The sequence below is a fragment of the Glandiceps talaboti genome, chromosome 1, assembly GCF_964340395.1.
Source record: "Glandiceps talaboti chromosome 1, keGlaTala1.1, whole genome shotgun sequence".
NCBI classification, from domain to species: Eukaryota; Metazoa; Hemichordata; class Enteropneusta; family Spengelidae; genus Glandiceps; species Glandiceps talaboti.
This window is the reverse complement of record NC_135549.1, coordinates 26339088-26411176: the sequence shown is the minus strand read 5'-3', so window position 1 is coordinate 26411176 and position 72089 is coordinate 26339088. Positions and strand designations below refer to the sequence as shown.

The 72089-nt window shown below is 35.7% G+C and overlaps 3 protein-coding genes across 3 annotated transcripts in view; all 3 read right to left on the bottom strand.

The window, feature by feature from the left end:
- LOC144432551 (uncharacterized) overlaps positions 1 to 17363 on the bottom strand; it is a 92193-nt gene extending 74830 nt beyond the window's left edge. The window contains exons 1-2 of the mRNA XM_078120792.1: positions 17278 to 17363; positions 16738 to 16796 (exon numbers count right to left, since the gene is read on the bottom strand). Coding sequence (XP_077976918.1) covers positions 16738 to 16795 — 58 coding nt within the window. The 5' untranslated portion in view covers position 16796; positions 17278 to 17363. The remainder of the gene's footprint in view (positions 1 to 16737; positions 16797 to 17277) is intronic.
- Positions 17364 to 29124: 11761 nt separating this feature from the next.
- Positions 29125 to 40270, bottom strand: LOC144439715 (alcohol dehydrogenase-like). Its single transcript, XM_078128951.1, has 9 exons — positions 40176 to 40270; positions 38911 to 39048; positions 36033 to 36105; positions 35644 to 35839; positions 34202 to 34362; positions 33442 to 33560; positions 32726 to 32911; positions 31965 to 32120; positions 29125 to 31288 (listed from the first exon to the last, which is right to left on the bottom strand). Exons 2-9 carry the CDS (start codon positions 39025 to 39027, stop codon positions 31178 to 31180), a joined length of 1119 nt encoding a protein of 372 aa, XP_077985077.1. The 5' UTR covers positions 39028 to 39048; positions 40176 to 40270; the 3' UTR covers positions 29125 to 31177.
- Positions 40271 to 44171: 3901 nt separating this feature from the next.
- On the bottom strand, positions 44172 to 58414 carry LOC144435141 (medium-chain acyl-CoA ligase ACSF2, mitochondrial-like). The gene is made up of 14 exons (XM_078123710.1): positions 57908 to 58414; positions 53895 to 54049; positions 53505 to 53679; positions 52106 to 52288; positions 50906 to 51024; positions 50252 to 50417; positions 49637 to 49732; positions 49093 to 49241; positions 47221 to 47389; positions 46897 to 47004; positions 46405 to 46556; positions 45360 to 45501; positions 44925 to 45035; positions 44172 to 44303 (listed from the first exon to the last, which is right to left on the bottom strand). Exons 1-14 carry the CDS (start codon positions 58412 to 58414, stop codon positions 44172 to 44174), a joined length of 2364 nt encoding a protein of 787 aa, XP_077979836.1.
- Between the last annotated feature and the right edge of the window lie 13675 nt (positions 58415 to 72089).

The window sequence follows — 72089 nt, the reverse complement described above, 5'->3', positions numbered from 1 at the left end:
GGTCAAAGTCATTGTCAAAATTGAAGGTCATCTTAATTTTTTGTATAACGTAATTACTAAAATACCGTCGGAATCTTTTCTATAGCTAACATCAGACATGATCTTTTCAGATGAAAATCGTTCAGAAAATAGCACACCAAATTATATAGTCTTTTAGGAAAAATGAAACAAAGGCATATACTGAGCTGCTTTTATTACAAACTTCTGTTACTAAGACAACTGGTATCAAGATCACCAAAATATGAAGGTACTGAATATCGCAGCGTACCGAAGTACTACATATGATGCAAGTGTCTATATATTGGTTTTAGGGGACGGGCAACACACTTGTCACTTAATCTGTTCAATCCAAGGCCAAGGTCATAGTCTAATTACAAGGTCACCTCAAATGTTCACTTTTATCGAAACACCCACATAGGTTTTTTGCTATAAACTACTGAAGACATCAGATAGCAAATCGATAGCAAATTTATTATATAGTCTGTCATAAATTTTGTAGCAAGAGCTCATTTCCCCTCTATGTGGAAACTAGCTAGATTAGTCCCAGTCTATAAAAAGGGACCAAAAAACATCCTAAGTAATTATCGACCAATTAGTATTCTGCCTGTGCTATCGAAAATCTTTGAACGTCATATTCATAACAGTTTTAGTGCATATATGGATTACAATAATCTGTTCCTCAGTAACCAATCAGGGTTTAGAGCGGGTCACTCATGTGAATCAGCTTTGATTTCTCTCGTAAGTGATTGGTCGCAACAAATAGATAAAGGGAATCTGACTGGTGCCGTACTTTTAGATCTCAGTAAAGCATTTGATTTGGTCAATCATAAAATTTTGCTTTCAAAGCTGAAACTATACGGTTGTACCGATCATGCATTATTATTTTTTAATTCGTATTTGACGCATCGGAAACAATATGTGAAATATAAAGATCATTGTTCTGATATTACAAATGTAGATGTTGGTGTCCCACAGGGTTCCATTCTCGGACCCCTGTTGTTCATTACATATGTCAACGATTTACCTTTATATTTGAATGATACCAGTTCCATATCATTTGCTGACGACACAACCGTATATGCTTCTGATAACAGCATTGTTAAAATTACATCAGCAATTAACAAAGATCTTACGAGTATTAGTCGCTGGGTCTCAGACAATAAGCTCTGTATTAATGGTACCAAATCTAAATCGATGTTGATTACAACTGTACAAAAACGATCACACTTGCATACAAAGTGTCTTGACGTTTCTGTTAATAATATACAATTAGATTGTGTAAAGAGCGAAAAATTACTTGGTGTTATGTTACAGCATAACCTGGAGTGGTCTGATCACATAAGGTATATAGAATCCAAAGTAAAGCCAAATCTATATCTTTTATCGAGAATGAAACATTTCCTTACAGTACATTCCAGAAAAATATTTTACTGTAGCTTTATTTTACCCTATTTATGCTACTGTTCTAATGTGTGGGGTACTACATCGGCTGTTAACATTCAAGTATTAGAGCGTATTCAAAGACGCTGTATGAGATTAATTCTAGACACTGATCATACAGTACCAACAAAAGATCTTTATCTTCGTCTAAAATGGTTACCCCTGACATTAAAACTACAGTTAAACAGACTTGTCCTTGTATTTAAAGCTATAAAAAAAGTTGCACCTGATAATGTAAATGCTTTGTTTAACCTATACTGTCCCACACGAAATTTACGGTCAGCTGATCAGCACCTTTTAGAAATACCTAGAGCTAAAACTGAGTTTTTTAAAAAGTCATTTACAGTAAGAGGAGCCAAAGATTTTAATAATCTACCTGTACATTTGCGTAAAATAGATGCAGTTGATGTTTTTAAGAGGGATTGCTATAATTTCTTATTTACAAAGTATGTGGATGAATCATTTTAAGTCAATTGTACTTATTGTATCTGTAAATGTATTTTAAAAAGTCTATTGAAATTTTATTCCTCTTTTGATTGTCACCAATGTCAATTTTAAGTGTTTGTTTGGTATAGAATATTTGTAGTGCACTGTATTGCCGTGTATTTAATTGTGTTGTTATTTTGTATTTTGATGTATCTCGACCTCCACGAAAAGAGGTTTATAAACCTATGGAGTTATCGAGATTAATAAATAAAGATTAATAATAATAATAATAATTCAGGGTCAGCTTACTATGGGGTAAGGGAATTGTCTAGAAAGCGGTTCTGAAAAGAAATGACGCATGTACAACCAAGTACTATAAAGATAGCTACTCCTACTTTATTGACATCCAACAAAAAAACCTACAGATCACACAGTTTTTCCTACATTCCATACATATTGGCTCGAATTTGATATTGACCTTCATTTGATTGGTCAATTAGGAAAATATAGGATTGGTTAGTAGAGATTGTTTAGACTTGAGATTAACTAATTTGACGTAACCTGATTGGTTATGTAAATTGCAGTCAGGATCCTACTTTTGACTCGAGCTCGGTGTATATTCAAGCTCAGTGTATATTTCATTCCCGATACTTACTTACAAAAGTTTGTAACCAGGAGTAAAGTCGAGATACATAAGTATGTAAAAAACGAAAATTGTGTATTTCTCAAGGTCTCAAAGCTCTCCTGGCAATTCACTGAATACATACGGTTTTAGTCAAAAGGTGATCACATCGCATTTTGAGGCTTTACATGTATAATGTTAAAGGAATTTTGACAACGCTTCTCCTGCTGTTGCTTCTAGATAGTATATGTGGTGTCCATCGATTTTAGTTTAAAGGACGTTGTTTTCATATTTTATTTCTTACTACAGATATTTCAGACGAATTATGCACGAGGAATCATTCATCTTTCTGATAAGTTACATTTCTTTAATTTTTGTTGGGAACTTTTGTGTGGGAATGAATGCCAACCCTTTATTTACCAAGTGATTTCATTATTGGTAAGACGACATGTTATTGACAATTTGAATATTCATGGTACAGATAAAGTTAATTGTCAATATTTTCAAATTCCTGGGTATTCATCTTTCACATCGACTGTCTTGGCAAACAAATACTGAACACCTCGTAAAGAAAGCACAACAGCGTCTTTATTTTCTGAGACGTTGAAAGAAATTTGAAATGAGTCGTGGTTGTATTGTAGACATTTCTTACCGCACTGTCATTGAGAGTCTGGTTTAACAACATCACCTACGATGAGTTGTTGCACTTGAGAGAGTCGTCTGGACAGCACAGAGAATCATCGGTACAGAATCACCATCCTTACAATCAATATATCAAATGATTCCAGATCCATTCGCGAAGCTACATCCATCATTAAGGATTCAAGTCATCCAGTACATACACTTTTTGAACTGTTACCCTCGGGTAGGCGGTACAGGAGTATCAAAACGAAATCAGAACGTTTTAGAAAGAGCTTTTATCAATCTGCGATTCGCATTTTAAACCAGTCCTAGGATTTTTTACCATTTGTTTTAGTTTCATGTTATTTGTCTCTGCATTTGTATCTTTAGCATCATGTATATTTATTTTAAATCGTTTGATGTGTTACATTAATTTTAGCTCTTGCTTTTATATTTCAGTTGCATTTTCCTTCCAATGTTTTATCAACAATTGTTTTCTTTCCAATCTTTATGAGTGCACGTGGAAAGCCAATTTCTAATGCAATTTAAGCAAATGGCAATACAATTCCATTTCAAGTTTGGTTGTGATTCCTATTCTACATTGATTTTGTAGCCGTTTACAACGATATCTGATAGGATTCGTAATGTTCCTTCCTCAGCGGTGATATGCCAGTATTAAACATTTTCATATTACTGTATGACCCCCCATCTTGAAACGCCTGCCCTCAGGTTTGACTCCGACCTTATACGTAAAATATCACATAACCAATGTGTAGCCCATCCCTCAAAACCAATGTAATGACAATTGCATCATACTCATAGTTCTTTCAGACGGCAAGATATACAACATTAAACTACTTGAGAATTATCCAAGCTATCAAATAAGTTGACGCGCTAACATCATTTTGTTGACCCGGTAATTTCATTTGTGTAATTTCAAAGCAACATCCAATATATTTTTGTCATAATCTTTCTATTATTATTTCAACATAAATAATAGTAGTTTTTGTTCAAATGTAGATATGAAACTTCGAGTAGTTATCTTAAATATGAATTACTAACGCTAAAAGGATAAATTGACAGATAATGCTATTTAATATCTATCTATCTATCCATCCACCCACCCATCCCCTTCCTCCATCCATCTCTCTCTCTCTCTCTCTCTCTCTCTCTCTCTCTCTCTCTCTCTCTCTCTCTCTCTCTCTCTCTCTCTCTCTCTCTCTCTCTCTCTCTCTCTCTCTCTCTCTATCTATCTATTTATCCATCCATCCATCCATCCATCCATCCATCTATCTATCTATCCATCTATCTATCTATCTATCTATCTATCTATATATCTATCTATCTATCTATCTATCTATCTATCTATCTATCTATCTATCTATCTATTTATCCATCCATCCATCCATCCATCCATCCATCTATCCATCTATCTATCCATCTATCTATCTATATATCTATCTATCTATCTATCTATCTATCTATCTATCTATCTATCTATCTATATATCTATGTATCCATCTACTTCTTATTACTAGTATTAGTATTATTACAAGTTAAGGAGCATAGTTTTATATAGTAATATAACATATTAGGATGACTATATGAATATCACTTTTGGTTGTTGGGTAGGGGTGCAAAGGTTGAAGTTTTACACACATAGCTAATTGTGCAACATTTCTCAATCAAGCTTCAAGTTGTAACAGTTTGGAGTTTAGCACTGGTTTTTTATATGAATAAAAGTTTAAGAATATTGTTTTATTTATAATTTTGCTAATTGTTCGCACTTACATAACTTATAGTCAAATCGAATGTATGACATTATACAGTGGATAGCGCCCTGTCGACACACAAAATACTTGATATTTGTAAATAACAGTTTTGTGCACAAAACATAAAAAAGCTTATGGGGTTGACTTAGAAAGCTCTCTACATCATTACATCATGGTAATTTACCACTTCGTTTAATTTTCAAATACTTATCATGTAGACGTGTCCATTGCTGACTAACTGCTGTCACACTAAGGTCACTGGTTCCTAATATAAGTACACCTAACCACTTCGTAGCATGACTCCATGGAAGGTGTTGACTCACCAGGAACTTCCTTAATTCTAGTATCTGTTCTTCTAGGTTCATTGTACCATCTTCATTCTGAGAAAAGCTACATGTTTTCAATATCTCTGGTGTGATGTGTTTGTCTTGAAAAGTAGTTGATAATTTTGGTACGGAAGTTGTAAATGGAATACTAGCTTCCATAATATCTGCTTCCTTCCCTTCCCGTCTTGCACTATCTATCATCTTCCTAACTTTCCTGACTAGATTACTAACTTTGGATGGTAAGTTCATGTTCGGCTCAAATAACCTAAGGACACTAGGCAACACCTGCTGAATATTTGTACCTGTGGTGTGAAATCCATTGTGAAGACTAAGAAGGAGGTCATTTGTCAAAGGAACATCACATCCTATCTCTACTAATGTTGTCTTTACTTTCCTGACAATAGACTTTCTATACTCTAAGTAGAGAAAAGTATATCAACAGTTCATCGGTCAGATCATTCGCCGTCATAAACTTCAGTTTCACCAATTCGCCGACGATAATGAACTGTACTTGTCTTTTAAGAAATCCAACACCACCTCCGCCATATCTTCTATTGAAGAATGTGTCAACGATATTAAGAAATGGATGACGCAAAATAAACTGAAGTTAAATGATTCTTAGACAGAAGTCATTTTAATTCGTTCCAAATTTGATCATTCGCCGTTGCCTCTCACTTCCATCAACATATGTTCAAGTGTTATTGAAACTACTTCATCTGCGAGAAACATTGGTGTCATATTTGATGACAATTATACATTTCAACAACACATAATTACCACCTGCCGCACCATTCACTTCCTCCTTCGTAAAATTGGACACATCAGGAAATACCTCTCTCAGGATTCTTGTGCCACCCTCGTCCATGCTGTCATATCATCGAAGCTGGACTATTGTAATTCCTTACTATATGGTCTGCCTGACGTTCACTTACAGCGCTTACAACGTGCCCAAAATACGGCAGCTAGGATTATTACGCGCACCAGGAAATTCGAACACATAACCCCTATTCTAAAACAACTTCATTGGCTTCCAGTATCTCATCGTATTGTTTTCAAACTTCTGCTCTTCACTTATAAAGCCCTAAATGGAATATCTCCACAATATCTCAAGAACTTAATTACACCTCGTTCTTCATTACGCACTCTTCGTTCATCGGATAAATGCCTTCTGCATACACCCAAATGGAATCTGGTTTCCTATGGTCGCCGTTCCTTCTCTTAACTTCAGCAGCTCCTGAACTTTGGAACTCTCTACCCCTGGACATTAAAACCTCTCCCAATGTTAACATTTTCAAAAGACGCTTGAAAACCCACATATTTCAGAGAGCTTTTTCATCTCCTTTCTAACTCTAAGCGCCACTGAACATTGTTTTCTTTGGATATTTTGGCGCTATATAAATTTATTAGATAGATAGATAGATAGAACAGTTATTAAATTGTGTATAACATTTCTAGTACACATTGATCTGATTTAATATTACAGCATTTTTAAAGACCAAAACATTACTGTCTCATAAGGTAAGTCTCCAAAGTGGCATCCTTAGAGTATATTAGAATGTATTTCCACCATAAAAGAATATAAATGTTAACGTTACCAGTAGTATAAATTAAAATTTCGTTACTAATTACATGTAAAACTAAAAGTCACTTCGTGTTTCATACTTCCGGGTTGGCATAAACATGACGCAGAAAGTGGTCATACTTAGTACGAAATGACAAAGAAACACAAAACCATTAGTAAAATATAAGTTCAGGATTTTTATTTTTTATTTTCAAACTGAATATCAATCTCCACTAAACATTGAATAACTGATTTCGTTTATTCAGAAATGTTTCTCAAAACACAAACTAGCAACACGGAACACGGAACGTGTAATAGTAGTTCCATGGCTTCCAGTTCAATATAGACTGTATACTAAGTGTAAGTTGTAACGATAAAATTTACGATCATCACTGCATGTAGGAAGTACAAAATCATAGAACACATAGTTGCTTTCTTGCTAAATAAACTCATCGAAACAAAATGAAACAAGAACTGGACCCACAAACTAAAACGATTTGAAATTTGACACGCCGATATCAATATGATAAAATTGCGTCATCGATTTTGACAGCCGCCATTGTGTGATTGTTGTGATTGAGCTTCACCCAGTCAGTTACGTCGAGCGCCCGGTCGAATGCTGACATCCAAATTTGTACGGCGTTTTTATAAAGGGAGCTCGTCAATGACATACTAAAAAAATAAGTCAGAAACGTAGTTTAAATACCAACTGATCTAAAAATAACTGTTTTTAATAGAAAGACTACGTACCATATATAAATATTAATTACGCGACAAAAACTTCAATCTTATTTTACTGCTAGAAATGTCGGCCCTATCCGTATTAAACACATATCATCTTACAGCTAATTTTATTGGCCATAATTTTGAGCAGGGTCTGACAGCATACGTCTAGGCTCAGGACATTCCTCCACGCTGGGCACCTCAAAGCTCAGGCCGCATATCCATATTGTTTGCGCATGTGCAGTGACAGGTAAACGTAGATGGCGTTCTATGACTCTGAGGGGGGAAATGGGGCTCCGAACATCGACAAAGTTCATCCAGGTTGTATGGTAGTTGGGGATGAAAAGCCGTGTTGTTGTTACGTACAGGTTGGAACCCTTAATTTTTGGGTTGGTTGGAGTAGGGAAACTATCGCATATATATCGGCGATACGTTCCCGGAGCGATAATAGTTGATCCTTCTAGCTGAACGTTTCGAAACCAGCTGAGGGTCTCTTCATCAGTCGCAGTTGTTGGGATAAATTTACCTTCCCAAATTTGGTTGCCCAGAGTTTACTCGTATTATTCATCAAGTAGAGATGCCAGTATTTCAACATTCCTATCACCTAGTTCTTTTTCCGCTAGATTTTTAAATTCGGAATGCTTTAATTTAGTGTTGACTAATTTGTCTTTTAAGTTTTTGTTTCACTTTTGTGCTATGATTGGTCTTTTTGAATATAATAATTGATTTAATATCTCATTGTCTGCTATTAAGCCCCAGTGTTTAGTTATTGCATCTCGTACATGAGATATGTTAATGTAGGGACGACTGTGTGCTGTTTTAAAGACCAATGGGATCTCCTTTGTGCGTGTCCCGCTTTCGAGATATGTCTCTCTGTTACGATAGTGGACTCCCTTGATTGAGTTATTTATTTCTGTTTCACTATAGCCTCTTTTCGCCAGTTTCTCAGTGAAGAATTTCATTTTCATTTCAAATTCTTTTTCGTTACTACATGTTCGTATGTATCTGATCGTTTAGCCTTAAATGAACTCTTTAGAAACCGAGTCCGGGTGGCATAATTGCCTGTGTAAATATTGGAATGTGTCCGTTTGTTTAACATGAGTTTTGATATCCAATATTTGGTATTGGTGGTGTCGTTGACCTGTGTGGATTGTAAGATCAAGATGTTACACTTCTGATCTGAGCTTTCCAACAAAAATTTGAAAGTTGGATGCATTTGGTTTATTTTTTCACTCCGATTATTTAGTTCCGCTTGGATGCCACAGAATATCATGAATACGTATACGTCATCCCTGAAACGTGCACGTGTCCAGAGCGATATTTTATTCGTGTAGATTTCAATAATGCGACTTTCCAGCTCATGGAATGCTATGTCGGCTATTCCGGGTGATGCAGAAGAGCCCATGCTGCATCCATATGTTTGTGTGTAGAATTTTCCTTTAAATTTAAATGTGTTTTTCGTGGTTGTAGTAGATACTCTGTTGGTGGTTTTGGAATGTTATAGTCACTATCGTATTGTTATATAGTATCGTTATAGTCGATTCTTTGTGTAACTGGCGAGTCAAGTGATTTGCGTCAGAGTGCAACGTATTTGTGTACATAGATAACACGTCTAAAGTGACTAGTATTGTGCACGTAAGGTCGTTTTCTACGGCCTTCGGTCTTTTGTTTTGTGCTTTTACAAGCTTACATGTAATTATAATAATTGTAATTTATTACTATTATGTCAATGATCCATTAAGAATGTATCTATCTGTCAACAAAATAAAACAAGAAAAAATGATGAAATGCAATATTATTAAAAACCTATTATTAAAAGACACGTGATATAAGAGATAAAAAGCAAGGAGGTAAAATACAGTTTACAAGGACAACTTAATGATTTCAATTCCTAAAAAGTTTAAAAACATTAATGAAAAAGCAACTGGACAGCAATTTAAGCGAACGGTATCGATACACAAACAACACAAGGATAAACGAAAGCATTTCACGAACATGTTCCTGGGGACCGTCCTGAGCTTGGAGGTGCCCAGCTTGGAGGAGTTTCCTGAGCCTGGAGGTATGCTGTTAGACTTGCATGATAATTTTAACTAGATTTGAGAGGTCTTACTTGATTGGCTCTCCCGTCGCTATTCCCGTTTTCAAGACACACCCCCACCAGAATCAAGTGCCAAGTAGTACGGCGCGAAGTCGCGTGTTGGGCGTCTTTCCCACCGGGCGTGCTTTTCGAAAACTACACAACATAAGCTTTTATGGCGCGAAATCATTGCAAATCTACCCCTTTCCAAACTAATCCTAATTTTATCGCGAAACAAAGGAGTTGGTTTTTAAAAAATTAAAAATCGAATGAATTTTACAGTGACCGTGAATTCGTATGGCCGTCATTTTGAATTCTGAACTCCCTATTGTAAATATTGTAAACGAGTACAAGTGACTACTTCCACAAATGTCAAAAACCCCATGAACCATCAACCAGTGTGTTTTAATGTGAGACGAACATTGTCGAGTGGGTCAGTGTTATGTATGTACTCTGCTGTCAAAAAGTGGTAGAAAGAAAGTAAAGAGGCGTTGAAATATGAAAGGTACAAAGCCAGCCTGTTTTATTCTAATGAAAACCGAAATTACCAGCGAAATTATACTACTTGGTACTTTAAAACTGTTCAAATATGTACCAAAGGAGGGTAACGGCAACCATGAGACACTGCAATGGAATGGTATACAAAAACAAAGAAAATAGCAATAGATGGCGATCGATGGCGGGCTTCATTCATATGTTCGTGTTTCTTTTCTCCACCTAAGTTAATACAGGTGAAACGCATGTGATCATGAACCATCGTGTCAAAGTTAGAAATGTGTTGAAAAGCCAGCGTACATTACGGAAGCAGGCCTACCAATCATGCCAATTGCATTGGGAATTGCCAAGCATTGGTTGAAGTAACATTATGTTATGTAATCGAAGTACGGTTTGACATTTATAGCCCGAAAAAAAAAGACATTCTGAAAGAATATTCAGTTCATTTTGGTCCGCAAGTACGGGAACATTCCTAAATATTCCCAATTTGAATAGAGAAACCGTGCGATCACATCTAGATCTGTTATCATTTGCGACGTAAGTTATGAACGTGTTCAATAATTCATAGCCCAAATTTCATAGCATAAAATGATGGCTTTCTTTTACATTTCTACCAAAGATTTCTTTTAAGTAACCTAAGAATATAATAAGATCAAATAATATAACTCTAAGAGGTTTAGTTTTGTTTGTAATTTGTTTCACACAAAATATGTTTAAATTCGACTGACGAATCCGCGATTCAAATTATACGACCGGTGATTGTATAGCTGGCTTCCTGCAGTTGGGTGATACGTCGCGTCATTTGATTTTGCGTCGTCTCTCCAGTGTCCTTATTGCCGCGCACACCTGTGTCAATTTAGTCTTCTTGTTATTTTCGAATTTTATCTTGAAACAATTATGCTTTCGCAATTATTAAGTAGTTCACAATCAAGCTGCATCAAAATCTTGTGTATTTCTCATGACAATCAAATTTGGTTCTAATTTCTAAATTGAAAGGTACTCTTGTCGGTACATCTACATTGTTATTAATAAGCTTATATATTTGCTCATCCCTGATCAAATTTAATCGTGAAACAAAATATATGTATCCCATTGTAATATTGTATCATTCATTCATATGATAAAGAGTAGCAGAATAATTAACTGGATTCTTACCAGAAATATAAAAAAAATACAATTTACAAAATAAAAACTATACAATGCAGAGATTGGTCAGCGGTATTGCTCAGATAAATATTTTGACAGCTTAATCCTCTTTCTATGTAACCTGTTCTTGTGTATTTATTATCCTCTGGGCAGAAAAACGATTACAAAGATGTGATGAATCAGTGGTTGATCTAATGTAGCAAGGAACATTATGCAATGTAAATTCCTATTTTCGCATGTATAATATAAATACACACAGAAATAAACTGGCAAAATTCATTTTAGCATGATAGAGTCAATTTTTTGATGTAGGCAAAGTTTAGTATAACTGTATGAATGTAGGTGCTCACGACAACAATGTAAAAACAATGTAACATGTTCAACGTTTAAAGTTTAAGGCTAATGGAAAATGGACAACATTAGCCAAATATGATAAATGTGGCTAGTGATTTTTGTAGCCTAATGCTAGCACAGAAATAGAAATTCGGAAAAATGTCCAATCAGGAAATGTAAAAAAAGAAAATGTCCAATCAGGAAATGTAAGAATGTTCACGCCAAGTAAATGCATGAAACTGAAGACATGTTGGGAACAAGGTCAAAATCCATGACGTTTTCTGTGTGTATGCATGCACACGTCTCAATCTTTTTAAAGTTTTTTCACTGTGTCTGTGTTCGGACGACAGACGATTGAGTGCAGATAACTTTGGTAAGTCATTTCACCACTCCCGGTCCCCATATATATGTACATGTATATACGTTCTCCTCACAATGTACAAAACGCCATTAAATTATTTTGTGAGACTAACACACAAGCTCTGGGAGATCAATATTAAAAAATAGCAGAGTAATGCCGCCTATATTAAAAAGTATTTTTGCGGCCGTCCAAGGGATCTTGGCAGAATATTCACAGTTGTATACTGGTTTTCTACTATTGTTGTTATTATAATGTTGTAATGTTAGCCATTTGCAAAGACGAGAAAGTGTTAATAAAAGAGCAATTATCTCAATGCACACTGGCATTGTATTCATAGTACTATCTAGTACTACATAGTTATTACTGATTTAATATTGATTGCGCTGGCTAAAACAACTATCAATTGTGGCCACTTTAGTTAGAATGGGAGGGGGGTTCGAGGTCTAACTAAAGGAATTTAGTTTTTTTTATCCTACATTGATGAACTATTGATTTCGCCCCTAAGAATACTCGTCGATAGAATCATACTCAAATACAGATTACAATAATATAGAATATTACTTCAAAATTCTAAAACGATACGAATTTGCCTATTATACTCGGAAAATGGATGCAAAATTTGAAAATTATAAGTCGAAATTTGGAAAAAGATAGAAGCGACGAGAAGTTCGCACCCTGTTAAATTCAGAAAACGCCATTGTGGGAAACGGGAAATTACACAAAACCACGGCATCGCTGTGGATACTCGTTACCTCATAAAACCCCTTGGTTTAACATTATTGTTTTTCTGTTACTTACAACAAATATTTGAGATGACATGTCTCACTATGTCGCCCTAAAAGTATCATTTGACTTTTTCGAATTTTAATCACATTCAGGAAAAATGTTAAGTTTTCTCCGTCTTTCACTCGACGGCCGCGTATTTTAGCACTCCAGGCATATGAATGTTTACGACTCTATGAATTATTGAAATTATCTAACTATATTGAGTACTGAACATCATATGTACATGATAAACTAAGTTTGAAATTTGTTTTGCAGTGTAGTAAATATGACCGTACTCGTCGACTATGCTAAATTTAATTTACTGAGCCATAAGCGTGTCAAGACATGATTGTCCAGTGATGTATACGCGTTAAGAGTAATAAAATAGGAAGTGATGTAGTGTGACAACCGTTTTCGAACAATCAGTACAACAAAATAAATGAAATTGCCAACTCTTAACAGGAATGTTACCACTTTAGGCATTTGTCTGAAATCCTGCTTAAACAAATATTTTGTACTCATTAGTTAACACTTTACTCCTGTTTCAGGTGCCCTTGGAATACTATTATATCAAAGTTACAAAAAGAATTACCTCATTTGACTACAACAGTTTGTTTCCAAAATAAGTTGTACGAAGACATGCATTAGTACTATACATTACCAAGCATTTAAACAACTAAATATGCATTTGAAGAACACCTTAAAGTTATGGATGTGGGAATGCTAGAGAAGATTTTTAAATGACATAGGCAAGCTCTAGGTCAAAAAGTAGTGGTATGTGTTGAAAAGCCAGCAAACATTTTGAAAGCAGGCCTACCAATCATGCCAATTGCATTTGAATTGCCAAGCATTGGTTGAAGTAATATTACGTTATGTAATCGAAGTACGGTTTGACATTTATATCGCCGATAAAAAGACATTCTGAAAAAATATTCAGTTTATTTCGGTCCGCAAGTACAGGAACATTCCTAAATATTCCCAATTTGAATAGAGAAACCGCGCGATCACATCTAGATCTGTTTTCATTTGCGACGTAAGTTATGAACGTATTTAGTAATTCATAGCCCAAATTTCATAGCATAAAATGATGGTTTTCTTTCACATTTCTACCAGAGATTTCTTTTAAGTAACTTAAAAATATAATGAAATCAAATAGAATAACTCTAAGAGGTTTAGTTTTGTTTGTAATTTGTTTCACACAAAATATGTTTAAATTCGACTGACGAATCTGCGACTCAAATTATACGACCGGTGATTGCATAGCTAGCGAGATGCAGTTGGATTATACGTCGCGTCGTTTGATTTTGCGTCGTCTCTCCAGTGTCCTTATTGCCGCGCACACCTGTGTCTATTTAGTCTTCTTGTTATTTTCAAAATTTTTCTTGAAACAATTATTCTTTCGCAATTATTAAGTAGTTCACAATCAAGCTGCATCAAAATCTTGTGTATTTCTCCTGACAACCAAAGTTTGTTCTAATTTCTAAATTGAAATGTACTCTTGTCGGTACATCTACAATATTATTAATAAGCTTATATATTTGCTCATCCCTGATCAAATTTAATCGTGAAACAAAATATATGTATCCCATTGTAATATTGTATCATTCATTCATATGATAAAGAGTGGCAGAATAATTAACTGGATTCATACCAAGAATAGAAAAAAAAAAAAAATAAAATTTACAAAATAAAGACTATACAGTGCAGAGATTGGTCAGTGGTATTGCTCAAAGAAATCTTTTGACAGCTTAATCCTCTTTCTATGTAACCTGTTCTTGTGTACAAACAATTATCCTCTGGGCAGAAAAAGGATTACAAAGATGTGATGAATCAGTGGTTGATCTAATGTAGCAAGGAACATTACAATGCAAATTCCTATTTTAGCATGTATAATATAAATACACACAGAAATAAACTGGCAAAATTTAGTTTAGCATGATAGAGTCAATATTTTGATGTAGGCAAAGTTTAGTATAACTGTATGAATAAAGGTGCTTACGACAACAATGTAAAAACAATGTAACATTTTCAACGTTTTAAAGTTTGTGGCTAATGACTTTTCCATGTGGCTAATGGAAAATGGACAACATTAGCCAAATATGAGAAATGTGGCTAATGATTTTTGAAGCCTAATGCTAGCACAGGAATAGAAATTCGGAAAGAAAATGTCCAATCAGGAAATGTAAGAATGTTCACGCCAAGTAAATGCATGAAACTGAAGACATGTTGGGAACAAGGTCAAAATCCATGACGTTCTCTGTGTGTATGCATGCACACGTCTCAATCTTTTTAAAGTTTTTTCACTGTGTCTGTGTTCGGACGACGGACGATGGAGTGCAGGTAACTTTGGTAAGTCATCTCACCACTCCCGGTTTCCATGTACATGTACATGTATATACGTTTCCTCACAATGTACAAAACGCCATCAAATAATTTTGTGAGACTAACACATCAGCTCTGGGAGATCAATATTAAATAATAACAGAGTAATGCCGTCTATATTAAAAAGTATTTTGAGGCCGTCCAAGGGATCTTGGCAGAATGTTCACAGTTGTATACTGGTTTTCTACTATTGGTGTTATTATAATGTTGTAATGTTAGCCATTTTCAAAGACGAGAAAGTGTTAATAAAAGAGCAATTATCTCAATGCACACTGGCCTTGTATTCATAGTACTATCTACTACTACATACTGATTTAATATTGACTGCGCTGGCTGAAACAATTATCAATTGTGGCCACTTTAGTTAGAAGGGGAGGGGGGGGGGGTCCGAGGTCTAACTAAAGGAATTTAGTTTGTTATCCTACATTGAACTATTGATTTCGCCCCTCAGAATACTCGTCGATAAAATCATACTCAAATACAGATTACAATAATATAGGAATTCAAAATTCTAAAACGATACGAATTTTGCCTATTTTACTCGGAAAATGGATGCAAAATGTGAAAGTTATAGGTCGAAATTTGGGGGAAAAATTGAACCGACGAGAAGTTCGCACCCTGTTGAATTCAGAAAACGCCATTGTGGGTTATGGGAAATTACACAAAACCACGGCATTGCTGTGGATATTCGTCACCTCATAAAACCCCTTTGTTTAACATTTTTGTTTTTCTGTTATTTCAACAAATATTTGAGATGACATTCTCACTATGTCGCCCTAAAAGTATCATTTGACTTTTTCGAATTTTAATCACATTCAGGAAAAATGTTAAGTTTTCTCCGTCTTTCACTCGACGGCCGAGTATTTTAGCACTCCAGGCATATGAATGTTTACGACTCTATGAATTATTGAAATTATGTAATTATATTGAGTACTGAACATCATATGTACATGATAAACTAAGTTTGAAATTTGTATTCCGGTTTTGCTGTGCAGTAAATATGACCGTACTTTTCGACTATGCTAAATTTAATTTACTGAGCCGTGAGCGCGTCAAGACACGATTGTCCAGTGATGTATACGCGTTAAGAGAAATAAAATAGGAAGAGATCGATCTGTAGTATGACAACCGTTTTCGAACAATTAGTACAACAAAATAAATGTAATTGCCAACAGGAATGTTACCACTTTAGGCATTTGTTCGGAATCCTGCATAAACCAATATTTTGTAGTCATTAGTTAACACTTTACTCCTGTTTCAGATGCCCTTGGAATACTATTATATCAAAGTTACAAAAAGAATTACCTCGTTTGACTACAACAGTTTGTTTCCAAAATAAGTTGTACGAAGACGTGCATTAGTACTATCCATTTATAATCATTTAAACAACTAAATATGCATTTGAAGCACACCTTAAAGTTATGGATGTGGGAATGCTAGAGAAGGTTTCTAAATGACATGGGCAAGGTCTAGGTCAAAAAGTAGTGGTAGGAAAACGGAATCTGTAGTCCCAGTCAAGCATACATATTTTATGACTATTGCAGTACGGTACTGATTTAGACGAATTCGGAATGCAGAACTGAGTGTTGTTTTTGGTCATACAGATACATAGACACTACGTTTCTTTTAACCATATTGTTGTTTTTGAAAGTGTTACATGTTCTGTTGACAGTATAAAGTAACATACCTCCTTCCACGGACAAAGAAATTAAAATGGTATGGACTGCTAACACCAAAAACTTCATCCTGAAAATAAATCATTCATGGTGATTGTCACAATTTAAAACCATTTCACCTCAAACAGAACGCCTTCCAGCTCAACAAACATTTTACAAACATTTTACACTTCACATGTGGCTAAACATATTTGTGTAGTAGTACATTTAATATAGTGCAATGTGTCCGTTAAAATTCATTTTCGGATGCGAATCCAAATATCACCATTCTCAATAGATCCCGAGTTTAACTTAGTAATATATAAGATATAGATAATATAGACCGATAATTGGCATGCAAAATATCTACTTATTGGTATTTCAACAATTTTCAGTGAATACATTTTTGGTTGTCAAATTGAAAAAAAATTACTCAAGTTGCAGCCAGTGCAGGTTTAATCAGATTACTATAAGGTGGTAATGTTGATTGTCGAGTTGCATTAAATTTGGATATCTGTCCAAAAGCTCAAAAATAACAAAGTGTCTACACCATCTTGAAAGTGTTTTCTTACCTGTCTCCGATTCTCTTCTAGCCAACACTTCTCTTTTGATGACGTGGACGAAACAATTTGTACTTAATGGTATAAGCGTAATCACTTACGTGGACGAGTAATAACACAACACGCATCAGAATATCTCAATATTTATTTTAGGATACATAAATTACACGTTCACGTGGTACAAAACCATCAATTAAAATTTAAAATTGTCCTGTTTGACATGTGTGTGTATTTTTTTCATTTTTAGCCGGAGCATGGAAATTCCAAATAAGTGAATAAATAAATAAATAAATAAATGTATTAATGTAATTAATAAATTTATTAATCAATGAACGGTACAGTTCTTATAACTTATATATTTGAACATCAAACATGGAACAATTCCATCAATATACTTATTACATATTAAATATTATATTATATTATATTATATTATATTATATTATATTATATTATATTATATTATATCATATTATATTATATTATATCATACTGACAACCAGTATATAAGCTTGTGAACATTTATTGATAATGGTGGCTTAAATAGGATAATTCTAAATAAATGAATTTATAGCTTAACTTTATACTGGAAATAAATATTACCCTCAAAGTTACACATGAGTTGATGGTGAAATGTTATATTCCTTGAGCAAATAGTTTCTGCATTTTTACGGAATAAATAATTTCATGTCACTTATGTAAATGTGTGTGTACGTTCGTATAAACACACTTACATAAGTCATTAGGAGGACGTAGGTTAATTAATCCATGTATTAAGTTCTATGACAGACAATTTTTATTCTATTTATCACTTCTTAATAATGGTTACCTCAAACGGCCCGTTAATCACTTCCGATGCATATTCGAAATCGGAAAGCTACTTCGAGATAAGCCAACAGAAGTAACGATAACCGACAATATATTTTTGCTGACAAAGACGTTTCATTAAGTTCCATTAAGATTTAAATCAGGTAGTTCGTTCTACACGACATACAAACAACTTTGATTACAAAAGCAAATCGCCGATCACCTGGTAAACTCGTCAGAGGGTATCGGGTACTTCACTTCGGTATGCCTGAAAGATTAACGACTCCTTGTCAGCTAGCTGCGCACCTAAATAATATCTACATCGACCAGAATGTGAGACCATGTGTAGCGAGAGGTCAATTACAACTACTCCACTGTGGAAGCATCCTGGGACTGCCCCTGTACTATCTAACGAAATATACACAATCATGCAAAATCTGTCGACATTCATCTGAAACATATACTCACTGATGTAAGCAATACCAGAACCTGTATTTTAAAATGCAGCAGATAGCTGATATAATCTGCATAAAAATTCAAAAAAGCAATGATAACAATGAAACATACAAAGACATATTATTCAAATCGACATTATTCGATTCAAACAGTGAAACAGTTTTAGCATCAACAAACACGTTTGGGCATTTTTATCGGTTGCACATATTTCGAAGTGCTATGTTGCCATAAATGAAAGATACATTCCATTGTCATTTGAAATAAATAACTATGAGTTTAGTCTGATAATCATGGCAATATTTATTACAGATTTGTAAGAGGAATAGGTTTACTGTAAAACGGCCATATTCATGAGGATTTGGTATTTATTTTAGATTTTTAAATTTTAAAGCAAACAATCTTATTACTAAAATATCAATTTGAAAGAACATATGCCAAGTCCTTGTTTGTCATTTAATAAACTGCAAAAAGATTAATGAATGTGTATGTATGTATGTATGTATGTATGTATGTATGTATGTATGTATGTATGTATGTATGCGTGTATGTGTGTATGTATGTGTGTATGTATGTATGTATGTATGTATATGTATGTATGTATGTATGTATGTATGTATGTATGTATGTATGTATGTGTGTGTGTGTGTGTACATTTTACCATTGCTTCCTACATGAATAATTAATGTAAAACAACAACGATCAAATTTATATTTGTAACTCAATACATTGGAAAAGAACCTGTGTAAATGTATTTTTTATTGTACATGCTGTACAGAAACGCGGCGCAGCTATGGGAATGTTGTCTTGGTCCTAGCTTTACTTGCTTATTTATGTCTTATCAGAAATATCTTATTTTCAGTATGTATCAGGGGATCTTACCTGATTTATATAAACGTTTTATTGATGATGGACTTGGTGCAGCCTCACTCAAACGTGAGGCAATGATGCAATCTATTGATCACATCTGTAACTTATGATATTTCTGAACTTACCATCAATTTCCATGACAGCTCCCTTAGAATTGCTGGTGATGCTACATCTGTTTATGCTAAACCTACTGATTCGCATTCTTCTTTGCAGTATGTGGTTATATCACATCCTAATAAGTGTAGAGCTTCCCTTCCCTATTCACAATTACTTCGTTTACGTAGTATATGCATTTCAGAGAAAGGTCTCCTGAATTTTGCACGTACTACCATCAACATATCTTGTTTCAGTTACCAATGTGGCTTTGGAGAAGATGTAATCTTCGTCTGGGAAAGCTTGTATTAGTTCACATGATGAGAAGCGTAATCATAAATGACCTATAGTCAACTATATAGGTCTAACATACCACCCTTTTTCACCAAAGTTAAGAACATTATATGCAAGCATTTTAATATCTCATGTTCTGACAGAATAACCAATTCATTATTTTCTGAAGCACCTTTAACAGTTTGGCATCGTGATACCAATCTTAGAGAATAGTTGATCCATACAGAACAACATATGGATCAGAAGTTAGCGCTGGTTTATTTCCTTACGATCGTTCACGATGTAGTACATGTCGGTTTATTATGAATACTGATTATGTTTTTGGCCCTAAGAACAGTATGACTTTTGCTAGCATAGTTACTTGTATCAGTACTAATGTAGTGTATTGTATTACCTGCTAGAAATGTGTTTTGTATGTATAGGTTCGACTGCACATCGTCTTGGCGATCGTTTTATGGAACATTTCCGTCAAGTACCAGACATAAAATTCTGTAATATCCTGTATCTGTGCACTTAATTACTAACGATCACAGTGTATCAGATATGTCTACTTCAGGTGTTTGCAATGTTTCTGGTGATGGATCGGAGATCAGTTGAGGTTGAAGGAGGAGGAAATTATTTTCCGACTGGGAAGTTTACAACCCTATGGAATGAACAAACTCTTTACGTCATTCCCCACCATTAACTACGTCTATTCTATCTACCAGGGCGCATTTATTTGGTTGTCTATGGTGCGCTTGATTTTAAGATCTTTCTACGTGTACTTTAGTGTTACAGCATAATGCAGTAACTGTATCACCATGTGGCCCTGATTTGTTTATTGTCAATAAAATAAGTTCTCATTTGGGGAGGGAGGACACCATTCTATAACCATCTCCCAAGCCTACTAAAGCAGTACAAATCTTGATAAGTTTTCTTTATCTACCTATATACAGAAATGAAATGACACCCCGTCTTGAATTACATGATTTCCATTTTGAGTCTATGTTGTGTTCAGAATTATTCTAGAATTGCTATCATTTTTCATTACATACTTTGGATTGATATTTTTATTGCAGACACCACGTAGCATGGTAAGGCAGTTCAGGATATTTAAAACTATGACCTATCAAATGGCATCCTGGTGGCAACTATTCTATATGGAACTTATCAGGAAGTTACTAGGAGGATGTTCACAACAAATACAAACAGATTTGTGAAGCTGAAAATAAAATGTGTGAAGGGCGCACTCATTAAAAAAAATATGATGTGTTTACTGTACATCAAAATCATGTAGTCAACAACAGATTTGTACGAAATGTGAATTCGTTCCCCAGATATTTTGATAAATCAGACCCAAACCAGAGAAAGTGAAAGCCCTGAGACATTTCACTGATATGACATCTCTTTCTAATAGCTGCCAAAAATCAAATAAATTAGAGTTAAAGTGACAATATAATGTGCCCCGTGTTAAGCTTGTAGTTGGGGTTCATCAAATAATACACTGACTTTTATTGATGTAGACCACACTAAAGGTGTAATATTTTTGATGCACGTTTTGGTCTGTTAAAGAAGTTACAGTATGTCTAGGGCATTCAGATATTTACAGTTGTTCAAAGGAAAGGTCCAGCCAGCTATTATAACTTCTGATGGTTAATTATTTATATTGCTCAACTTTTTAGCTCTACTGTTGGTAACAGTTGATCATCAGCAAAGCTAAAGGTTTAGGTGGATTGCATATTATCAACCAGTCAACCTTTTCTATTTACATCTCTCAATTCCCTGAAATCAGCTGTTGGAGGGCTTTGATATTTTGTGTGTATGTACCTAGGGACTATATTTGTAACATGGAGTTGGTGTGATTCATTTTCCTTTTTTGGTAGTGGCAAATGTTCTTACAGTAAAAGTTTTAGTCAAAAATGACAATTTTGACTTTTCGGAAATGGATGGCAGCATTTCTTTTCAAGGGCACTTGGTACTGACATCTAGAGATTCCCTATCAAAAAGAGTCAGACACCCCCTTTACCCATGAACCCAAAATGCTAAAATGACAGAGCACAGTCAAGTCTTGCAATTATAGACTTCTGTACCTTAGGAACATGCAATATTTTTGAGAAACATTAAAGAAGGAAATCAGAGTAAGCAACACCCAAAGAGAGGAGAGAAATAATGCTTTGCTGGATCTTTCCTTTCATGATGATGGGTTAGTTGATATTGTAAATAGGTCAGCAAAGAGTAATATTGCTAAAAGTTTTCAACTTCCAGGTGATGAAGCTCCTTGACTTCAGTATTGTATTTGGGTAGATATTATTTTACAATATTTTGTTCTATTTAGAGGCATTTCCAAGGTTTAGTCTGTTAGATTTCCTAAATAAAACCCAAATCCAGTCTTTGTTCAAGTAAAACTTGACAGTGGCGAGGTGAGAACTGATCTGCAAAAGAGAAATACTGTCCATTCCACAGTAGTTTAATACCTGAAATCCATACATCATCTTGGAGATGATTGTATGATCATTAATTAGTTTCTGAAAACATAGACATTTCATATTAGAGAGAGAGAGAGAGAGAGAGAGAGAGAGAGAGAGAGAGAGAGAGAGAGAGAGAGAGAGAGAGAGAGAGAGAGAGAGAGAGAGAGGGGGGGGGGAGGGGAGAGAATGTGTGTGTGTGTGTGTGTGTGTGTGTGTGTGTGTGTGTGTGTGGATTTAAAATATTCTGTTGATCATCTACCATATATTAGTACCATTTATCTAATACCTAGGGTACCACAATATGGTGAAATTTGAATAGTGGTCAGTTCTTTGTAATGTGGTACAAGTGACTAGCATTTCCTAGATTTTTGTAAATAAAGAACACTGGTAACATTTTTTTGGCGAAACTGCCTTTGTTCTGTGTTTTTTCCCTCAAAACCACATTTGAACTGTAATGTGCTGTGAAACTGAATATACTAGATCTAGATGATAGAAGATTATGCATTTCTATAAGGTCAAATAAATTAACAAGGATACCTGTATGTACATGGTTATTTAGTGTTGCAGTCTGTATACTCCCATTCACCCTTTACTATTATAAACTCATCACAGATTTCTGTCAAAGTTTTAGAACATCTCTTTCTGATGAATATAACTTGTTCTTGGCATATCCATCCATCCCTCCACCCGTATTCATTTATTTAGAATCTTCCAATGTTGCAAGTCAAAGTACATGGTGGACATAGAGTATGATAACATTTTCATTTCAGGTTGAATTCCCCAATCTCATAACACATTTTCCAGTATACACACATAGATGGGGTTTGCTTTGGTATAAAATCATAAACATAGGGGGGCATATTAAGGTTAATTTTAACCAACTTATGGGCTCCAAAACTGGTCAACCCAAGCATCGTCTGAAAGCTGGCATCAAATACGTTGATATTTTGATGAAAACACAAAATCGACAATTTTGACCATTAGATACCTTTTCGCGTGACGACTCATATTATGTTTAAAACACAATCACTTCACACAGGAAATACACACAAGCAAGAAAAAGTTGTTAGTTGCTATTCATTCATTATATCATTCCCAGCGTGTCCATATGAAAATCTGTTATCAGGATGCAGAACATTTAGAGTGTATCACCAGATATGTATAATTACCACTTTCTGCATTACAGTACTTATGATCAAACACGTATCGGAATATTTCAATATTTATTTCAGGAGAAGTAAATTTAACTACATAAACCCGCTGAAAACACAAGCATAAATTAACATTTCAAATTGTCCTTTTTATAACATGTTATTACATGTTTCCTGTATTCTCTTTTCTTTTGATGGATGGATGGGATGGATGGATGGATGATTAATCCGTCGCTTGTCACATCCATCATTGAATTATGAGGCTATAGTACGTTTAATGTCGGTCCATTTTTTTCCTTCCGTGAGGAAGGAGATAATTTAGGGCAGAAATGTCCGTGTGTGTGTGTGTGTGTGTGTGTGTGTGTGTGTGTGTGTGTGTGTGTGTGTGTGTGTGTGTGTGTCATCATTTTCTAAAAATCGGCTGGCTCAGTTGTAATGCAATTTGGAATGTATATTCTTTAGGGTAATGGCTAGACCTCATTAGGTTTTGAGCCAGATCTGTTAATGTTTAATTAGGGACATTTGCATATCAATGAAACCAACTAATTAAGCAATATCTTAAGACTGCATACTTCAATTTCAATAATTATAATTTAGTTTATTCGTTAAACATAACAACATACATTTGTCCTATAAAATTTGTTGATGTACCTTACAGTGTTAATGAATAATTTGCATTATTAATTATTTTTGGTAATTAGGCTGTATCTTAAGAATGCATACTTCAAATTCAATATAATTTAGTACATACATTAAACATAAGAAAACACATATGTCCTGTAAAAGTTGTTGATTTCGCTTGAGGATTTAGCGAATAATTTGCATAATTTATTATTTTCGGTAATTAGGCTATATCTTAAGACTGCATACTTCAATTTCAATATAATTTACTTCATACATTAAACATAACAAAGTTTATACACCCTATAAAGTTTGTTGATGTACCATTACAATGTTAAGTACTCATTTGCATGATTAATGATTTTCGGTAATTAGGATATATCATAAGAATGCATACTTGAATTTCAATATAATTTAGTACATACATACGTTAACCATAACAATGTCCTATAAAATTTGTTGATATAGCTTACAGTGTTAATGAAATTTTGTTATGCATTAAAATCACTCTAGATATAAAGTACTCAGTCAGACTCCAAATGAGTTATATCAACTTACAACCAGATTTAAACTGAATGCCTCCCATAAGGGTAATGTTGTCTAAAGTGGTGCGACAATGCGATTATTTATTTTTTTTTACATTCCCAACAAATGTTAATTAATCTACTTATCATTGCAGTTACTGTTCTTTTTATTTAGTACTTTACAGCAAGTGTGTATGTGGGGCATATGTCATAGGCTAGTTCATGATTAGTTTTGCAGTTGTCTTCACTGGTGGCAATTAATGTAGGGAGAGTTACGTTTGTATTTTCCCTTTCATCTGCAGACTGAATTGGCTTACAGAAGAAAAAAATAACGCGGGAAGGGGGTTCTTAAGTGATGGGTGCTGACCAGAAAAAAAATTGTTTTTGGCCATTAAAACTCTTTCTAAAGTGAGTGCTATGCTACAACGTTCTATAACGCTTCACATTACATGTTGTCGTTGGCCAGGAGATCACTAACAGCATTGGGCAAATAGCAATCAATGAAAAAAATAACTTATTGCATATGTTCTGTTGTATTCCAACAATTGTCTGTAGGAGTGACAATCCCAAAACTTTGCCCATACGGAAGGCATTCTGTTTAAATCTGGTAAGACATAAATCCAAAGCGTTGATGTGGGGTACTGGGTGTAAACTTCAAGCTTTGGATCGGAATGCTGTAAATTACACCCAATACCCCACATCAACGTGTTGGATTTTCGACTTGTACCACGGAAAAGGAATGAAAATATGATTGTGATTTTGTTTGAGATATTCCGTGAAATTCCTCACTTAGTAGATATGGTTACTCATCTACATGAAAGAGTGGTGGTGAGTGGAATACAACAATGAACATACAGATGTGTCTTGAATGGTGAATGCTGATTGGTCGCTTACGAACATCATACAGATAATGTATTTTAATTAGGTGTACGTAATTATGAAATAAATAATTTTACAGAACATGTCATGTAAATGTTTGGCTGTTTCACAATCAATGCTTCACTTATATTGCACTTTGAGACAAAAGTGAACTTGAAGGTTTCATTATACACTAGGTATGACCATTTTTATGCCAGTGTGACATGGGAAGCTCGTTACCTCCCATAAGGGTACGGGAGGTATTAAAATACAAATGTCCGTCTGTGTGTTCGTCTGTCTGTCTGTCTGTCTGTCTGTCTGTCTGTGTTACCTTTTAATGAGTATTTTGAATAATGAACGATATTCAGTAATTAAACAGTATCATGAACTCTTCAAATTCTGTATAATTTGGCACATACATTAACTTAAGAAAGCACGCTTGTCCAAAAAAAGCCTGTTATGATAGTTTTTATTTTAATGAGTTATTTACATAATTAGTGATTCCCTTACGGTAGGCATTCAGTTTAAATCTGGTTTTAAAATTGCATTTACGTTAGCTTTTCGAAGCTTGGAGATATTACCTCAAAGGCTATGAATATCCTAAACATTGCCTTAATAGAAGCAAAAAACTCCAGATCTGCCAGGCAGAAAACCCCAAGCACTCCCTCACCCCCAGAGGTCACTCATGTATTCAACCAAAAATCAGATGCACCAACAACCTTTTACTGTCATAATGGTATTAAACTTTTCTTAAATATGTTCACCCTATTCTAATTTGAGATGATATTGTCTTTTAAAGATGTGAAATGTTTGCCAAGAAATTGCCTTAAACTCCAAATCTCCCCTACCAATGATACTACCATTAGATGTGCTGACCTTTACTACATGTATATAATGATGTTATTTAACTTTTTAAGAACATATTTTAACCCTATGTAAGTTATAAAGCATAGTTTCTGATACTTGATGGTGCTCTCTTGTAAAGCATGGGTTAAGTTATTGCTTGAAAGGGTCTGAATAGCCTAAGTATTGGATTTAAGAGTAAAATCCTCCAGGGCTTCTAGAGGGAGACCCCTTTGGACCCCCCACATGAGGTGGACATATCCCAGTCTCAAGCACTTCCCTTCTTGCTGTAAAGATGCTATGAAAGTATATTCCAAAAGTATTTCAACCCTATGTAGTTGCTTTTTACATGTTGGTGCTGTCTTGTAAAGCTTGGAAAGTATTGTCTGAATGGGTCTGAATATTCTCAAAATTGAGTTTTCAGAGTACAAAACCTCCAGGGTTTCTAGGGAGAGACCCCCTAGGACCCCCCCCCCCCTCCACACACACACACACACACACACATGAAGTGTGCACATCCCAGTCTCAACCTCTTCCCCCTACCTCTTACTGTCTAGATGCTATCAAATTGTATTTCAAAATTTTTTCAACATTATGTAGTTGTTTTTTACATGTTGGTGCTGTCTTGTGAAGCTTGGAAATTATTGTCTGAAACGGTCTGCTTTGTCTCACAATTTGACTTTTCAGAGTAAAAAACCTAGGGCTTCTAGGGGAAGACCCCCTAGGACCCCCCCCCCCCCATAAGTGATATTCATATTCCCTTCTCAAGCTCTCCCCCTACCTTTCTCTGTCAAGATGTTATTACACTCCTTTTGGAATATATTTACCCTGTGTAGTCAATAATTATATTCATGATAGTGCTAACCCGGGATCTTATAAAGTAGATGCAAGACTGTCAAGCTGAGTCACGATCAAAAAGTACCTGTCATGTGAATATATTTTCTTTTTTTTTCTTTTTTTTTGGGGGGGGGTCATCATGTTTTAGAATTAAGTTATGGGGGGGGTGTCAGTCTGAGTTTGGTTTTACAGATAGGGAGGGGGTCAGTGACTTTTTGTCCACCCGATTAAGAATCCACCGCTCCTCTCGGCTGGAGAAAGTGACCGGTCCCTAATGTAATATATTAGAAGATCAAAGATAGTGCTGCTGCTGATAATGCAACATAAACAGACATTCTGTTAAAACCTACACTGTTTGACTCAAGCGACGAAACATCTCAGCACCAACACAAATGTCCAGCCATTGCTATCATTGACAAGCAGAACAAAAATGACTTGGTTGAGTGAAATCGCCATTCCATTCGATGCTCATATTTCGAAATGTTATGTCACTAAGTTTGAGAAATACGTACAATATATCCCATTACCTTGATATTCGGGTCCGCATCCAAAAATCAGCGCCATTGGTATTTTAACAATATTCAGTGAATATGTTGTTTGTTTTCTGATTGAAAAAGAATGCTCCCGGTGCAGTTAGTGCAGGTTTAATCAAATTATTGTAAGATGGTAATATTGATTGTCGTGTTGCATTAAATGTTGAAAAGCCACTAAATGATTATAAATTTTGAGGTATATGAACAATCAAAATCCAGTCCTAATAAACTATATATGCAAGATATTTATTTTATGCGTTTGATAAAAACAGCATCCTTTCTACATGACAGAATTTTCCTATAGCTAATTTTTGCATTATACTCTTTCAATTCCTTAAATTATGTTTTACACTATGTATGTGTTGTACCTCTGACCTTTGGCGTTATTTTGACTGTTTTTTCGAGATTATACGGTAAGCCAGTGGTCAGAAGTGCTTATTGACTAATAAACATATTGACAATCAATATATAAGCTTGCGAACAAGATTATTTTTTTATTTTTTTTAAATTTTGTTTAGGGCTTTTTGCACTGTATTGAGTTACAAACACAGACTTGGTCTTTCTTGTTTTATATTAGTTTTCCAAGTAGGCATGATAAAATTGTTCTGTAAATGAACAGCTCAAAACAAATACTAACTCCCCATCCATACATCATAGGTCCATCTGATTGATTCTAGGACTATTTGTAGCGATACCTGTCTGTACTTGTTCATGCATTTTTCATTATTTAGGCTGGTCTGACTGTCTATGTTTGTTTGTCTGTCTGTCTGTCTGCACAAACTTACATATGTGTATGTACGTACGTATGTATGTATGTATGTATGTATGTATGTATGTATGTATGTAAATGCGTCATTTGTTATGTTTTCGTGCCAATGTCACTTCTTTGTACACGGCTTAATAAAAAAATAAAAAAATATGTATATGTTTGTATGTATGTATGTATGTATGTATGTATGTATGTATGTATGTATGTACGTACGTACGTATGTATGTATGTATGTATGTATGTGTGTATGTATGTATGTATGTATGTATGTATGTATGTATGTATGTATACAAGTAATAAATGCCGTCCGGGTAAATACACGCCGACGTAGGAGGCGTGTATTGCCAGGATGGCATTTATCTTGTACCCCGGCTAATAATTCGATGGTGTCATATTCTTACCAGGAAAAACTCCATACACTCATTGTTTATGTTTTGATTTTCGATGAGACACCCTGACGCCAACGTGACTTCCAATTGAAGCTGACACGTGTCAACAAACTGGATACACGCCTGTGTCAACATTCAATGTCTCACACGTATATCGCTATGTTGCACGACGAAAATAGCAATTACATCCCAATGGACAGAGTATTTCATACCACTATGTATTTGCTTGATATTATTACGCAGGACATTCATACTACAAACTACTCAATACAATCACATCCATCATGTGTATGCACCTAGTGATATGAAATTTAATCGCCACTGATAAAACAAAACATGGCTACTGACATCAAAAATACAACTTTCAGCGAAATTGTGTATCTGTGTCTATTAAACAAGACTAGCGTAAAGAAACAGCATATTGATTACATGCAAATGAAATACACCATTCAAACTTTTGAAATGTCGTGTATTACTGTGCGTGATATCATAATGCAAGTCTTCGAGGTGGGCACTTTTACTTTTATATATTAGATATGATTTGCTACGTTTGCCTTTGTCAATATGTAGTATTTAGCACCTAGCTTACTCTCATGTGTACGTAACTTGGCTTTGAATGATAACATGTTTAAAACACCATCACTTCACTTAGGAATTACACCTCTTCACTACCTGTCATTTCAAAAATACCAGACACTAGCAAGGAAATAAGTTCTTATTTGCAGTCCATATATCATTCCCAGAGTGTCCATATAATGACCATCTGCGATCAGAGCACATACATTTTTAGCATATCTCTGTCTATGATTCGTTAGAGCGTATTTTTACAACTAAAAGTGATTGCATTTGCGATTCTTGAATACGTAGTGCAAGGCTTATATCCACCACGGCCTCTTGGTGGTGCATGCTGTACCGGTGCTTTCACAGTGTTATGACTGTAATTGTCTCTTCCAAGCCCCACTATATGAGGTACACAAGTATAAGAACAAACTACTCGGTATATAGAGAGATACACTACATATTTACATCGACATTTGTTTCAGAGAACACAATCAGTTTGAAATGAGTGTATAGTAGTATTAACATTGCAGTATGATACAAAGCCGGTATGTAGTGAGAAAAATGCTCTTTTATTCACTTAAGTTTTTTAGTGCTATATATCTGCTACAGCCAAAGTTCTTTCATTTCCTGTTTTTGACATGTTTTATATTAGCATTTATGGGTACAAAGAAGGTATGGCCTAACAAAAAACTGTGGCTCCGATTATTCTCAATTTATTGTACAATAGGTTGGGTAGGTAGATTTTTCATTTCATTTCCTTAATTCATTTTTGTTCATATGTGAGTGTCTTTAGGTAGTTATGCTTTCCATATGGTCTCTGGGTTATTGGTTTCTTCTCCTCAAATGTACAGCCATAACAGATTAGAAGAACGGTTTTATATTTATTAAGTTGATGTCAGTTTCCGCATCTACTATTTCTTGAAAGATTTTACAATTTTCGCTATTTTTTTTTTTTGGAATACGAAAAAAAAGTTTAGGGTCGGCGTGAAAACTAGGTGGGGTAGGGTAATCGGAACCAATCATGTTTGATTGTTTTTATCGATGAGAACTATAAGGGTTCAAACATCCAACTCACAAATTACATTGAACTATTGATCTCGCTGCTAAATGATTTATACAATATCAGCTTCGGCAACACGGCGTTTATCAGTCACACGTTGATAGCATTGGTTGTGAAAACAGTGTGTGTTTCGCCATTCTAGGTCAAAATGTCCTGCTCTTTACCATAACTCCCACTTTTCGACACATTCAGTCAATCTAGTCCAAGAAACTTCAGTGAAAGAGCAAATGGTTTCTTTTTCGATAGCTTTCAGATGACAGACACAACGTTGTTGTATGTCGGTCATTTTGTGTCCTCTTGTCAGACGCATTCCTATCTCATAACGCAACAGCTAATCGACTTACTTATTACATATACGGTTTGGTAGCCGTTTGTGAGATTTCATCTCATAAGCATATAGCGTGACTCCTAAAGTTTTACACTGAAAATTACACTAAATTTGTTGTAAAATGTGTAGATCTTATCATTTCAAATTTGTCTTAAGTCGGAACTACATATTAATAATGAAAAATGCTGGTTCGAAAATCGTACATTTGGTTATTACATTACATGGACACTATAGCTACTACAATATTTGTATATAACATATTCAGTGCATCATAATTTCCATGGAAATGAATAGATAAAATATACTTTGTATACCTCTAAAGCCTACCTACAAACTCCTATTATATATTATTATGTAGAATAAGATACTATCCTGATTATGATAGACTTTCTACAGCACTACTGATACAGCTTAAATGATACACTATCCCTTCCTCCTATCTCATCATTTGGAATGTGTCATCACTTTTCTGGATTACAGAGTAGGTGATAAGATAGCCCTTCCTTCAATTTTTCCATCTCGAAGTTGATATATCAACTGCACAGCATCCTTCAATGGATATACCTTGTATGGTATTGGATAAACCTATGCAATTCAGTTCAAGAAAGGCGAAAATTCAGTTAGCATTCTACCAGTGGATATATCTTGACTTCCAAGGCATAGTTCATCAAATATCTTTGATTCCATCTGTACCTTGATTCATTCTTTTTGTTCATTCGTGCACCCTCTCAAGTTTAGCCATGGAAAAGGTGACTTGAACTGTCTTTTCCAAATTATTCACATTGAATGCAAATGATGATTAATCCGATAGCTAATTGAGATTGTTTTCCAACTTTGTCTCCGCATTAACTCTAATTGTAACATTGCCAAATTTGCAGTATAAATCCCAGAAACAATACATGCACATGTGGTACGGTAGCCAATTATATATAGTTATTCACACTTGTCAAAATGCTGCCATTTACCTCCCAAGGCCAAGTTCAAGTTCGGGTAACATTTAAGTGTATATAGAGAGTTGTCTGGCATAGCTAGGAAGTTATGTGTACTAGAACAAACGACTTGTCGTATACAATCCATATTGCTCCGTTAATGTAATAACACTAGGATATTGACAGAACGCTAAATTGAAACCCCTGCTATCATACACTTGAACACACACATGTTCTAATCAATTATTTGGTTTCGCTCTGCTTTTCGGCAAAAATACTGATTCTAAGGAAAGTAATGGTTTCAATGGAATCGAATGCACCTAGAAACTTACTTTTCCATTAGCAACTAGCTGAGTCAAGTCCTTCATTTGTTGTAGACTACCAACTAAAATTGCCTGGACACAGTAGCTGTGGAGAACTGCTTCAAATATAGGTATTTCTTGTCTGATACCAATACCATGTAAACCAATACACATCAAAGTTCCATGCTGCAGTATACAAATAGATCCAGGCATTGGCTTTGAAGTATATATCATTATGCAAATATTCGTCATATGCTCACACCACCACGAAAGTTAATTGATGGTCTGAGAGAGATGTGACATCATTTAACCTAGGTGGATGGATTGCAATTGGTATATGTTGCAATGATCACTATTGTGGGCTTTGCATTTGTACAAGGCATTGTCAATTGGCTGTTGCTGTATGGATGTGGTCATGGTTGCAGTGTACAAGAGTACTCACAATCAAGATTTTCTTTTGGTGCTGGTGTATTTCTCTGCAGCTTCATGCTAATATGGATAATAGTGAGCATTTTTATTTTACTCATTTACTCGTACCGTGGCGTGTTTTCCCATTTAGTCAACATATAGAATAACCATAGCTTTTTGACCGGTGTTATCACAGGTATAATTTCAGATAATTAAATGTTTTATGCTCACAACCTGGTCTTCATTCAGGAGTTAGCGCCCCACACAAACCGAATGACATCATTTGTTTCGAGCGGACACTTTGATAATAGGAGAACGAGAGTAAGGATATTTGCTTTATCGTTTAATACTTAGGCATGTCATTGGCACTATTAGTATTTTACCTCTTTCAGAGCTTTCAATCCAACATCAAATGTCTGCTTGCTACCAACAAAGTCGAGGACTATATGAGCACCTTTTTCAGTGAATGCTGATGAAATCTTGTTGACCATTTCGTCTTCAGAATCCTCTTTAAGCCAGTGTACTATGCCAGGACTTCCTGCCTCCATAGCCAGTGATAATTTACTCTTCTGTAATGACACATTATGATTAGCTACTTAGAAGTGAGGAGACTGAAATGGAACTACGCAATTACAAAAAGTGTGTCGAATAAAAGGTAAAAGCATGCACATACTCACTATACCTTGTACATTCTTATCCTCTTATCTAAATTAAAACACCCTCAATATTGAAAATGGTTGATTGTCTGGCGTCATGAGACATTAAACAAATTTTCTCGATAGCATATCAATGCTAATTACAAGTCAACTTCTAATATTAAATGGTACTAACAGAAATGTTACTGAATTGCCATTAATTCAAATTTATAGCACTGCAATGAAACAGATGTGGCCATGCCCTTCTAACAATGGTGTGTCACATTTGTAGCAAGTTTAAGCCCACAAAGTTATATGTCACCAATCGGCCAAGTTTGAATGGCATTGGATAGAATATGTTAGAGATCTGGTTAGTGAACTGGCACAGATATTCACACGTACATGCATGGATTAAACCCAGTACCTCCAACCACCACTTTGTTCTTTGAGCCCTAATAACTCACCTGAATGTCAGCACATACCAGCTCCACATTATCATACTTTGGCAAAACAAGTGATTTCAGCAATTTCACAGCAGATAATCCTAATCCACCTGCACCAATGATTAAAATGCCACATTTATCTGAAAATATAAACAACAAACATACTCATTTTCAAAAGAGGTTGTTTGCAAAACAAAAAGATGAAACTCTTTTGTGTCATCGTCGGTTTTCCATTTTGTCTTACGTATTCCCCATGCACTGTCTAGTTCAACGAGTTTAAGCTTCGCTTATAATAATACGACTGTTCAGAAGAATCTTGAAATGACTTTCAAGATATAAAGAAAATCTTTTTTTTAAAAGTATTCTAATTCTGAATCTAATGGCGCTAATTTCAATCAAGGTAGTTTAAAAGACTCATTAATTAGTAAAATGTCGCAGAATTACACAATTGTATGACTGTTATGGTAGATAGCTAGACTTTTAGACAGTTCGTGATACAACCCTCTCTTTATCAGAAGCATAAGTTACAGCAACAACTGCTAGTGATCCTGTATAGTAAGTGAGACATTCCTGTTCATTAGTTCAAACTGAATCTCATATATTTTGAGTAACTGTTATCATATCAGTGTCAGGATCCAATAGAACTAGAATCTTTTGTTCAGGAACAATTTTTTATATTTTAGCTCTGCTAACGACCTTGTAATCCTAATCAGACATAGGCCTTTGAACCAGTGTGCAATGTAGCTAACATACTAGCACTTGTCAGGGAGCAATTATTTACCTCTTACATGAAGAATAGGGTCAATCTTTGGAATTAAAGTTTGAACTGCATTATAAGAAGTTAACATTCCGCATCCAAGTAGTCCTGCTACTTCCATGGGAACAGTTTCAGGAACCTTAACAAGAAAAGTCAGTTTTGGAATGGCTAAATACTCGGCATATCTGAAATTAAAAAGATAAGCGATTTCATAAAGCTTTATATTCTACAAATGTATTATAAAATAATTTACTATTTGGATTATTAATCATGGTGCTATGCAGTAAAATGTTTTTATTCGGTACATTTTGATAAAACATACGTCATTCTCAAACTCAGATCACAAACAGGCAGTTAGGAACGGAGACGGTAATGGTCTTATAAATAGAATTTACCTCATTTGTAACAACTTTCAATACTGCCCCTGTCTCTTACGATTTACCTTCCAGGAAACCTTACAGGAATGAATTGTTTTTAACAGAATAAACAATTACTTCCATTTCAATTTATGTTTTTGTCTTAAATTAGAAATGTCTTGTGTTTCAAAGCAAAAATGTTGATGAAACACAATGTAATATTTTATTTAATGTTAATATACCAAATTTCCTCATGCAAAAGTAATAGACTTGACAGTCTCAACTATTTGACTAGAATTTGCATGTAATGTTATAAACTACCAATGTGTCAAAGGTCAGTATCAGCGTTGTCATGTGAAGTATGGCTATGACATGAAACTTATTTAGAACATAATATCTTTAAAGTGAACAAAAATTCTACAGGGCTTTGCTGAAGACCCAGTCTCCTTAATTTTTTTGCTTCTGTGTGAAAAGTACAATGGTACAAGCAGAATTCACATTGTATCATTTAAGAGTTAAGACTCTTGAATGAACTTTCTATGTGTTATAGTTCCTAAACTATTGTATAAATAGGTAATTTTTACAACAAATTTGGCTGTCAATAAGTTAAAAGTTGTATTAGTTAGTGCATGACTTTTTTTCTGTTCCGAAGAAAAGCAAAGGTCACTCTTAAATACCGCAAAGTGTCTGCTTTGTAAAACAAACAGCTTGATTTTAATAATTCACCCTGAAAACAAAGGGCAAAGGTCGAATTCAAGGCCTTAAAAGACAGCTTGCACATGATAATATATGATTAGACATTTGAATGGAGTCTCTATGTTCTACAGGTTTTGAGTTATGTGGTGTTTTACAATAGAAATATGGTAGCAATTCAGCAACTAGTGACATGAGCGCAAAATAGTGGTCCCATATAATATGGGATATATACATGTTAGTTTGTATTTTGACATATGTGAATATTCCCGATTAGTGACCTTTTTCTGGTCATATATCATTAATTGCACATATCTTAAAAGAATTTGCAAACATATTAAATGCATTAATAAATGCATTTATGTAGTGAAATGAATGTCTGTAACAAAACATTTTCTGTTACACAAATACTGTTACCCTCCAGCTCCTGTAATTCCCAGTTTAAGATGGTTCGACCGACCCTTATCACAATAACTATAATGGCCAGTTTGACAAGGTTTACAGTTTCCACAACCAATCCATGGATACACAGCCACCTGGTCTCCGATAGCAAGTCCTTCAGGATTGGCTGCTGCCGGACCAATCAAATCAATGATACCAGCGACTTCATGACCTAGGATGCAAATTCATAGGTTTACATTTCCTTTTCTAATTATTAAATGTAATTGATGTTGTTAATAGTGAAAAAAAACAATAAATCGATGCTCATTTCGAAATAAGCACATGTATTGTCATTAGAATCGCAATAAACTAATCGCAATAAATCGCCCATAAACAGTAATGGCAAAGAAAGAATTAATAATTACCAAATATCAATGGCAGGGGCTGTCCTCTTTTCCAAGCATGGACGTCACTGTGACACATACCACAAAATAGCACCTGATGACAAATAAAAGGAACATTTCAAAGTTAAATAAAAATGTGACAGAATTTTCATAAACTATAAATAAATCACACAATTTACAACACATTCAGTACACGAGCGCAATATATATATATAAAGCAGTGCTCTATACCGCAGTGGCAGAGCACAATAGCAGACAAAAACTCCACACTAAACAAAAGAACTGAGTTGATATCTAAATGCTGACACGAGAATAAGTTTTATTTGTCCAACTTCAATAGAGCATCTATCACCTAAACTAAACATGTTAACTAACGGAACATCAAAGCCCGACATGTAACAACCCGCCAACACCTACTTGTCCGCACCCAATACCTCACACAATAACAACCAACACCTTCACACACACAACACCAACCCACACATAGACAATATTTAATAGTGATGATATTTCTATTGTCTGCTCTCAATATATACAGCTCACCTAGAGAGTAGAAACCAGTTGTCTGATGATCGCACTATGCGTAAAACTCCGAGTTACAACCAAGAAAGAGTTCCAGAACCACCAGAACTATATATATGTATATATATATATATATATATATATATACATATATATATATATATATATATATATATATATATATATATATATATATATATATATATATATATATATATATACACACATACATATATATTTATACTACAAACTACTCAATTTAATCGCCACTGGTAAAACAAAACATGGCTACTGACATCAAAAATACAACTTTCAGCGGAATTGTGTATCTGTGTCTATTTTGTCCATTCCGTCTTCAGCGAAATTGTTTATCTGTGTCTAGCGTAAAGAAACAGCATATTAATTACATGCAAATGAAATACACCATTCAAACTTTTGAAATGTCGAGTATTACGAAGCAATAGTAGTACCGTCTACCTCTCGCAAGTTGTAGTAAAATACACCATTCAAACTACAGTGCAATATCGTCCACAATTATTGTGACTTTTTTGTCCATTCCGTCTTCATCCCTCTCATCGGCCCAACTATTCCAAACTTGCATGGTGAGCTAGTATGTGTATTTTATTCACCTTCTAAATACACTCTGAGGTAATGTTTATTATTACGAAAATAGTGTTCAACTTGTGAACGGAAGTCTTATCTGTTCAGTCACAGTCAGGGGTCATGTTTTTGTTATGATTGTCTGCGTCTAATCACTCTTCCCTGGATGCCATTAATTGATCTCATACACAGCAAATACACTCCCGCCACCGACATTTGATAAATTTGCTACTCTGCTGATACACCGGTCTTCACGTTTTTCCCTGATTGGTCAATAGCCCTCATTTGTAACTGTCAGTCGAAATTTAACGCCCAGCCGGAGTACAAATATATATACACACATACATATATATTTATATATATATATATATATATATATATATATATATATATATATATATATATATATATATGCACATACATATATTTATATATATATATATATATATATATATATATATATATATATATATATATATATATATATATATATATATATATATATATATATTCTACTAACGAATTCACTTACAGCGCTTACAACGTGCCAAAAATACGGCAGCAAGGATTATTACGCGCACCAGGAAATTCGAACACAAAACCCCTATTCTGAAACAACTTCATTGGCTTCCAATATCTCATCGTATTGTTTTCAAACTTCTGCTCATCACTTACAAAGCCCTAAATGGAATCTCTCCACGATATCTCAAGAACTTAATTACACCTCGTTCTTCATTACACACTCTTCGTTCATCGGATAAATGCCTTCTGCATGCACCCAAATGGAATCTGGTTTCCTATGGTCACCGCTCCTTCTCTTCAGCAGCTCCTGAACTTTGGAACTCTCTACCCCTGGGCATTAAAACCTCTCCCAATGTTAACATTTTCAAAAGACGCTTGAAAACCCACATATTTCAGAGAGCTTTTTCATCTCCTTTCTAACTCTAAGCGCCACTGAACATTGTTTTCTTTGGATATTTGGCGCTATATAAATTATATATATATATATATATATATATATATATATATATATAATATATACTGTTGTTGTTGTTGTTGTTGGTTATGCGTGTAATGTTAATACTGCACATTTATAATATATACGCCTTACATTAATGTATGTCGTGATCATATATCTGACTGAATTATTACCCCTAGCACTTCTATGTCATATTGGTGCCCTATATAAGTTTATCAACTCCTAGGGGAGCATACAATCTATCGCAGTCACTGTAAACGCATATGGTATGATTAAGGCATTCGCATTGCAATCTGTGTCTTCTTTTTTTGTTTGTTTGTTTTTTTGGTAGTAAGGTTAAGATAAGAGAAACAAGTTGTTTTTTCCCGTTTAGTAAATAGTATAGAGTCAAGTGAATGATACATTTCTAGTATCAGGATTCGTGTGATATTTTAATTCTTAAAGGAAAACCACAAACTAAGAAATACTACGTGTCACTGTGAATCTGACTATCGTCAACTATGATTGATATTGCATACATGTTTTTACATTTTGGTAACTCTACATTTCGAAATGTCAAAAGTGCAATTATGTATACAGCAGATATAGTACTATTTATATAGTACAAGATTAACAGCAGCGATGCGTAGGCAAATGTGTGGATAAAACTGTTTCTAGTCACAATGACCATGACCATAAGTATACCCAAATACCACCTGTCTTATGCTGAGATAGGCGATATATGTACTACAAATTGTATACTACCTATAAAACCTTGTATACTACTTTCCTAATGTGTCTGCTGCCAGTGACACCCACCTTCACAATAGCGCCCCCTGGTGGCAAAGAAGGTATTTCTTCATCTGTGACATACTTTAGTTCTGCTTGTCCAGATTCCACCATTTTCACACATCTCATAGTTTTACTTTCGGCCATCTTGTTTTTCCTCTTTAGAAACTTAAGAAAAATTTCAAAAATTTTAATGAAAATGAGAGATAAGTAATTTTATTCAAGACTGGTTAAAAATAGCTTATTTTACATGGTTATTACGAATTGGATGTTGGCCCATATATTTGCTTACCACCGGGTGTATTGGAGACACTAAAAATGGAAAGACCTCTTATATATCGACAGGTCATACTGCCGTAGAAAATGGTTGACTTCTTTTCGAGGGGGTGTACTAACCTAGAAAATGGATGGGGTGTGCCGCTGTCATTTTAAATCAATATGACAAATCCGTTCCCGGACAAAACAAACACAAATATCTCGCCCCTTTTCAGAGAAAACATGCAACTTGCGAATGTAACATGTAAGACAAGAAGTTGACATCGATCCACACACGTGCAAGAAAAACATAACACCAATAGATTTTATGCAGTTGAGCTACAATACCACTGGTAATATTCCTATGTCTTCTTCCAATGTTACTCGTTTGTGTTATAATTTCATTGAAATTAAAATATCCTTAATACGAAATGAGGCTTTCTATTATGACACAGAAGAATCATTTGTGTGTAAGATTTTTTTTAAACATAATACATTCGGTACTTATTCTTTATTTACATTGGATTGAAGTCTAACGTGTTAGTTAGTGACAATCGGACAGGCATGTTACAGAGTGACCCCTAGGGGTCCAATGGTTGTGACCTCCAGCTCAGACTACTAACGAATTCATGACGTAAACATCCATTGAATTATAGGTAGTGACACTCCCAGTCGTACAAAAGAATCCTAGACTGCAGTCACCGGTGACGGTGCTTCCTGAACATTCGTAAATACTTTAACCTGAATAATGTGAATGATTTGTACTGGGACCATCCCTGAATAGAATATTAGGTCACTAGTGACTGTGTTTTAAGACGGAATATAATTAATTACGTTTAAAGACTGTAATGTATGGTTCACGTGACAAGTAAGCGTGTACAAAACATGGGCGCTAAAAGCATATAGGCAAGGTGATGACACCACGGTTGTTTTGAGCTACCTGTGTTGCTCTATATGTCCAACGGTCATGGAAGTCATCACGTCTCAGTTACACTTTAAAACGTAAAAGACAAAATACAAAAAGTACTAAATTATCCTACCTCGATAATGTGCTGGTTACTAATGGAAGGAATCTTCCTTCTTTGACCACCTTTGCTGGCACACTAATTCTAAAAGCGACCTTAGCGAATTTGGGTCAACTAGACAGTGGAGCAAAGTACACGAACGTCGAATATTTAAAATAATGGTTTGTGTCATATTTAAGGATGTCACGTCTTTCCAACCTGGCTATCTTACTGCAGTAACTATGAACAGTAGAGAAGAGTTGAGGAGCTGTGAACTTGTTACCATTTATCGGCCTCTGGCATTTCTTTTAATGTTTTGAATCATGGCTAAGAAAGAGTAAGGCTGGGGTCAGAATTTACGGAGTGTGTGTGTGGGGTGGAGAAATCGGGGCCCCATGAATAATATTGAGGGTTCATAGGGGGGCATGAAAAGTCTGATGGTCTGAAGGCGGGGGCGAAATATTTTGCTCATAATTTGAACCAAATTAATTGAGGATCAGATACAAAAAAAAACAATAAACTTAATCAATTATTCAATGAAATTATATTATTCAGTTACAATATAATTAATTCGTACTTCAGATCAGCTGTATCAAGAATCAAATACAAAATAATGCGCTTAATTAATTATTCAATGGAATTAATGTATTCACTGACAGTATACTTAATTCGAAGTTCAAATCATCTTTATTAAGAATCAAATACAAACCAATACACTGATAATTCATTAAACAACACCACAATAAGTACCACTTCATTGCATTCATAGACATACCATTAATTTCTGTTACAATATAAGTACACATGAAAACCAATAAGAACGATCCTATGGACTCGACATGAAAATAAGAATTTGGGTTTCTTTAATATTCGGTTTATGTTGACATGTAGTTGTTAGCAGGACTATACGATGGCAAACGCATTTTTAACAATATGGCAACTTTCAATTATAAACTGTCTAAGTATCAGGACAAAAAAAAACCCAAATGATATTTAATACCAAACAGCAAACTCTATCAAAATAATTCTCAAATATATTCACATTGGCAAGTACACTACCTGAATTGAAGGGAATACATAATCTAATGAGCTCGAGTGTGTACTTACTTATTATTGATAGTACCAGCTTTGGTGCCACTGTTAGCCAATGGACTACTCAAATATTAGCACAGTTTACGAGGGATTCAAATAATTTACTAGACAAAGACCTGACTCGTAGTTTGATGTGGGGTGGTGAAGTGGGTACGGCGGTTGTGATATCAACACGTACGGTGCCCGTTAGAGGCTTAAATAGAATACTTTAGTAGACCATTCAATACAGACACTATAGTTTCTCATTACATATTAAAAATTTCGATAGGAAGGAATGTCTATATATACCTTGTGATGTAATAAAACCCATACAGCAATTACTGAAGCAGGCGACTTCGAGACTGATACTGTGCATAACTGATAAGATAAATTTGTAATGTACGGGCCAATATACTAAATATAGGAGAGACTTTAACCAAAGCAATCAAGGTTCGGATCAGAGAGTTGTCTTAGATTAAGGTGCACACAGGATCAGTTAACGACGGTGGATGGTAGTCTATATCAGGTTTGTTGATGTCTTAAAGGGTGTCTTATATGGCGATAGGGTGAAAATATTTAAGAAAGTTTTAATACCATTATGACAGTAAAAAGGTTGTTGGTGCATCTGATTGTTGGTTGAATGCATGAGTGACCTCTGGGGGTGAGGGAGTGCTTGGGGTTTTGCCCCTGGCAGATCTGGAGTTTTTTGCTTCTATTAAGGCAATAGCATTTGAGGTAACATTTCCGAGCTTCGAAAAGCTAACATAAATGTAAGTTTTAAATGAGTTTCCCATGTCACATAAGAATGGTCCCGTAACATTGTTATAGGGGCATTAATATTGCATGTTAAGTCTCCGGTATGTTAGAGAACTTATGTGGTCATACCTAGTGTATAATAGAAACTTTTTAATCTGATGAGATGTGGTGATTTGTCGTGTCAATAACATGTAGTGTCCAAAATAGAGTGTATTAATCCCTTTTGACAAGTTCATACTGACGAGTAGAACAATTTAGATTAACTTCTTTTATAAACTATCTATGAAGATTACCATTACGAAACCTTCAAGTTCACCTTTGCCCCAAAGTGCAATATAAGTGAAGCATTGATTGTGAAACAGCTAAGCATTTACATGACATGCTCTGTAACTAGTGTGCTTATAGCTAGGTAATACATGTATATGTATATGTATAGTTATGTTTGAACTAATAAGTAAAGAATTCATGTAAGAAACAGGGATAAGAACAAATATTTACATGTACCACATTTCAGACAAGGTTATATGCCATTGTAGAAAGGGGATTTTTTTCTTCCATCACAATCCAAAACACAATGACCCCCGTATCTGCATGACCCCCCCCCCCTCCCACTGCCAATTTCAAAAACGGGGTGACCCCCCGGCCGACGAAATTGACCGGTCCCTAAAGGGGAACAGGGTGAAAGAGTGGAGATGTTGACTTTGGTCCTGAGGTTGTTAGTTTTGCGCTCATCTAGTCTTTGGGAATTCTGGCCTTCAGCTCAGCCAGTTAGACCCAAACACAGGCATTGATACAAACACAAACTTACAGTGGTGATAATAGTGGGACACAACAAATACCTTAAAAACTATCAATGTGGTGGGAATCTTACTACAGAAAAATTAACTGTCTCCAGTGGGAATCGAACCCGACTACTAATCTTATAATCTTGAGCTCTAACAACTACGCCATGGGGAGGCAGTTTTAGAAATGTTTTTCATTAAAATATTTGTACAGGGGAGGGTCATATTTTCGAGAAAGGACAATGAGGGAAGGCCCCTTTTTAGTACAACGGACGGAGGGAGGGGGGATAAATTTTATGCCACAGACCAGGGTTGATTTTCCCCGGCCCTCCCCACCCCTAGCAATTACATTACTGAATGCTACTTTAATACTTTTTTTTTTAAGTTTTAAATATTAACTGTTCTTCAATTCGGTCACCGTCTTTTGTCTTACTGAACGGCTTCGATCTACATCTGCACCGCTGTAACGATGTCGCCTTCAACTCTTCCGTAGATTCTCACTAGAATGCTACTTGGATCTTACTCTCTCCAACACTCTCGACACATGGACACATAAACAGAACTTCTCAGAGAAGGAGATGTAGCTTTATTGAGCTCTCTTAGCTCTCAAACCAAATCTGCTAAAACTTACAGTACACAAGTCAATTATATCCTACCCCATTTCCCATAAATCATCTGTGCTCCAGCCCTCTACACATTATTGGATAAAAGCAGTCACATGAACCTACATTGAATCCTAATTGGCCAAGATATGGGATTATGCAAATCCACTATTAAATTAATGGCATAATGCCCTGTTTGGCCTGGGCCAAGTGTAAAGGGATTTATATGTTTCCACACCTGTATATATTTACTAAACAATAAACTAGTTAATTTCCTTTGAAGCTCACCTACATCCCATTTACTATGTTGTCTTTGATTCTAAGTTCACTTTATATCTGGCTACTTATATATTCCTTTACATAATAGGATTACACCCTCTTTAGTTTCAAGTTCAATGTTTTCATATCATTAACTGAAGTTTGACCTTGATGATAAAACTTAACCACTACTCTATGACAACCGCCAACCACTTTGTTTGATACAATGCTATCAGTCATAAAGTCGTAAGTTGTCTGCAGCTTTGGTGATTTTTAGTGTACTTTTCATAGACTTTTACACACTAAAACTCACTCAGACAAAAGTTGCTGTCATTGATATAGTAACGAATGGATATTTATTCCTTTCCCACTGTTCTCCATTTCCAACTGTTCTCTATTTCCAAGATTTCTCCGAATACAAGATTTCATCAGTTTCCTATTCCTAGTCCATTAAATCACACCACAAACTCTTACACTCGTAGTCCAACCAGTCCATGTTTATCCTGTTCCTTCCGTCTCATTCTATCACATCATCCCGTACATTTACCCTATATTCCTACTCTCTATATCTGCTTATCAAGTCCAAGCATTGGTATCGACTCCTCTCTCATGATAAATTTCTGAACTTTTCCTGTCACAGTCAGTGGAAAGGAGTCCACAAAGCAGATATACCGTGGTATTTTAAAATGAGTAATCTGTAACATGGTGTAAAAAAGAATTGGGTTAGTTTGTACAGACAATAACAACACAAAAAAAAGATCACGTCAGTATTTATCAATACTTAACACCAACATTGTTTATATTTGGAGAGTAAGACTGAACTAACGAAACCAGACAAACTCACTCACAGTTACCACATAACATCTTTAAGTGTACATCTGTTCAAATATATTTACAAACTTACAGAGTGTCTTAGTATTTGTCTGACACTGACCTTACAAAATATGTGACATTACAACTTGACTCACATGTACACTTACCAATCCTTTCAGAAGTGTATGTAATCGTGTGTCTGTCATCACCATATGACTGGTTACTTACCAACCTTGACAGAGTGTCTGTAATTATCAGTAAATTCACTTTTACCAATCCTTACAATATGTCTCTAGTTAGTTGAATGCCACGTATCAGCTATTACAGAAAAGTGCCATAAATTGACTGGTACATTGTTTTATAGATATTGAAGAGACTAGAGGTATCTCCAACTTCTATGGTTTTACTCACTAAGTCTTACAGAAATATGTTGTCATCAGCACTCCTTCACTTCTAATAAATGCTTACGGAATGTTTGTAACAAACTTCAGACTTTGACTTACCTGACCTCTACAAAAGTCTTTGATTTCATCTTCATCAGCTCTCTGACCTGCTTTCAGTTTAACCCATGCACACAATTCCTCCCCCATTCTACTGTCAGGTACACCAATCACCTACGGAAATAAATTCATGGTATCTTTTTTTAAAGCGGCAGCACATTTAAGCGTACACACTCAGTCATTTGTGAGTCCGTGGTCAATGCAATCTGACTTGACACCAAAACGTTGGAGGAGAAATACTGATGAATATGGCCGATCAAGGCAGTACAATTGAAGAAAAAAATAACCAGTAATGATTATATAAATGTATGTTTGTTTTGATATGAAAAGAAAACAGCTTGATCCGATGGCTCTTAAAATTACTCGGTATGGTATCACATAGCCAGAGTGCATATTATGTATATCACACCAACTAATCTATTTGAAATGTAAACCAACCTGTACATTTTCAATCTTAGGATTTGTGTACAGGAACTGTTCAACGTCGACAGGATAGATATTTTCACCCCCTCTGATCACCATGTCTTTCATCCTTCCAACAATTCGCACATATCCATTTTCATCCTTTACTCCTATGTCACTTAATAGAAAACAGATTTATGAATTCATATTTACTAATACTAATATTTGTAAATATATCTGAAAACAAAATACAATATCTTAAATATTATTGAATAACCTCAATTAAAATAACCTCAAATATACTGAAAGATAGTTGACCATGTTGAACTTAAACAAACATGAATTTGCAATTAATTATAACTTTTCTCTTCAGTAGCCACATAATGTGTGTTATGATGTTGCAATATTGTGTCTATGTATTTACTATTGCATGCTTTACATAGCATGATGTATGGTGAGCAAGCATAAGTAGGCAATCATGAAAAAACGTCTGTTTCCGATATTAAACATGACTTCAGAAAATGTGGTAGGTAGGGCGGGGTTTTATTTCATTTTATATTTGTATATTTCTTTCTTTTTTACTTCAACCCAAAGACAAGATAATGATTTGTCACAATACTTCCGTAACAGAATGAGGTATAAGAGAAGTTAGTACATGAAGACAATTAAGTGACTCAGAAATAGATGAACACATTATACAGACTGTGTTGTTAAAGCTGAAAACATCATTTCTCACTGCAATGTGGTTTTCTTTAAATAACAAAGATACTTTGGAAAGATAATGTACAGGGAAATAGAAGTAAATCGTTACAATTTCATCTTTCTGCACGTAAAAAAAGTGTTTAGGGTAGGCGGCTTAAACTATGGTCAGTCGGGCTATCGGGAACACACTTTGTTTTTTTAATTTGGATTTATATTGATATTCAACAAGTCTAGAACTTGCAATGACTATGATGTAAACAAATTAGGATAGGCCAGGCAACTATAACTTAGTCAATACTTTCCAGTGAAAAATCAATGTATACAGTTTTATATATGTCACATGAGCAATAAAAGTTTCGCAGCAGTGATATGGTCTTACCCAGTGTGAAACCACCTATCCTTCCCAATTACTTCATTTGTTTTTCCCTCATCTTCCCAATATCCCAACATTGTTGTATAACCTCTTGTACACAATTCACCTGGTGTTTCCACAGCAACGATGTTGCCGGATTGTGGGTCAATGATTTTAGCCTGAAAATGGATTACTCTGAAGTTGTGTACTTAATAACCTGCACATTTCAACTGCAATGTTTAAGAAGAAGAAGAAGAAGAAGAAGAAGAAGAAGAAGAAGAAGAAGAAGAAGAAGAAGAAGAAGAAGAAGAAGAAGAAGAAGATGAAGATGAAGATGATGATGATGATGATCATAAACATTCACTGTCACAGACAGACAGACAAATACATACACACACGCACGCGCGCACTCACACACGTTTAAGTGCACATTCTGCAGTTGTTTTACATAAAGGAGAACAAAAACAATCATCATATCATTGTTGTCTAACACAGTTAAAATCTGTATAGACGACCTACCTCTGTGTGTTCTATAGGTTTGCCAACTGTTGATACCCTAATATCTATAGGATCACTTCTGTCTGTTTGGAAGGTTGTCGAACTTGTCTCTGTCGCCCAATAAGCAATCTTAAATCTGACAGCTAGTGTCTGAAGAAGGATATTGGATTGATTGACATTACATTGAAAGCTTGCCCAATATGAAACAGTGACCAAACACACATTTTGATTTCACTACAGATCCGTTTCCAAGTGTGGATTTTAGTAAAGGTATCACTCGTATCCAGCAATTGAGCGCCAGCCTGCGAACCTTTAGTTTTTAAATAGTATAAGTGGCTTACTCACAGCAACGCCTGTCATATGCATCTTAGTACGGACTTCTTTCATAACCTCTATAGGACAAGGTGAGGCACCCATAACTCCAGTACTAAGACTAGACATGTCATACTTATCAAAGTCTTTATGATTAAGCATGTCAATAAACATGGTTGGAGTACCATACTGTGATGTACATCTGTAGCAGTGTGGATAAAGGACAAAAGAATGTATGTAATAATGTACGTATTCGGTGATCACGTCATTGTGCTTCCAGCTGTCTGTAATTAATCATTATTTGACATCGACGATCTTTTAATAACTTTCAGTGTTGTCATCGCAGAAGAATACTATTCGCGAAATGCAAACATTTGTTCTAAGTATTAATTCTTGACAGCTGAGAGTTCACGGTGACCTCGCAAAACATCAAAACTTCGCGAATATTAAAGATTTGTATTTTATCATCGGTAACAATAGCAACAACTTGTTCAAATGTGCTGTACATCCCATAATCTTGTGTAAATGTAACAATGGCTGCAAGTTCTGTTTTTACCTACTCCTTAAAGATTTGGATGTTGTAATGCACTTATCCATCATCATTATACTGTATTGGCTCTACTTTATCGAATGTCTCATGCAATAACTACAACTGTGTTTCAAACGAAAGTGTTGGGTTATTTGGTATGAAAATTAGTATTTATGAGATTATTTTCCTGACCTAAGATGATAGATATTAAATTGTCAATAAATCCATAGTGACCATATCCTGAATTCTAGCTCTGAGTAATGTGTGCCAGAAAGAATCAATAATTAGAGCATATTGAATCTAAGTTATAGGAGGATATCACTTTCAAGTAATTGGTGATTTGCCAATATACAAATACGAATGACTTTACATGAAAATAGATGGAACATTTGAACAACATGTACAGCAAAGAATTTTGCCAGAGTCCAGAGATGCTGAATAAGATATAAATTGACTTTAAAGTTATATAGTATATAAGCCTTTGCTCTAAAGGACCTTCAGGAATTACAAGAAGTGGGGGAATTCAGGCTTGCTCTGTTGCGCAAAATGAGACATCGATTTGGTGGTGCTAATATGTGACCTTCCCTCAATTTCCTTTCTCTAAACATGCCCCTCCCCAGTTAAAATGGGGTGTTGTTTAAAAAAAGGGTAAAAATGTTGTCAGACATGATAAAATGAATGCAAGTTCCTAAATCAATGGTAAGGACTTGATCCCACCGCTGCCACCGTATTGATAATTTTAAAGGTATTGCTTGTTTTCCGGCACTACCACCACAGTGATTCTGTGACTGTGCAGGCACTGCACAATAATACCCAACTTTGAAATGATTGGGTGAGGAAAATGACAGAATGCCATAAACCTAAATGGGCATGCTCCCAATAGTATTCCTGCCACACTGTTACCATTTTACTAAAGTATAATCCCATTTTCTAAACTATGGCCCTGCCCAAGAAAATGTTTGTTAACAGTTACCCTCCCCGTCCTTCTCCTTTGTAATTACTTAGGATTCCATAAATAAGTACACAAAAACCAACAAATATCAAATGGGATTTATAGCTGTTTCTGTACGTTTTAGTGTAAGGTATACAGAAAAGTACGAATTTTATCCTACTCACCCTGTGGAGTCCTATGTTGTACTCATTTATTGCAGAAGGTGTATGTTTACAGACCAGTACACATTGTAATCCTTCGTTCCATCTCCATATGTACATTAATGTTCTCGGTTGTTGATAGTTCTGTATTTGTACGCTTTAAAGAATGTCCAAACGCCTATGAGCCGAAACACTTTATAGTTTCTCATAAATTTAAAAAAAAAAAGTTTTTAACTTCACCAGGCATGAACTTATAATGAGTTGAAACCATGTGATATTCTTACTTGTAGTTTTGTACTGCTTGTATGGCTGCCAAAGGTTCAAAACTTGGTGATGGATAGACTGCAGTAGCGCCAAATACCATACTGGAAAAACTACCAAGTATCATACCACCACTATGATACAGAGGGAGTGGTATATTCAACACATGATCCTGGTAGTGGAGGAAAGACATATCAACATATAATGACTGGTGAAAGCTGAAATGTGTCAGTATTCAGCAGAACAGAAAGTGTCATTGTTCCCGTCTCACTGCCTGTCTGCCTCCCTTGCCACGCCATGTTTTTCTGAATATTCATATTCTAGATGTTGGAATTAGCGGTCTTTCAAAAAGAATTGGTCAAGATTGCAACTACACAGAGATAATATATATTAAATAGTACAATTTTACAATACATTCTCACAATTACCAACATAACAATATTCATCATCATTTTCAATTATACAATTATTTACTTATTTTGCAAAGAGAAATGGTATGAAATTTTACACATTATTATTACTTCCAAATAGTATGTTTTTTGTAAAGAGCGGACCATTTTAACTTACCCTAGTATGGTAGCCCATTTTTCTGCCACTCGCGATAGCATTGTTAACAACATTATGATGGGTTAGTGCCACACCCTTCGGATTCCCTGTTGTGCCCTAGTATTGTTAGAGGGGAAAATATAAATTATTTACTTTTTTTCCAAATTAATTTATATATATACAATCAAAAGATGAAAAATACCACGAATTCTGAATGTAACGACTTTATTTACAAGGAACTATTGAAAGTGTACACGTTAGTATTTGATGAACAACTTATTTTCTTATAAAAGTGAATTGTGTCACTGTGAAACTAGCCCACATATAGAGAAGCCATAGCAGATAGTCATAAATGTATTGATATGAAAAGATGAAATAATTAATGATTACCTACCTAGATTTGTAAGCATTGGGTTCATTTACAGATTTGGAATTGTTACCTAATTTCAAAAATCTAAAATGTGATAATGTAAACTTCTAATTTAATTTCAGGAATGCCAGAATAAAACGTATGTAAAAAGTACAAAAGAAATGAAGAATTTAATTCAATATTTTGTAACTCAGAGTATTATAAAAAGCCTTATTGTATTATCTTTGATAGTTCATAAATTAGTTCTGAAATACATTAATACTCACTGATGTAAATTGTATATTTATTGGGTCATCAAAGTTAAGATTGTCTTGAATTTCTTCTACTTCATTGAAATGTTCTTTACTAGGTGCTTCCATGACGTCATCAAACATATAAACTCCTGAGAAATGGCCTTGACCTAACATGATGATTGATTTCAACTCAGGTAACCTGTGAATGGGGAATCAAGGTCTCTCTTTGTTAATTTGCCTTTGTTGAATTCCAAGTCTTATATAACAACGAGCTAAGCCAGGAACATTTTCTACCAAACCTGCACCGCAAAGCCTCTAAAATACAGATGATGATAATTTATATAAATCTCGACCTTCCTGGATATCGAAGAGGGGCATTGTGGTTTTTAAACGTTAGGTTATTCAGTTGGAGAATGGGTACAAACATACTAAAACTTTGGATCAAATCCTTCAGTGAATGAAAATAGATGAACGTCCATTTGCTTTAAGATGACAAATTTGACCAAGATAGGCTATGTCGGTTGGCGTTAAGTTCACATTATTATAACACCAGAAACAGTAGAATACTACCACAAATTTTACGAGAGAATGAAACTGAAACATTGTAAAATGTAGCATTGAAAGATATGAAGGAGTTTTTGAATGTTATATTAGCAGCATCCATTAGAAGTGAAATGAAATACATACCTTTTGCTTTTTATGTCACCAGGATGAGATTTTTCTAGTTCTGGACAGATTTCACACAACATTGCCCAATAATCCTGTGTCTTAAAGGTCTGTGCAGATATCACTGTTTTACAGCCAGCCTGAAATTGAATTGATGTTTTTTTTGTTTTTTTTCCAATATTTCTGCTGAAAGTAAGGTAATAAGATACCTGAACCGAACAATGCAGTACCCGTTTTATACAGTGCAGAAATTATTTGAATACGTTCCGCCAAATACTACAGATCTGACAATGAAACATCATAAAGTGGGTTTTGAAGTCTGAAGCTTCCTAGAGTCAAACATGATGTCTTATAGTGGTTATCCAGGATTAAACGTTTCGATAATATTTTCAATATGAATTTTTCAAACTAAAATTGACCTCTTTCTTTAGCAATTTATCCAGTTATCTTACTCAGACTTGACATATATTGTTTCACTTTGGGGGTTTTCAAGTATCAAAACACATAAATTAAAAAATGCCACTTTACAAGTTACTACTTTTGATGAAATGCAAGCTTCCCCACACAAACAGAGCATTTAGGTGTCTATTGTACATGGTTTTAGCTGATGAGAGTGGGTTGCAGATGTTTAAAACAACTTTATTGGAATTGAAAACGTGTGCTACTTTTATTTTGGAGGAGGAGCATAATTATGTTCATCCCTAAATATTGTTAAGACTACTATAACGACTAAATGTGTTGAGAAAACATTTGAAGTCATTCCAAGTTGACGAACATGGAGTATATCCATTCTGGTGATTGCGGACAATGTAAAGCATGAAACTAAACATGCAATCTGAAAAGTTATGAAAATTGTTGTTGTTGTTGGTCTTGTTGTTGTTGTTGTTGTTGTTGTTGTTGTTGTTGTTTTGTTGTTGTTGTTGTTGTTGTTGTTTAAATGTGTAGTTGTTTAAATGTGCTTTGTTATGGTTATGATAATCTTTTTCATCAAAACATTATAATAACTCGATGTGTTCCTAGTTTTTAGGCTTAGGGACGAAAAACTAGGAAAGAAACTTGAATCAAATGTACTAAATGTTGATGTGCCATCTACATTCAAATTTGAAATGCCCAGTTTCAACCTTATTTAATTGCTGCAAAGCAGTAAGGAGTAGACAAGATAATAATATATGATATCCCCGAGAGTCAAACCGACCACAGATGTCTAAAACACAATATTACCTTTTTCAGTGCATATTCTAATTCCATAGGTCTGTGGGCAGGATTGATATTAACTTGAATAGCCCCAATTCGTGCCGTTGGATACTGTGTCAGCACCCATTCCAGTCTATTTGGTGACCACATTCCAACGCGATCCCCTCTCCTGATTCTAACAGCTAACAGTCCAGCTGCAAGTCTGTCAATCTGCAAAACAAATATGACTATTTCTCTGTCATTTGATATAATTTCTGATTTGAGAATACTCATCTGTACAACGCCAATGGAGGAAACGTGAGTAATCTAATTAAATATACATCATTTCAACCATAGTTTGTCCAATAAATGGAGGGAAATCTCGGTTGAATCTGCGAAATTTAGATAACACGGATCGACTTACCATCCCTTTACACAAAAACGTCAAATTTCTACTTGTAACCGTTGTAGCAGTTATCTTGAAATGTCTCCGATCAGAACGTCGTGGTGCCTCCGATTTACTTCTTCGCAATGTTGATCAATCTGTTATGTCTGAGAAAGTTAATCATATCGCCATATACTATAAACAAACCGATAAAAGCATTGCGTGCTATTTGTTGTTGTGTAGATGTCTTGGGATGAGTAGATATAGGTTTGTTGAAGACAATTTGATTGGGTCATTAATATTTAAATTGGCTCTAAATATAATGTTTTGGTAAGGATTCTTCAGAAATCTTGTTCTCCAATACTATGTTGTGTGGATGTCTTGGGATGACCATGAGAACCGCTTCTACACATGTTTAAAAAAACAGCGGAACTATTCTGACCAATAGGTCCCTTGTTGGTATCAATGCATCAGTCAGGAATATCCCCCGATCGAGATAATTTGAATGAATATTTGCATCATGATCAATTTAAATGAACTTTGAACGCTCTGGCGCATGTAACAATGATATGGTACGTTTGTAAACAGCTATACATGCTTTTCTACTCTCAAAGAATTACAAAAAGCCAGGGGTCGTACATAGGTTGTCCAGGGCAGCTATCTTGTGCATGCGTCTGAAGATAATCTATGTTTGCAGATAAGGAAAAGCCAATGGTACTTGTCAACAATTTAATTTGTTATCCTGATCAGGATAAACGATACGTACATTGCATGTGTTTATCCCGATTGGGATAATTATCCGGATCCCGAGATCTGTATGTTATTTTTATAGCGTGGTAAGGAGGAGACTTTTCGGCACCTTCAAAGCCAGGTTTATTGTCTACCACTGATAAGATGACGGTCTGATCACAGACGTTCTACGTAACTGCTGCTAAGGTTTATGTCACATTCACACACACACACACACACACACACACACACACACAAATACATATATATATATATATATATATATATATATATATATATATATATATATATATATATATATATATATATTACCCCCTCTTTGAACTCTGTATATGTTCTCTCAATTCCATCTCTACAGAACACCACGGCAGTCTTATCCGGATACTTCTCTGTTGTTGTATCAATAATGTTACCAATAGTCTGCCCAATCAGTGGTGCGCTACCAGCAGTGTGGGCATAGCTCTTGGTGTATTTCTGATGATGACGGCTTTAAACAAATACCAGTCACATGACAAGATAAGGAAAGAATATACAATCTATTTATTAAAGTTTATCGCACCAAAGCACTGTAAAATTTCAAAACACATTCATCTATCTGACTTACACCCATTGTCAATGCCACTTAGCCTCATATCTTAGGCATGCAAACAATCATGTTCAGGATATAAGAGGGTTTAGCCATTGATTATATATTAAACTTACCATGCTGTTGTCATACATTTTGATATTGCAGTAATCGAAGTGAATCGTGTCCACACAGCTCCTAAAACTCTTCGATTGACACAATGGCCAACAACAATATTTGCAGCTAGTCGATTCATTAATGTTGTGAAATTTAAGCATATGCAAGGATTGACCTGGATATAATAATAGAGACGAGAAATAAATGTTTTGACTTTTAAGTTAGTAAAGAGGTCTGGCGAGTATGGTATGGAATTTCAAGAGATTATACTTGAGATATAAGCTTAGCAAATGACTCATCTAAATCTAAAAGTGTTATCAACAAACCTATCAGGACATTTGCTTTTTTTATGGCTGATGTATGTCACAAATTATTACGCGTAGAAATGTACAAATGTACATTCTTAAAGGGTAACACCAATCAAAGAAATGAAGTTATTTCAGGTTCTGGAGAGCCATTTCATGATTTACATCATCTACAATTACTTGCAATGTCAGAAACATCGTTGATCTTGTGCCATAATGGTATTAAACCTTTCTTAAATATTTTCACCCTATTCTAATTTGAGATGATATTGTCTTTTCAAGATGTGAAATGTTTGCCAAGATAGTCTAAAATTGCCTTAATCTCCAAATCTTCCCTACCAATGATACTACCATTAAATGTGCTGACCTTCACTACATGTATATAATGATGTCATTTAACTTTTTAAGAACATATTGCAACCCGTAGTGTAAGTTATAAAGAATAGTTTCTGATACTTGCTGTCCTGTAAAGCATGGATTAAGTTATTGCTTGAAGGGTCTAAATAGCGTAAATATTGGCTATAAGAGTAAAAATCCTTCAGGGCTTCTAGAGGGAGACCCCCTCAGACCCCCCGCATGAGGTGGACATATCCCAGTCTCAAGCTCTTCCCCTCTTACTGTCAAGATGCTATCAAAGTATATTTCAAAAGTATTTCAACCCTATGTAGTTGTTTTTTACATGTTGATGTTGTCTTGTAAGGCTTGGAAATTATTGTCTGAAAGGGTCTGAATAGTCTCAAAATTGACTTTTCAGGGAAAAAACCTCCAGGGCTTCTAGGGGGAGACCCCTAGGACCCCCCCCCCCCCACATGAGGTGTACACATCCCAGTCTCAAGCTCGTCCCCCTACCTCTTACTGTCAAGATCCTATCAAACTATATTTCAAAAATATTTCAACCTTATGGTTGCTTTTTACATTTTGGTGCTGTATTGTAGAATTATTTTCTGAAAATGACTGAATAGTCTCAAAATTGACTTTTCAGAGTTAAAAACCTCCTGGGCTTCTAGGGGGAGACCCCCTCGGAGGGGGCATAAGAGATGTACATATTCCCTTCTCAAGCTTTCCCCCTACCTTTCACTGTCAAGATGCTATTAAACTCCTTTTGGAATATATTTACCCTGTGTAGTCAATAATTATAATTATGATAGTGTTAACCCGGGATCTTATAAAGTAGATGCAGGACAGTCAAGGCTGAGTCACGATCAAAAAATACCTGTCATGCAAATATTATATATATGGGGGGGGGGGGGGCATCATTTTTTGAATTAAGTGATAGGGGGGTCAGCCTGTTTTCGGTTTTACGGATAGGGGGGTCAGTGAGTTTTTGTCGGCCCGATTTAAGAATCCACCGCCCCCCCCCCCCCAGGCTGGAGAAACTGACCGGTCCCTTACAGTGGACTGAACACTGTCGATCACCCGGCACACTACAACTTGCGTGTAGACAGCCTAGTATAGTACTACTCGCTGCAGTCGTCTTGGTTACGGTCCCAAACACGAATTGTCACGTTCTTTCCGTGTCAGTTATTGTTTCAGCACCGAATTAACAATGTCACTGAAACCCTGATAATTCTTGCTTTATACCATATTCTCCAAATTTTGTTCTATAATTCTTTTAATTATAATTATTTATTTTTATTTATTTATTTATTTGAGATGTCTACAGGATTACCCCATTTACAGACACTCTGAAATTGGAAAGACAAATACATACAATATTTACAAAACTAGTAAAAATAGAAATAAAATAAATTAAAAGAAGATAAAAATTACCGAAATTGCGTTCAGTTCACACATCAACTATTTCATTTAGGACATCTTTTCTAAAAGTACTGAGACTTGAAAATATGTCAGTGTTTTGCAAGGTGTTGATAAAATTGAAGGTCCTAGGTAAACACGAGTTTTTCCTTTGAGTAGAATTAAAACGTGCCATTTTAAATGTGTAGTGGGAACGCAGATTCCTGGATGGCACATGAAACGGAACATTGGCAACAATATGCATTGAGTTAAAAGAGCCATTTATATAAAAAGACTGCATCCAGCAATTTCCTAGGAGATTGAAGACTTTGAATACTAAAATACTGACAAAAGATTACTGTAATCGAGGTTTACTCCTTTACCAGGGAACGATTTCCCAAAATAAAGGTAGTAGAGGAATTTATGCTGGACCCTTTCAATTTTAGTGACTAAATACTTCTGATGGGGTGACAAACTTGTGGACAATACTCTAGTTGACTCCGTACAAGCGATTTATATAGATTAATGATACAAGAACTGTCATGGAAATGCTTGCAGGTACGCTTTATCAAACCAACTAACCTGTAAGCCTTTTTGACGATGTCCTGAATGTGTAACTCCCAGCTTAAATTAGTTGAAAGGACAACGCCAAGATCTTTGACTTGGTTTACACGGTCGATTTTGATGCCGTTAATCGTATATTTATGAGAGATGACAGTCTTCTACCTACTGAAAGTAATCACATTGCATTTCTTCAAATTAAGTTTGAGGTGCCACAGTTTGGACCACTCAGAAATGTAATTAAGATCATTGTGTAGTCTAAAACAGTCTAATCTTAAAAATCTTGGAGTCGTCTGCGTACAGCAAACACTCAGACGACTTAAGAACATCAGGAAAATCGTTAACATACATACTAAAAAGGGGCGGACCCAAGATCGAACCCTGAGGTACAACTGATATAACATTTCGCCATGTAGACGAGGTACCTCCAATGACAACACGCTGTTGTCGGTTATTTAAATAAGAACGAAACCATTCGAGAAGGCATCCACTAATACCATAGGATTTCAACTTGTGTATGAGAAGCAGATGGTTAACAGAATCAAATGCTTTCGAATAATCAAGGTACAGCGAATCCACCTGTCTGTCTTTATCGAGTTCACCGCCCATAAAGTCAATGTACTCCACAAGATTCTTGGTAGTTGATCGACCCTTGAGAAATCCATGTTGGCAAGAACTAATGGAACTTTCAACATGCGCATATACAGATTCGAATACGATCTTTTCAAAAACTTTGCTGACGAACAGTAAAGAAATGGGACGATAATTGGTGACATCAGATCGCAGACCTGACTTAAATACAGGAACAACATGGGCTTTTTGGAAAAGTGATGGAAAAACTCCAGAATTTAAAGATTTGTTAAAAAGGAGTGTCAACGGTATACATAACTGAGAAGTATTACACCAGATACTCCATTTGTGAAGTATTACACCAGATACTCCATCAAGCCCACAAGCCTTACGAGGATCAGTTCCTAACAAACTTTCCTCAACTTGTGTTGATGTTACAAAGATCTTATTCATTTAAAATTCAACAAATGACTTACATTTTGGATATTTACTGATAATATGATTAGAAAATGTTGTTTGGAAGAAATTACTGAAAGCATTAGCTATGTCCTGGGTAGACTCAGCTATCTTTTCATTATAGGTGACGTTGGATGGAAAACCTTTGTTGCTACGTTTATTGTTGACAAATGACCAGAAACGTTTGATATTATTACTGATGGAGTTCTGAATATCGATGATGTAATCAATCACTGAAGACCGCCTTTTGCAACGACTTGAATTCAGCTCTGAGGCGAGAGAAGTGGTCATAGTCCTCCTGTTGACTGGTTTTACTGAACTTGGGCCGTGCGTCTTCTTTCTGTTTAAGTAAAATGATCATATCACGGGTGTACCAAACTGTGATATCTTCGTTTCCTGACTTTTACCTTAGGTATACTGTCATTGATGGCTCCGATTAAGAGATCGTAAAATGTCTCGACACTATCGTCCACATTTAGCGGACCAAGTATACCACCCCATGGTAACAAACTCAATTGTGTGTTCAAGTGTTCAAAGTCAGCCTTCTTAAAATTATAGACAAATCGATCAAGTAGTGTCACACCTTTATCAAAAGAATTGGAGATGTTGCATTCCAAAGCTGAGTGATCAGAGTTAACAGCTGGTTCAGTAAGACAAACTTCAAGGCTGACATCGTTGCAGCAAATTAGATGAAGTACTTTGGAATTGCAGGTGTTATTAGTGTTAAATTGCAATAAGTTCTGTTCAGAGAGAATCTCGAAAAAACGATCAGATTTGTTGGAGCTCCACTGTAACGGTTCAGCAAATGAATCTCCATTATTTATATTCCAGTAGATATCCGGCAAATTAAAGTCAGCACAAACAAGAACAACATCACCTGGTTTAGCAGTTGAATTGACACGATCTAACGACATGTCAAAGTCATTCATTGTACATTCTTTGGTGTCAGATGGAAGATATGTCGCACGAAAGAGACTATGACGTTTCAATTTAATCTCAACCCAAATTATTTCCTTATCAGTTTCAAGGTCAGGTCTTCTTGTAGCGACTTGTCATCTTTCAAGGCTACAAAAACACCACCACCAGGACATTTATTACTAGTTGTGGTTTCCCTATCTCTTCGGTAGACTCTGTAGTGACTGTCCAATATTTCAGTATCAAAAATTACATCGGTCGTAGTTGACACCCACACCGGGCATTGATATGTGTCAATCTTAGCAGGCAACTCATTTATCAACGCTTGAATTTCGTCGTTGCTGTCACCACAGTCTATAATTGTTGATACCATTAAAGAAAAATGCCCAAACTGACATTTCAACTCGAGTTTGTACTCAAACGTTCTCTGAATGGTTTGAGGTGGAAGAAGAAAACAGCGACCAGACAACACCATATTGCTTCACGGACAGGGCCCTATCAGAGTTTACGTATTTACTTTGCGATCTGTCAAAGTCATTTATTTCTGCAATTTGTGACGATTCTGTAGTTTCATCTCGTTCCGAGATTTCTGGTTGGGTTAAGCCAGCGCTTCATTTTTTGTTGCGTCAGCGGAACAAATAGGCTCTGTCTTGCGAGGATAACATTGATACCTATGCAGATAACTATGAATAGAGAAATAAGTGGCTAAGCAAATAATACGTTTCTATTATTCACTGGATGGCATTTGACCCATGGCGTGACTAGCTAGGTGCTCTATCTGATCTTTGGCCTTTGGTCCCCTTGGTCTTTGAGAGCAGTGATAGATGATATGCCATACAAAGCATGATTTATATGGGAGGTAAAAACAACACGTTCTCTAATTCAGTCGACGTTGAAAGACTATAAATTAAGCTACAACTGTAACAATGCAAAATATAAATACCTAAATACAAAGACCATACAATTACATACTAGTCGGTTTTTTTTTACTGTGTTTCTTTAAACCAGTACACACTATACACATGTTGACTGGTCGTACCTGTGCAATATCATACGTCTGTTTCCTCGAGGGAATATGGGTCACCCCTACACAGACTTTCCTAAAGGCGAAACCCAATGGAATCAGTCTGTGTTCGGTTGACTTAAGGGTAAAACTGACATATGGTGTTGCACGGGTACGATCAGTCAACATGTGTTTTGTAACACACTGTGCCATTTCCCGCATCGTATACCGGACCTAAAACGTATTTTTTTAAAAATATATGGTACGCTTACATGTACACCAGCGGAACAAATAGGCTCTGTCTTGCGTGTCACCGTGTGGCAACAGTGAGTCTAGGTAGTTTGGAAAACAGCACAGGTGTCTGCCTAAGTTTACTTCTGTAATAATTACCAATTGTGTTCATTCCAAATCCTTTCTGACACAAAGGTGGCAATTTTTTCTTCGAAAACTGTGTAAAACCCGCTTGCTAAGGTATTCCACGCCCAGCAGAAAGTGACGATGTGGATCTTTTTTTTTGTATTTCAGCATGTAAAGTACTCGTAAAAATAAACGTTGAGTGCCCATCTCACTCTTACATCTCAAAACACACAAAACAAATTGACAATAATTGAATCTTCAGTTTGGTCACAAAACTACGGATTGTTAAATGTGACCCGCCCCCAAACATTGTAATGCAAAATATGACCATCCGCCAAGAACAGGTTTGTAAAATGTGACCCCCCCCCCTTGTTAATACTGAAGACTCCCTTGATATGACATGCACGGCAACAGTGAAGTAATTCAAAGAAAGCAGTTTTGGGAACGAGATAAAACAATGTGAAAATGTTTTTTGGGCAGTGGAAAGTTTAAAAAAATCTTCATACAGAATCATACCTTCCTGAACTCTTTCAAAAGAAGATACTCTCCTCACTTCAAATGTAAAAAAATGTAAAATAAAAAGAGGTTGACCCTCCAGTCTACAGACACCTCCTCACTACCCCCCCCCCCCCAACCCCATACCGCAGAAAATGTACGGTGTCTTATAATTGTTTATTAATTCAGCGAAAGCGAAAATAGTTAATGATTGTGATAATTCTTAAACGGAAAGTTCCACTTTTAATTTTTCTCACTATCAAAGTTACATGAATATTGTGACCAGCTAAACTACTAACAGTTGTCGTACATACATGTACAGGTGTCATATCACGCACCATGGGCAGGTTTCTTTGACAAGTCGTGTCACGTCGAAAAGGAGCTGTAGCTGACCTTGTTGTGAGGCCGAAGACTCCATACTTCCTGTTCGATCGAAATACTCTAGCACTGTCAGGTACACTATCTTGCTCAAACTTATGTTTAAAGAGGAAATGGGGATAAGGTTAGAGTAGTGGGGTATTATAACCTCACAGATATCCGACTTGTTTAATATATCTTTCATAGTTATTATTTTTCGTCTCTATATTGTATGTAGGTCAGTTCTTGTAGATGTGCTTTCACGGGACTAATGAATCGACTGGTTGCAAGTATTGTTGTTGGCCATAGTGTCAATCGGAGTGTGCACGGTACTGTTCTAGGGCCAGTGTTGATACGATCCAGTTTGAGAGCTGCGTTTAGACGTATAACAACAGCATGGTAAGACCACAGACAGTGTTGGACCACTCTATCTATATCTCGGCATGATTGTTTGTATACATATAACCTGTGTTCACAATACAATAGCTGTCTTTTAAAATACAAAATGTCTACATACAAGGCGTCCACATTAACATATGAAAAGTCACCTAAGTATTGTCACGCATGCTACCCACTGTACAACTGTTTACTACAGCTTAACTAGTCGTGGTAATATTCGATGATCAAACGTCAGCAATTTTCGGTTCGGACAAATACAATTGAATGCATATAGTCACATGTCTGTTAATCTTCAGGTTCGAATTGAAATGTGCTCAATAACCGTGTCAGTACTTTGTTCATGGGGCCAACATTCACCTGTCGACACCCCCATATTATCCAAAGTAGTAAACATTTTGATAATGCACTAACCCGCGACGTTGATTTTCAAGGTCGATTAGCAATTTACACCATACTTTTGAAGTCCCCGTGTACAGACACAGTTAACGTTTATAACAGCCATGCTTTAAGAGATGGTTATTCTGCTTATAAACTGGCCTATTTGACCTTTGTCAATAGATCTCTAGGCTCAAAAAGCAAGCTGCTTAATCGACAACAGTTAACCTCACATCTAGTCAGAGTGCCCTTGTCTTATATGAATGTTAATTCTGTAGTGTGCATGTGTTTGGGTTAATGAACAAAGCTTTCTGTTATGACTAGATATCATGATGGAATGAACTTTCCAGCGAATCATATAATATTTTAGACACCAATTTGCAGCACATTTAATTCAATGTTCGGGGACTATTATATCTTTGATGAATATTTTATTTACTGCATATTCATTATAATGTTTTGTTTTTACGAAATGAAATTTCTACAGGAAAGTCACATGCATGGAGGAATTCATTACATTGGTTGGTGGTGTTTTGATTGTTTGACTTCAGTGATACGAATACCTTTCTTCTAATGCCACCACTGTAGCAGAAGTTAACTGTATAAGTAAAGCCAAATGCAGCTCCTACAATATAACAGTTGCCAGAGCACCTTCTGTCCGGGGTTGCAGGTCCCCCTTGCGAATTTACACTTTTGAATAGCAGTAATAAGTGAGTTAGATAGAAATCTTACACCTGTATTTTTGCGAAGGTAAATAAACGTTAATACACAAGTATTCTTTTCTTCCCCTTCGTATGACTGGTGTTTCCTTTAAAGCCGTCTTCATCAGAAATACACCAAGAGCTATGCACACACTGCTGGTAGCACATCACTGATTGGGCAGACTATTGGTAACATGATTGATACAACAACAGAGAGATATCCGGATAAGACTGCTGTGGTTTTCTGTAGAGATGGAATTGAGAAAACATATGCAAAATTGAAAGATGAGGTAATGATATAGATAAATGTGTAGTAAGCAGAAATGTGATGTTATTTTGTAAAGGCCAGGCAAGTAAGTTGGTAAGTGTTATATAAATTACCAGCTCAGATTCAAGAGAAATTTACTTCCGTTTACTGAAATGTATGCAGGAAATGATGTAAATTAAATTAGATTACTCACTTGTAGCTCTGACATCCAAGACTAAATCATCATAATGCAAAGTTTAAAGAAACTAACACCAACCTGGACAGACAGACAGACAGACAGACAGACAGACAGACAGACAGATAGATAGATAGACAGATATGAATTAGATAGATAGATGGATGGATGGATGGATGGATGGATGGATGGATGGATGGATGGATGGATGGATGGATGGACAGAAGGGTAGATGGACGTTCCGTATTTTTACTTCATTTCAGTATACCCCAGGCCATGTGCTATAATCGTAGGAAAAAATACTTATAGACAACCTACTATAGTCAAATTTTATTAACACACATGTCATGTAATATGAATTCTAGAAATCAACTCGGCAATCTTTGTGTACAAATCATTTAAGTTACGAAAATCAAAGTATTTAAATATCTATTTGTTTATTTATTAATTTCTGCATATTTTTTTCTTTTGTCTCTCTGTATACTCTAGCCATTTATGTACGCTCCTTTTTTATGTAAATGTGCGACTTGGGTCGGTGGCTTTTAAGAGCAATAAATAAATAAATGAATAAATAAATGAACTAAACATGAATGGATGGATGGATGGATGGATGGATGGATAAATGGGTCCCACTGGGGAGAACGGTGTTCAGTGCTGTATTAGCAGCAGATCTTTATAGACTCAGGCCGAGGTGTTAAGAAGTCACAAAGCGTAACTTGAAGTTTCACGCTTTTGAGATCGTCGCCAGGCCAGTCGTATGTAAATCACAAAAGCAGAAAATTGACATACAATGCGTGCATATTGAAAGGTACTAATACAGCAGATTGAATTGACTCTTATAGAAAGGGTAATTTTTTAAGCAGTATAAACAATAATATATACAACTTATTAAACTGAAGAGCATATCACTAGTAGAAAAAATAGTACAGTTTACGACACTTTCCGTACTATAGTTCAGATTGAGTTCAATTCTGTACTTTTATGCTGATGAGGTGGACGTTTCTGTACTTTCCCATTAGCGCCTGTCTAATCGGATTATACTCGATCTGAAAAATAGTTCAGATTGCGAGTCGGAAGTGATTTGAATACATTTGCATTTAGTTCAGAATATATTCATGAGTTCACCCCCATAACCGGGCAGTAAACAAATGAATATTCAAATCTATCTCGCCTGCATGTGATTCAAGGCGTGTACACTAATTGTTTGACCCACAGAAAACTAACAGTAACACTATTTAGTTAGTTAGTTGTCTGTGTTTGACCACATGAAGGCGGAGGGGGAGGGTGCAAAAGAAAAGGGTTACACACATGTACAGTGTATGATATGATGAGAGCTACATTTAATGTACATGTACATACGAACTGACATGTATACGTACATGTACAACTACGCTAGCATGTAAACGTTAGCAAAAACTCTTACTACTACCTCAGACCACTAAAATACTAGAGTGGTCTGAGCTACTACTACTTGCAAAAAGTATTTACAAGCATTTCCATGTAGGTCAATGAAATATCACCTATGTGGGTTATACTTCAATAGTCGGTCAAACAGCGTAAAGGTCTACATTCTACAATGACAGACATGATTGTTCAACTCGGTGCGATCTAAGATGAATTCACGGTGTATATTTGGTTACGTCGCCTTTGAATTGATGATGACGACTCGTCCGACCTAGACTGTTCTGGTCCAGTTTCAAGTGAAAGTCAGAATTATCACGGTGCCATTGATTATACTAACTGTGATGAAACTCGCCCACTCTAGTCTCTATGACTTCATTAGCCCCAAAATGCAAGAACTTAATAATGGTATTGTAAATCGAAGTTCATGCATGCTCTGACTGTCGCCTGTTTTTTGTTTTCTTACATTTTATACAATTTTGAATTGTTAGCTTTGTATTTCCTGCATTAATGTTGAAAACTGGTCTTTTTACTGTGCGTCTTCAATGCGCAGGTAAAATAGTGTGTTAATCTAGCATCGTGAGTACGCGCTCGCTTATGGTTTCGCATACCTTGGACTGCCTGTCATTCAGTATTGTTTTAGCCTATTTATTTCTAAAGAAAAATGGTCTGTAAAGGGACTGCTTTAGTTGTCACAGTGCCTTTGTGGATTTATAAATCGATTTATGACAAGTGAGTCTACCTATTTTTTTTCCGACCCACTCAGTCAAGGAGTGCGATACACCAATCACCGTGTATTTAGCTTTGTATACAGTGTATGGATAATAGCAAGTTTCGGGACTGAAAAATCATAAATTGTTTGACTTATTTTTTATTCAATGTAATCTGGGTTGATTGGGAATTTTCAGATATCAGGATTTAAACCTCGGATTTCAACTCAGAAAGGCTATATTTTTTGCCTCAGTCTGAATTATATTAGTAGAACTCTCACAAACGTTCCCAATGTGAAGTGATCTGAAAGTTGGTGAGAGGTCCTCACGTTGGATTGCAGCACTGCATGTTCTTGCCGAGAAGATAAAGAGGTGTAGTAATTATGGTTTAAAACTGACTTTTACAAACGCCAGTCGTGTAGGGTCTATGATTTTTTATGTTGTGGATGAATGCGGCACTTTGATCTGAACCTCAGACCACTATAATAGGAACAGACTAGAATCGCTTTTTGTTTTAGGTGTAAATGGGGCTCTAAACCCATCTTCTCTGTCGTGCATGGTTACCCTTCAAACCTGCTTCAAGCCGAACGTTGTGCAAAACGATACTTCGTGTCTTTACGGGTTTTTTTTGCAATTGTGTTTTAGTGGCCTGAGTCTGAACAAGTGTTCATACAGTACAGCAAAGTCCCACCAACAAAATCCATAGCAATAGATGCAGGAAAACCTCAGTATGGGCGACGGTGAAATCATGGTGTTAATTCTAAAACTTTTGAAAGCAAGAACATATGTTTGTGCAACTTTTGTATTAAAAGCATACCATTCCAATTCAAGGACAACGATTTTGTTCAGAAATGGTGGTAGGACTATAATCCTTCCTACCTCCTTCCTTCCTACCTCCATAGTTCAAAACCGCTGATCGTAACTGCATGGTACAGCGTATCTACATTTATTTCTGAGTTCCGGAGGGCATTATTTGATAAGTACCCCATTCGTCCCTGTATTAGATCTTGTATAGTCATAACATTACAAAGATATGTGATTGTTGTGATCATTTCATTTGCTCATTATGTATTCAAGTGTAGTCAAATTTTCTTAGGTGTATGAGCAACTTTACTTCACCAATAAATTCTACTTTCTCACGAGTATTGTAAAATAACATGGCTATAATATGATACTACACAGCACGTTTTAGACGTATTTGCATATCAATGTCATCTTCAAATTTTCTTGAAGAATTCTTCATCCAGATACTCTAACATACCTGCACACCAAATGTCAGCCCATTCAATCGATTAGTTTTGCGGCTGTCATTCATTTTTACTTTGAATTCTTTTATTTACAAAACAAATGACAGTTTTTGACCCCAAAAATGACCAAAAACAGAAAATTGAAAATATCTTGCTGTCATAAACAAATATGAATAGACTTCTCGATAAAATTCCATTTACTCATTGGGAACATCGAACGTACAATGTCAAAAAGTCGCACTGGCGCAAAGTATCATGGGAAAACTTTCTTTGGCACACCTCACTTAGGAAATATAGCCGCAACAAAAAAGTTAATACTGGGATCATGTCTTTTTAAATTTAGCCTTTACCTTATAGAATAGAAGTATCAAAAGTGTATGCACTAACAAGTATCTGTGGTTTGTGCAAACATGCCAAATCGCTGATGATTGTTAAACAACAAAACTTTGCATACCATTGTCATTAATAATTCTACGTTTTACTTCTGAATCAGTTCTAAACACTTACGATTGAAATGATCGTCAACGATACGCTGATTTGTAGTTGAGGGTAATTAAAAATATTTTACAATGACGATTTCGACCATTAGCCGATGGAGGTGACCCCAACCAAACCTGTCACAAGATGTAAACTTGCACACTTTTTGTGTGTCAATATGTCTGTTCTGGTCAGTCTGTTTTGGGAATTTATGGTACACTCACTGTCGCAGTTTTCAGCCAGGGTCACGTTATTCGACGATTACTATTTGGATAAACACTGCAAAAAAGTAACACCCGTCATTGTTGCTTAGACATTTTCCTAGGGTCTTTTTCAACATGATTTATAGTAAGAAGTAACTTTGTTGATGGTGTAGTCACTGAATTTATAACCCTACATCGATGACTTAGTAATTGAACACGCAAATGAATTATCATGAACACTGATCTACAACCGATCCGACCCTGGGATTCGATCACAATTCATGGCGTCGCTTGCCAGTCTATGTCTATGTCTTGGTCACGCAAACGTGAACACTCTGATATCTGAAACACTTCTTTGCTCCAGATACGCACCTTTTTTTCATGGAAAATGTCATATAGTTTGAAGTAAGCTGGGAGAAAATATTAATGAGATATTTGTAGATTTAAATAAGAGTGAAATGATAGTCAAGTGATTTTGAACCATCTCCGTGTATTTTGCTTTAGCGAAAACACTGACAACTACTAGTATGTGATCGCCCGGTCGTCAAATTGCAAAGAACAATGAAGAACAGCTGAACACCTTCCTGTGGTCATCTGTTCCTTTCCGTACCGACTCTCAATTGTTTTGCTGCGTTTACTTGTATATCTTTAATAACAATAGTTTTTTAACTAACACCAATGTTCTTCCACTTTCTTTGCTTTCAAAATCAGTCACTTACTGTTGTAGCCAGTCAAAGACAGCCATCCTCAACTGGAAACACACCATGACAACAAAGATATACCAGAAAGTCATGACGTTTTGAATCATATCATTCGGCCCCCAACCCTGTTTTTGACAATTAAAAAATGCTCTACTACCCATCACAGCCAGTATCAATCAGACTTTTTCCATATATTATATTCCACCCTAACTTAACCCATATGACCGCCCCATTTATAACTCGTATGTCCGGACATGAACATGATTGGCTTTTCGCTGACCAAGGGGTATGAGACCATATGTGGAAGTGGGGGATAAGCTTATCAAATATGACCGTAGTTCCATGTAAATTAAAACTTATAGTTATGCTTATAGTCGTTACGTTTTCAGTTTATTGTGGTACCCGCTTGATGCTTTCTCTGAAGATGCCGACGGGATCAGTCTAAAGTTCAGTTCTGGTGTATAAACTACAATGTATCACACATATCATGACTCTCACTATCCAATCCATCGGCTATACACTGGAGAACACAAGGACTATACTGACTGTTTTCTATCCAGCACGAAATAAATTGAGAATACGTGGAACTTATATGTACATGAACAGTAGCTCCGACAACTCTGACAAGTCTATATATACCCCACCAGGCCTCTTTGCTGGAGTTCGCGGAGCGTGTGTTGTCAGTGCTAATCTCGTCTAGTTCCTATCACCGTGTTCCTAAACAGTATCGTTACCATTTACACCTCCACTCACTAAACTTGGTTTAGTCATAGAAAATAGAGAGGACCCTCTCTATTGTCTATGGTTTAGTTAGATACCAATTGGCATCTGGACTAGAGCTAATCACGAGTCCATCACAACGTGCATGCATCATTTTCTGATGTCCGCATTTGATTTGGACATTGAAGTAAATGATTTTACATTTCTGAGTCTCATTCGGTATTTTTCCACTGTTCTATATGTGGTAGCTACTACTTTTGGCACAATAAAAAAAAAGATGTTACGAAGACGAAAAAAAATATAATCGAGATGCACGATAAACATTTTTGGAAAAAAAGTCACATAAATGACTGCAGTATCCATATTTTTAATTGGCATGATTGAAGACTTTAAAAAATGAATGATGATAAAAGTGAGATTTTGCCTCAGTGATGGTTTTTCTATACAAGCGATAACATCACGATACCGGGTACTTCACAAACATTATCTCACTGACTTCAAAACCATAGTGACTAAATCGTTTCGTACAATTAGACGGCATGATGTTTTTTACGTCTCGCACAAGCATATACAATGGTACACTTTACCAAATTGTAATAGACCATGTAAATATTACATTGACCGATGCAGATCTTGCTCGCGCAGGTTGGGTAGATTTATATGCTACGTTATGCCTTAGGCCTAAAAAATAACTGTTTGGTTTCTGTTACCCGACCCACCTAGTTTTTCACTGCCGACCCTTAACTCTTTTTTTACGTGTTCTTGAAAAACTAACAAAATCGCAACAATTGTGAAGTCTCACGAGACATAGTGGATGCAGAAACTGACATCAACTTAAAAAGACAATATAAAACTGTTCCTCCAATCTGTAATGTTTGTACATCTAATGGAAAGAAGCCAATAACACAGAGATCATTTGGAAAAAATGGAAAACCAGAATTAGACACTCGCACATGAATACAAATAAATCTACCTACCCCACCTATTTATTTATTTTGCCTAATCGGAACAACACAATTTTTTTAATAGGCCTATTTCCTAACTCAAGCTTAAATTATTGGACCCTTGTGAACCAAAAATGTGCGAAAATACAACGCCAAAATAGTAACGCTTTGCACGGTTTTCACACTGAGCAATACGATTAGATCATAGACAGTGAAGTTCTCCAGTGTCTCTGGTTAGACCGACAACAATGAAACCGTTAGCGGGATCTCAGAGTCATACTCATTCACATACAATTTTTTATGGCTGTTCACGTTGGTTAGCAACATCTCTGTCTTTGAGTTTGAATGAAATCGCTGCCATTCCCTACAGGAAACTGTTCTATGGAATTACATGCCAGGAGCGCTTTCAATATCATAGAATGTTTTGTTGATCTTTTTTTTTTCTTTTTTTCTTTTTTTTTTCTTCTTTTTTTTGGGGGGGGGTCGACAACTTTTACCAAGACAACCATTATATTAATCATTATAGTAACTACCTAGCATGGCTAATAGCCATACTGAGGTAGAACTGTAGATTGCTAAAATGTTATGGGTTGCTGGTTGTACACAACCTCAGCATATGCCACTTGACTTTCAGGCATTAATAGGTGGCAGAAATAGTCCGCACCAGGGCCGCTCTGTAGTCCGCATAAAAGGGTGACTAAGCCCAGACAATATTGTCCAGACCAGATTTGGAGGTGTGAACGCATTTAAAGCTGACTCGGTTCTAAATCTTGGTGCATATTCATGAGGTCGACACCTAGAAAATGAACCATGTGTACATTTCTTTTGTCTTTTGTTAGTTAATTTATGCGGGTAAACTGTGTCTTCACTAACATTTTCCACTAAAAGTTTCAAAATTGTCTTGTTTTTTGAAGGACTACTATAATAATATTTCACCGCCCTTGCTTTATTGTCATATCAGGAAAGTCAAGAACTTGACAAAAGCTATTCAAAACAAAGTAATCAAAGTTGTAAAACCAAAATGGTGCCGTGGAGAGTTGTGTCTGGTCATGTTCTGATCATGGAAGTATAACCCACGGTCTGATCTAGTAGCAGTATATCAACGACGAATCTACATTACAAACAAACAAACAAACAACACACACACACACACGGTGATATTAAAAAGCACGCAACACAAAGGTTGGTTCACATCCCTCGCATCAGTACCGGTACCCATTCTACTGAGTTATAAATATAAATCACATTCTCAGCTACAACATTGAACTTGTATGATACAAAAATCTTCAGAATGTGCGGGCCATATTTTCACTACCGGCATTGGCAGTCACCATCACTGCCTTTAAAAAAAATTAATACAGATAAATGGAAGCAAAAACAATCCTCTTGACGGTAGTTTAGTAGTCAGTTATGAATTATGTAACGTTAAATAACGCTATTCAAATATTTCCCTCTATGCCTCCCATATACCGATAGTAAATCTTCAAACATCCATACAGACATGCGGACTTTGCTCCCTACTAGATACATCCATGTTTTACGTTACTTTCGTATTGCAAATTTAGCTGATGATGTCATGTCAAAGCCACGTGGTCTAAAAACCTGAATCTCCGTACATACATTTCGATATGAAATTATTTATCCGTGATGTTTAGAATTTTGGTCGGTCAATATAGTTTCAATGACCAAGTGTGACCCCCACTGATGTCTAAAGTACTAATATCAGTACCTGACCGGCCATGGCCATGGCCTTGTTTTTGTTTTTGATTTTCTTCAATATTCAAATCTACGTAATGTCTGGTTTGTTAGGCCATAAATTCCAAGCATATTTACCATGATATCACAAATATAGACCAGTTACAGAAAGTAATAAGTGTCAGCAAAATACTGTAATATCGACACTGTTTCACGGATTTTAGGGACGCTGGTGCTTGGATTATTTTACGGTTGACATTACCTAGCCAGTAATATAAGGAGTAGTACATGGGTATTTTATCCCTGGACTCTCTGTCTGTTTATATCGAAATGGAATAAGCTGAAACAGTTCTTCTTTGAGCAGGAAATATGTTGTGATTATGGATATTATATATATACATGTATATAATTGCCAACACATCGGCAACGAGAGTAATGACATTGACTATACGTAATATGTAAAGATGTAGTGTAAAATTGGAATACGGTCGTCAGGAACTAGATTAGGGTAGGGGGAGGCTCAGGAGAAAAATTGTTGTCACGGGAAAAAAACGAATTGGGACGTGCGTGAAAATTCGGATTGTCTGAAAGGGGCCCGGAGTCACGTACAAATATTTTGCTCATGAGTTGAACCAAATTTAACTCCAGGAGCAGACGTTTAACAAGCGTATTTTTAAAAGGGTGACTGGCAGAGAATGTGTGTCTCTTGAAGGGTAGACAATATACTCGCGATAGACTATGGGTTTCAGGCCACTGTGTCAGACGTGGTCTTGGAGGAGTCAGTACAATTCCTCCAAGAGTGGTAAGAGGCCAAGCCTGAAATAGACGGGTTGTGCGGCAAGTAGAAGTTTACATGCCTTGTCTGTGGTTTACATTGTGCACGCAAAACATCCCACAAAACCGGCCATAACTAAAGCGGCATATCAGTAAATATGAAAAACGTGATCTTGGTAATTTGGATACCAGTTCTGAAAATATTCTCCGGGAAAATAGGTTAAAATGAACATCAAGATAGCTGCCTATTTCCCATTGTTTATAAATCGTCAAGAGGTTAAGCTATCCACTCAGATGAACCACTCTTTGTCACTTTATAATCTGGCATTATACATGGGATAATTTCCAAAATGTACACGTTTTATCGTTTCATTTTGGACCTTATAGAAGTTGATGACTAAAATTACCTTACCCTCGATGAAAGTTATGAATGCGACTAGGTTTTACCATAGACAGGGTGGAGGGTCTATGGTTTTACCTACTAGAATTAGTTGCGACAAGATTGTAAATGCACATGGGCGAGTTTTGCCAGATTGCTTTATTTCAAGTGATTTGAAAATTGTGAATGGCGGACTTGGCCGTGGTCCATCGAATTGTCGAGTACTACCGTGGTGGCACTAGTCGTTCCTCACTGGAACGGCAAGTGCCACCTTATGGCGATATTTATTGTCT

What these genes read in the sequence shown, in the direction of transcription:
- LOC144439715 (XM_078128951.1), bottom strand. Translation starts at nt 39,027, where the DNA reads ATGGCCGAAAGTAAAACTATGAGATGTGTGAAAATGGTGGAATCTGGA. An exon ending in GCCCCTGCCATTGATATTTG is followed by an intron (nt 35,840 to 36,032) that starts GTAATTATTAAT and finishes TTTGCATCCTAG; the next exon opens with GTCATGAAGTCGCTGGTATC. An exon ending in CCCTATTCTTCATGTAAGAG is followed by an intron (nt 33,561 to 34,201) that starts GTAAATAATTGC and finishes TTATATTTTCAG; the next exon opens with ATAAATGTGGCATTTTAATC.
- LOC144435141 (XM_078123710.1), bottom strand. Translation starts at nt 58,414, where the DNA reads ATGTCGTTAGATCGTGTCAATTCAACTGCTAAACCAGGTGATGTTGTT. An exon ending in GGTGACATAAAAAGCAAAAG is followed by an intron (nt 50,418 to 50,905) that starts GTATGTATTTCA and finishes CCCCATTCACAG; the next exon opens with GTTACCTGAGTTGAAATCAA. An exon ending in AAATGGGCTACCATACTAGG is followed by an intron (nt 49,242 to 49,636) that starts GTAAGTTAAAAT and finishes CTCCACTACCAG; the next exon opens with GATCATGTGTTGAATATACC.